The sequence below is a fragment of the Musca autumnalis genome, unplaced genomic scaffold (assembly GCF_047663935.1).
Source record: "Musca autumnalis isolate F117 unplaced genomic scaffold, ASM4766393v1 scaffold_2, whole genome shotgun sequence".
Classification (NCBI taxonomy): Eukaryota; Metazoa; Arthropoda; class Insecta; order Diptera; family Muscidae; genus Musca; species Musca autumnalis.
Window position 1 is genome coordinate 77,580,302 of NW_027411755.1, and position 72,089 is coordinate 77,652,390.

Below are 72,089 nucleotides of genomic sequence, written 5' to 3' on the forward strand. Positions count from 1 at the left end.
ATAAAACTGATCTTTGAAGCAAGTGAGCTAAATTATCAGATCTTTCCAAAAAATTCTTTAATGATTGCTTTTTTAGCAGGCCAATATTTTTTCGATATTAATTGCTAATAGATATGTTCATGCACTATTATTTTAAAGTACGATATACTTTCAGAAACGCAGACCGAACAAATATTTCCCGATTTCCGTAAAATTAAAAAAGTCCGGGAAAATGTTCATAAACAATTGTTTTACATGAGTGGATGACCAGTGAGTGACATGCAGAACAGTCATGGACAACTCGAACAAATAACCCCAGGGGGTATAGGTATTTATATTTGTTTGCGCTGTTCCGGCAAGGGTACAAAGGCTATTGGGCCGATTCCGTACAGCGAGTCATGTAGCGTCGTCTATCGTCTCTGCGACAAAATTTTAAAAATGCACTACGTACAGCGATAGAAAATAATCGTCGATAACAAGTTATTTTTATTTTTTTTTATTTTATTTTTATTAACTTTAACTTTGACAGTTATATCGGTGCATGTCTAGCGGTTGTTGTTTGTTCGTGTATTATTTCAGTTATCAGGTTCTGGTTCCTCTGTATCCAGACTCAAGAATTCTGCAACCTGGACTGGTTGTGTCCACAAATAATCAGGAGACAGGTGAGTGGGGTTAGCTGGCAGCTAAACAATTGTGGTCCCAATCCACAGCCGTTATTCTGCTGCGATGGATGGGGGTGGTCTCCAAGTAGGACATTCACACTGGATCTCTGTACTGCCTGCGCAACTATGTCTGTGTGAATGCTATCCAAGCCTGCCTGATAGGCTCGTTGATCTAGATGTTCTCTTTCATACCTTTGGACTTCTCTCTCTAGATCATGCAGATCTTTCCTGACGTGCCTGGGTGGGGGAAGCCTGTCCATTAACTCGTGACAGGGATGTTCACTGCGATAACACCCACGCAGGTACTGCATCGACATCTTGTTGTGCTGACGCACGGGTAAAACCTTCGCCTCTTCACATAGATGTCATGAGGAGGAACCCTGTAGCAGTCCTCAGGGCGGCATTCTGGCAGGTTTGCATCATCTTCCACTGCGTAGGGCTAACATTTGCATAGCTCGCTGGCCCCGCATAGCTTACCACAGACCGGTCAACAAGGTTTCTTTGTCAGCACCCCAAGTGCTGCCGGCCAGCGACTTGATGACCTTGTTCCTACTTCTGATCTTATCGCAAAAAGCTGTGGCTTGCCTGGACGACTTAAATATGCTAAAAGACAATTTCAGGGAGGCAGAGGTTAAACAGTTCCTTGGGGAACTCCCTGTTTCACTCTACGGGTTTTGAACCTCTTGTTTCTGAATTCCACAAACCACTGGCGTCCGCTGGCTGGAGAGTAGTCTTATCTATATCCTCGAACAGCTTGGCATGGCTGACCGTATCGAAGGCTTTCGATAGGTCAAGAGCCACCATAACTGTTCTGTCGCACGGCCTGTTCTGGTTCAGTCCTCTACTGATATGTGTGGATATGGCGTCTAATGCTGTTGTAGTACTATGCATTTTCCGAAATCCATGTTGATGTTGGGCAAGTGGAAAACAGCTTCTCATCGTGGGGAGGAGTAGTGTCTCTAGGATCGTCACTACTGGCGACAGAAGTGAAATCGACCTGTACGATTCCCCTCTGATCTAGCCACTTTTTCCGCTTATTTTCGCCTACATACTAACCTGTTGACTTCAAGAGTAAGCTCTCTAACTCTCGGGTCTTCAGGGTTCGTACGACGAAGCTCATCACGCTCATTTGCTAGTCCCGTCACCAGTTGCCAGTGTACGTCATTTATCAGACCTGGTGCCACAATAGTGATATCTGGCGAACTGTGGCAATCTCCTCTAATACCTAGGACAGAATGCCAAAGCTCATGATGAGCATTGAAGTCCCCTAGCACCAGACGGTTCTTGCCCTCTAAAAGCGAACTAATATCAGGCATATAACGCCGGGCGGTTAAACAACAACTTGTGGTGTTAGATGCTGCGTTCGTTGTTGTTGGGGAGACTGCGGGGGCGTCTCGTATTCCGACGACGACGAAGAGTCAGACGACGAAGTCGAGGACACACTGGACGATGTTCTGGCGCATCCCTACATACATCTCACCGATACTGACAGGTCGTGGATGCGGATCTAGAAAACGGAACAGATCCATACTGGCCCGGGGTTCATCTCTATCCCGGCACGGACCAAAAGAGTTCGGAGCAGGCATTCCGGGATAAATTGCCGCTCCCATGGTGAAAAAATACACAAACACATAGCTGTTGAGGTGACGGCCCCTGGTAGAAGATTCCTCCGAGTCAATCCGGTGCATAGAACCGGCCGCCGTGGGATTGATTTCTAGCGGTAGTGACGACAACTTTAACCAAAATATTTATTCAACAACTCTATGTATAATTCATCAACGTAGCAAGTAAGCTGGGGATTGAGACAGCAAATCATACTCTGGCTGTATGTAACCTTTGTCCTGCCCATACTTACCTATGTTTTTGTGGCAAGTACTTGGGAACAAAGCGTTACTCTCCAAACTATCAAGTGTACAAAGAACTGCGTCATTGTTGATGACCGTATCGATTAAAGCACTCCTCAGGCTGCTTTAAACGTCATCTTGGATTTCGAACCTCTAAGTCAGGTTCTTGGCGTGGTTTACACTTCAGACACTCGAACGTCCTAAAACTAATTGATAGTCGACTTAAGTTATGTGACAATGGTTGCGTAAGCGATTATATGCCTACTTCCTTCAAGTTTGACTCTTTAGCCGTTATCTTCCCAAGCAGGTACGCATGGGCTGAGTGCATATCTCCTCTGGATGGTCGGGCAATATACACAGACGGGTGCAAAATGGAAGAAGGTATTGGCGCCGGCGTACAGTGGTCAGGATAGTTTTTTCCTGGTCAAAATTCTGAAACTTTTGAACGGATAGATATATTCATATTTTTTTTTTTTTTTATTTTTTTGATAAACAGATAATACAGCTTTCAGATAAATTATAAGCGGTCAAATTCGGCCTAGTAGTTGCAGAGAAACTCAAGGTCAAAGTAAACTTTTGAGTTTTTTTTTTTATATTTGTCATCAAAATATCATTGTTTTTGTGTTTTTTATATCTTCCTATATATTAAAGATGGCCAAACGTCAATAAATAAACTATAAAAACACCAAAAAAACAAACAAAAAATATTTCGAAAATTTGTTTTCACAAATTTTTTAAAAAAAAATTACAACAAATTTTAATTTTTACAAAAATTAAAAAATACTCCTTGGGTTTTTTTGTAGAAAAACTGTAATTCATATTGGAAATGGTATGAGAAAACACACACATTTTTACCCATATAATTTCAATAAATTTAAAAAAGTGTTAAACGGACAGTACAAAAGTATATATGGACTGAAAGAGTAGACTCTCGGGCATTTTTCTGTGAAAACAAATTGTTCCACAAAAGTTCTAGTCCACTAAATAGGCAATTTCATAAAATTATGTACCTGAGGAAAAATAAAAAAGCTCATGTAGTGTAAACGCTACGGTAATTTATTAAAAGGAATTTTAAAGGCCACAATCCTAACTACCTTACAAAAGACCAATGATCACAATATCTGTTATAGTTTCCGAGAAATAGCTACTTCTTTCTCCAAATTTGCAAAAATTATATATTTCCCAAAAATGTTCGTCTTTAGGGGCGGCACCCCACGCCTAAACCTTCCAATATTTTGACCATTTTTTTTGGTTTCATTAGTTTTAATATGTTTACTATCGAATCCCATATAGAAATTAAATATCTTTGAAAAAACAAACCACAAATTAAATTGGCGACAACACTGTTCCACAAATGGATGTTTGTATTTTTATTTTCTGTCTCATCATACTTGATGTAAAATTATATTTAGACACATATTGATGCACTGAAACTTTCTGTTGATGTATGTATTTAGGGAGATGTTTATTTTTATTTTCGCGAAGTTTGCTGCGTATTGTTTGTTTAACATTTAGTATAAAAATATACAAAGTTTTGTATATATCGTAAAAGAAACGAAATAGACACTGCTTGATGATTGAATGATGCAGTGATTTTTTTCGAGATAATTTAAGATTTTGTTATGAAAATTGAATTTGTATGTCTTTTGAGGCATTTGCAAAGAAATATCTTCTTTTCTAGTTATCTTAAAATCGAGCATGTTTTTTTTTAAATAATCGGAAGCTTTGGGAGATAATATAGGTTTATACTTACATTTCAATCGCTTGATTTCTATTAAGATTAAACTAAATTTCCGGTTTTTCATAGGGAAATATGAACATTAAAAACTACAATTATAACTTTTTGTGGGGGAGGTATTAGATAAAGTGAACCGATTTAGTAGTAGTGAGGCTAGAGGAGGATACCGGAAGGGCCTTAGTGCCAGCCTCGGTCTACATGCCGTACGAGACACCCGACCCGCCAAACAGTTTGATGCGCACACTGGTGGAGGAGACGATGGACAGTTGTAAATTGTTGATAGGCTGTGATGCAAATGCTCATCAGTTCCACTGGGGAAGCAGTGACACCAATGTGCGAGGTGAGTCCGTATTCGACTTTATTTTAGTTAATAATTTGCGAGTATGTAATAGGGGAAATACTGCCACTTTCCAGAATAGGGTAAGGGAGGAAGTTATTGATCTCACCCCTACAAATATGGAGGATACTTCCATAGCAGACTGGAGAGTATCGGAGGAGTGTTCCTTTTCGGACCATATAACAAAGCTAGTAAATCAAAACTCTGTACCGATTGGGAACTTTAACGAGAACAAGAGTGAGAGGCCAAAAGAATCTCATGAATAAACGTTAGCGAGGCTTAGAGGAGGTTAGTGCAGCAGCGAGGTTCCGTAAGCTGATCTCATGGGGAGCATTAAGCGGAACGATGGTACCTGGACTAACGCTGCTTCGGAAACTCTTGACCTGTTAGCAGAGGTCCATTTTCCAGGGTGTGAGGATGCCAATCCAGGCCCGCACAGGGTGGTTTTGAGCAGGACCTACACCTTGGAGGAAGCGGTCCTTATTGACGAGCTAATAAGTGATCACAGAGTTTCATGGGCGATTAGTACTTTTCAGCCCTACAAGTCTCCTGGACCTGATGGTAAAATTCCAGCGATACTCCAGAACGCATCGACTAGTTTGGTTACCATACTGCAAAGGATCTTTAGGGCCTGTACTACTGTCGCACATACCGGCACTATGGAAGGAGGTAACTGTGACCTACATTCCCAAAGCTGGGAAACCAAGTCACTCGTTACCTAAGGACTATAGGCCGATAAGTCTTTCTTCCTTTCTTATAAAAACTTTGGAAAGGTTACTAGATTTGGAAATTAGATCATATATGAATCATGACCTCATAAGTAGTTCACAACATGCTTATACCAAAGGGAATTCGACAGAAACAGCGCTGAATGACGTTGTGAGTTGTATAGAAAAGAACATAGATGGTTCCACCCTAGCTGCCTTCTTGGATATTGAAGGTGCTTTTAATAATGTGAAACTCGAATCCATTCATTCTGCTCTAGAGTTACTTGGTGTCCCCTCTATCCGAACTGATTGGGAAGATTTCTGTTAGGAAATCTGTCCCCTCTGTGGAGTACCTCGTGGTTAAGGGATACTTAAGGAATTTGATAGACTAGGAACTCGGGTAGTTGCATACGCAAACGATGTAGTAATCCTAATCAGTGGGAAACATTTATCTACACTGTCTGAACTTATGCAAGGTGCACTGGTAAAACTCTCACGCTGGGCTCACAAAATTGGTTTTTGTGCGAATCCGGCAAAGACGGAGTTAGTACCAAATCCAGAAAGAGGAAAATTAATGAATTTACACCGCCCACACTGGATGGGGCGAAATACCTGGGAGTGGTCCTCGACCATCGGCTAAGATGGAAAAGGAACACGGAGGAGCGCACTAAGAGAGGTCTAATTGCACTTTATTAAGGCCACATGTAACACACTGGCTGTATAAGACAGTGGTCTGCCCCATTCTGACTTATGGATGTCTCGTCTGGTGGCAAGTCGTGAACATTAGCACCAACTTGTCCAGGTTATATTCAGTGCAACGGGCTGCATCAGTTCTCATCACTGGAGCAGCAAAAAGTACCCCTCAGACAGCCCTGAATGCTGTTTTGAATTTTCAAACCTTGGATGTTCTGACACAGTACAAAGCATCCCGAAGTGCCTTGAGGCTTAATGAGATTAACCTGTGGCGTTGTTTGGGGATGTCCAATCCCTGCAGCGGATAGGCCGTCAGAATGGACTAAGTGACAGAGGGGGTGTTACTGATTATATTTTACCATTCCTGGACTTTTACAAAGTGAATGTGTTTATCCCTGACAGGAGTGCCTGGAAGCAGGGCAGACCACTTCCCGATCGTCTAGCCATTTTTACCGATGGTTCAAAAATGGAGGATGGTACGAGTTTTACGTAGAGAAACCCGTAAGAATTTGGCAAGACGTACCTGGTTGCAAGGTACCGAAGTCAATATGGCCGGCAATCTCAGGGTGTAGAACTGCGTCCCTTCTCTTACTTTGCAAGTCAGAAATCAGAATCGCTACAGGGGTCATAACTGGCCACTGCAGAATAAGATCTATGACATGTAAGAGGGATGATGATAACATCGAGTATTGTAGGTTATGTGAGGATGAGGAGGAGATGGAGACAACAATCGAGCACCATTTATGTAGATGTCCTTTACTGATGATAAAAACACATAGACTATTTAGTGTTTATGTGATTGAATCTCTCTCTTACTTATCCTCTATTGACACTACAATTCTGGTATCTTACTGCAGGAGCCTAAAGTGGCTCGGGGCAGGACATCATAGGCTTAGATTAGTCTTGAAAAATCTTTCTTAATCAATCTTTCTTCTTTAAACATTAGTTTTTTTCCTCTACAGTTACTTACTCTTCTTGTTCTATCTTTTCTTATCACTTTCTCACCTTTCCAACTTAATCCCCCATCTCCTCCCACTTAGCACACATCATCATCTGCAGTCACACACCACTATATAGTCTCATCCATAACATGCATCACATCATACGTTTCTTCCTCACCAGCATAATCTGCATGCACACATCACCATATAGACAACAGCCACACATCATCATCATATACATCACACAACACCATATATTTTTATTACACACTATCACCATCTGCATGCACACATCACCATATAGCCGCATCTACAATCACCTCATCCATAACCGACATCACATCTTAGTTCTTCCATACCACCGCCGAATCCATAACCGGAACAACCCATCAAAAGCACACATAGCAATATTCTTCATCTACAGACAAATCATCATCATCTCTAAAATACATATAATTTCAATAGTCAGGATGATCACAATGGACCTCAAGGTCGCCGAGTGGAGTGGCTGCCAGCACGGGAGTTATAACTGTTCCACAAACATCCCATAAGGGACAAGGGAGACTTCTCTCATATCAATGAGTGCACCCCGATTCATATTAGCTCAATGATATGGGACCTACAGTTTATTGCCGAGTCCGAACGGCGTGTCTAAGACACCACTTTTGTAGAGAAGTTTTTTTATATAGCACGGGAGTTGCGCATCCTAAACCTAACCGATTTAGTCCAGCTTCGAACTTGATATAATTTACCCCTAAAAATAAATTAGACCAACAACTCAATCAAAAGAACATAAACATTTATTCAGTACATGTGTATAAAGGAAACAATAAAAAAAACAAATTTTTCTTAGAGGATTAAAGGAACAACAATATACAAACATGCATTTCAATGTTTGTGGTCAGAACCTCCGCCCTTGGTATTTAACAAATATTTGAGAAAAATTTTCAGATCATTTGGATCATTATACAACTGAAATTGTATAGGTGAATATCCAAATGATATTAAATGATGATTAATGAATGCACGCTCAGCGGCAATACTATGCAAAATACTCGTTTGTGGATTTAGACCCTCTGAAGTAGTTGGTACTTCAGCAGTTGATGAATTATCCTGATTAGAGCCCTGGTTAAATGTATTATACTGATATCGAACTCCACCTAAACTTCGAGTTTTTGGTCTATTCACATTTTTGGAAGACATAACATTTTGACCATATTTACCCCGCCATTGCAAACGCTTTAGCCTAACCCGAGGTTGAAGTGACCGAACATTATAATTGCAAGGATTTTTTAAATCAAATATTGTGTTGAAATCACATTTGAATTTCATTGGCCGAGGTACTTCTGTGGCAATGCTACTTTCATTGGAATTTGAATCTCCACCCACATAATTGTTTTCCAATTTAAATGGTTTCGGAAATTCCTCAAAATGCTGGTCGGAAGGTTTCTTGGAATTCGTTCCTGATTTTTGCGTTGGTGCTTTTGACTTGCATGTTTTAGAATTTGTTGATTTCTTTGTTTTGCAAGGTCCAGCAATAGATTTCTTGGCTACTTTACTTCCCCCCTTTGGAGCTTCGTCGTCAGTCTTGTTTATTGGTTTGACATTACGTTTACGCTGTTTTTCAGTTTTAGCTTCAAGTTTTCTTCTTTTTGGTGGTTTTTTGAAATAAACTGAATCGTTGACCGTACTTGTTTTCTAAAAAAAAAAATTAATACTTTGAAAGTCGTTTTTAGTTATGGTTCAAAATATTAACTACCTTCTTTTTCTTGATTTTTTTGTTAAAACTTGAATCTGAAATACTTGTATCTTCAGATGTTGCATTTTCCATATTTTCTAATAGATTATCTTGAAAGTTGGTTGTGGAAACACTTAATGCCGTAGATTCAGAGTTGTCACTGTCATACATATTTTGGCTATCATCCAAATCTACGGAAGCATCATCCTTAATGTCAGCTATCGGTAATTTCTCCAACTCAATGCGAACATCTTTTACATCTTCATTCTGAAATATATAAACTCCTTTAAATAGAAAATATAATAAAGCGCTTTATATTTTACCATTGCAGAATGATTTTGGATGCTAGCCAAATGATCAGAAATAAATTTTGAATCCTGAAACATATTGAAAAAATGTCTATGCATAACTAAGTATATATATAAGATTAAACAATTCTTACTAGTTCTTCCTCTGTTTTAAGTTTTGTAGGTTCGAATGTAATCCCTTGCTTCGATACAGGAAGATTTTGTATCTCGTCTGAATGATTCGTTTCATAAGCAATATTAGGGGTAGTTTACACTATATGTAAATGTCATATGACATGAAATTTTCCATCATTATATAGTCGCTAATATGTGCAATATTGGGGATTTTCCTTACGCAATTTACTTTGTGCGTCCACACCAGCAAAATTGTAATAAAATTACGTCTCCACATTGCCTGCGTGGGTAGATATGGAATGTATTTATTTCTTGTCATATGGCATTGATTGATAGTGTAAACTACCTCTTAGAATCCTGGAATAATAATATTGGTTATATATACATATAAACTTTACTACTCCTTATTAAATTACATACCAAATCTTCCTCAGTTTTAATTTTATCAAGTCCCGTTAATAAACTTCGCTCCATAACCGAAAAAATATTTTCGGATTTTATTTCACAACAAAGTTTCAGATTCTATAACGAAAAAAGATCAACATGATGTAAAACTAAATTTGTTGTCAAATGCCAAAATGTCGAATGGAAACCAGGAATCTTAATTTTGTTCGACATCCTGAGATAGGTCAATTATGTGATAAATTACCTTTGGTTCATCATCGGTGGTTTCTTGTTTCACATAATTTGCTATGGAACCAACTGAAATACTTTGCTGGGCAATTTCTATTGATTCTGATATTTCCTTCTCTTCTTTTATTTTAATATCCATTAGTGGTAATATACCTTTGATATTTTGATTTTCCTCCATCTCACCATTTTCACAATATTTGTCTTGCGAAATAGATACCACCGACGTTATTTTTAATTTAAAAGGATTATTGTTATTTAAATCGGCACTCAAATATGATGATGACTCCATACTGCTCGCAGCATCATCTTCCGCTTTAACATCGAACATTTCTGATCCCGTACGGTTGTTATCAGATGCCTTTAAAATAATTAGAATTAAAATAAAGTAGTATCAGTCGTTTTACCGGCTGCTTTATACCATCAACCTATATCAGGGAAAAGAAATAATGGAGGGTTAAACCGTGAGTTAGAGACCATTCGCTTGAACTTGCGCCTAGAAACGGCATCGTTAACTTATACTTGTTGGCAAATCCAAACAGTTACAGAATTCAGAACTAAAAGTAAAACCTGGAATGTTTATACTAGGAATTCCTTATCTTGGGGCACGTGGACTTGCTCAAAGCAGGTATGTAGCCAGAAATTATTGATTTTTTTTTTATTTTTTTTTTTTGTCTATTTCAAACGGGTAACAACGCCTATAAGCAAAACAAAAGGAAAGTTATCCTAAACTAGCAAAACAAATTTTGAAATATTGTGTGAGAGAAAATCGTAGAAGTACAGTTGCGTGCAAAATAATAGCAGTGCGGAACTGCTATGTACGAAAATTGCAATAAACTGCTATAAATCCTTAAAGGAATTTAATTATCTGCATCAGGCGAATGCTTATAATATTCCAGACCTCACGGGCTAAAATATTTTACATAAATATGCAACTATTAAGAAACAACATTGAAGTTTTCTGCTCGGGAAGGTTTTTTCGTGTGCAAAATAATAGCAGTGCAAGTAAGCCAAGTAAAATGAACATGTTAAAAGCTATTTATTTATAACTTTTAACAGTTGAAAAGTATTTTGGAATGAAAATAAGACGAAATACTGACAATACGTGCACAAATGTGGATCATCACTGCCTTTAGTGCATCACTGCAGTCCACATGGTCATAAACATAAAAAAATAAAATTTTTCAAGAAAAAACTTACCAAATAGTGGAAGATATCGGTGGTATTTTCTCAAAAATTATTTGTAATGGTCGAAAATCATCGTACGTATCCTCGAAACAACTAATATCCGTAGTACGGATACTATTTTTGGAATTTGATGTAAAAATAATCTAACAAAGCGATGGAAATAAGACCAAATCTTTTAGAAACGTGCTTAAAACTCACTTTTATGTATTAGCTTGGTCTACATTTTTGTTATCCAGAGCTAGAGTTGTCAGTATTTCGTCTTATTTTCATTCCAAAATACTTTTCAACTGTAAAAAGTTATAAATAATTAGCTTCTAACATGTTCAATTTACTTGGCTTACTTGCACTGCTATTATTTTGCACACGAAAAAACCTTCCCGAGCAGAAAACTTCAATGTTGTTTCTTAATAGTTGCATATTTATGTAAAATATTTTAGCCCATGAGGTCTGGAACCTTATAAGCATTCGCCTGATGCAGATAATTAAATTCCTTTAAGGATTTATAGCAGTTTATTGCAATTTTCGTACATAGCAGTTCCGCACTGCTATTATTTTGCACGGTACTGTACATTGATATAGTCCATATTCGAACCTGATTTACTATGTCTGATAGATGTGCATAGTATGAATCAATTTAATAAGTGCATTCGATTTGATAACTCCCCTTTTGTAGGGGAGGTGTCCAAAGGAGTGGCCCATCTTCGAACTTGATTTAAGTCTGGACAAAATATTATGTGTGGCCAATTTTGGACCAAATCGGTCAGAAACACAGACAGACGTACGGAAAGGGATAAATCTACTGCAACTTATCGTATCAAAGTGCATATAACCTCGTTAGCCTTAGCCTGAGATTATAACAAGGTAAGGCCACAAGTATTAAATTTATATACAGGGCAACCATGAATAAAAATTCCATGCGGAATTTGTTCCATATGCCCAATTTTACAATTTTTAATTTCCAAAATTTATGCAAAATGGGAATATTTTTGTCTATTCGGCGAGAATATTCCATAATTAAGTGATTCTAGTAGTTTTGAACCTTTTCAAATATTTATTTTTAAAAGAATTCACTTTTTAAAATTATTTTCCGTGTGAAAAATTCCGAGGAAATTATTCGTGATTACCCTGAAAAATTTGGTAGCATTTCACGAAAAAGAATCGCAGTCATTGAAAATCATAAAATTTCGTACGAAATTAAGTACAATAATGATCACAGAGTTTCATGGGCGATTAGTACTTTTCAGCCCTACAAGTCTCCTGGACCTGATGGTATAATTCCAGCGATGCTTCAGAATGCACCGACTAGTTTGGTTACCATACTGCGAAGGATCTTTAGGGCCTGCATTCTACTTTCGCACATACCGGCACTATGGAAAGAGACTGTGACCTACATACCCAAAGCAGGGAAGCCAAGTCATTCGTTACCTAAGGACTATAGGCCGATAAGCCTTTCATCCTTTCTTCTAAAAACTTTGGAAAGGTTACTAGACTTGGAAATTAGATCATACATGAATGATGGCATCATAAGCAGTTCACAACATGCTTATACCAAAGGGAAATCGACAGAAACAGCGTTGCATAACGTTGTGAGTTGTATAGAAAAGAATTTGGATGGTTCGAGTTCCACCCTAGCTGCCTTCCTAGATATCGAAGGTGCCTTTAATAATGTGAAACTCGAATCCATTCATTCTGCTCTAGAGTCACTTGGTGTCCCCTCTATCCTTACTAATTGGATTGATAGCATGCTGGAAAGTGGGCTTATAAATTCAAGTATTGGGAAGAGTTCCGTTAGGAAATATGTCACAAGAGAGAGGAGATTTATCTCCCCTCTGTGGAGTACCTCGTGGTTAACGGGATACTTAAGTAATTTGATAGACTAGGAACTCGGGTAGTTGCATACGCAAACGAGTAGTATCCTAATCAGTGGGAAACATTTCTCTACACAGTCTGAACTTATGCAAGGTGCACTGGTAAAACTCTCACGCTGGGCTCACAACATTGGTTTTTGTGTGAACCCGGCACAGACGGAGTTAGTACCAACTCCAAAAAGAGGAAAATTAATGAATTTACACCGCCCACACTGGATGTGGTCCTCGACCATCGGCTAAGATGGAAAAGGAACACGGAGGAGCGCACTAAGAGGGGTCTAATTGCACTTTATTAAGGCCACATGTAACACACTGGCTGTATAGGACAGTGGTCTGCCCCATTTTCTGGTGGCAAGTCCTGAACATTAGCACCAACTTGTACAGGTTATATTTAGTGCAACGGACTGCATCAGAGCAGCAAAAAGTACCCCTCAGACAGCCCTGAATACTGTTTTGAATTTCCAAACCTTGGATGTTCTGACACAGTACAAAGCATCCCGGAGTGCCTTGAGGTTTAATGAGATTATCCTGTGGCGTTGTTCGGGGATGTCCAAGCCCTGCAGCGGATAGGCCGTCAGAATGGACTAAGTGACAGAGGCGGTGATACTGATTATATTTTACCATTCCTGGACTTTAACAATGTGAGTGTGTTTATCCCTGACAGGAGTGCCTGGAAGCAGGACAGACCACTTCCCGATCGTCTAGCCATTTTTACCGATGGTTCAAAAATGGAGGATGGTACGAGTTTTACGCAGAGAAACCCGTAAGAATTTGGCAAGACGTACCTGGTTGCAAGGCACCGAAGTCAATCTGGCCGGTAATCTCAGGGTGTAGAACTGCGTCCCTTCTCTTACTTTGCAAGTCAGAAATCAGAATCGCTACAGGGGTCATAACTGGCCACTGCAGAATAAGATCTATGACATGTAAGTGGGATGATGATAACATCGAGTATTGTAGGTTATGTGAGGATGAGGAGGAAATGGAGACAACAATCGAGCACTATTTATATAGATGTCCTTGACTGATGATAAAAAGACATAGACTATTTGCTGTATATGTGATTGAATCTCTCTCTTATTTATCCTATATTGACCCTACAGTTCTGGTATCTTACTGCAGGAGCATAAAGTGGCTCGGGGGCAGGACATCATAGGCTTAGAATAGTCTTGAAAAATCTTTCTTAATCAATCTTTCTTCTTAAAACAATCTTTTTTTCCTCTATAGTTACTTACTCTTCTTGTTCTCTCTTTTCTTATCACTTTCCACTTCCCTCCTTTCTCACCTTTCCAACTTAATCCACCATCTCCTCCCACTTAGCACACATCATCATCTGCAGTCACACATCATCATCATATACAGTCACACAACAACATATATTTTTATTACACACTATCACCATCTTCATGCACACATCACCATATAGCCGCATCTACAATCACCTCATCCATAACCGACATCACATCTTACAGTTCTTCCATACCACCGCCGAATCCATAACCGGAACACCCCATCAAAAGCACACATAGCATTATTCTTCATCTACAGACAAATTATCATCATCATCTCTACAATACATATAATTTCAATAGTCAGGATGATCACAATGGACCTTAAGGTCGCCGAGTGGAGTGGCTGCCAGCACGGTAGCTGCGCATCCTAAACCTAACCGATTTATTCCAGCTTCGAACTTGATATAAAAAAAATAAATAAAAATAAATTAGACCAACAACTCAATCATAAGAACTTAAACATTTATTCAGTACATGTTTATAAAGGAAACAATAAAAAAACTAATTTTTCTTAGAGGATTAAAGGAACAACAACATACAAACATGCATTTCAATGTTTGTGGTCAGAACCCCCGCCCTTGGTATTTAACAAGTATTTGAGAAAAATTTTCAAATCATTTGGATCATTATACAACTGAAATTGTATAGGTGAATATCCAAATGATATTAAATGATGATTAATGAATGCACGCTCAGCGGCAATACTATGCAAAATACTCGTTTGTGGATTTAGACCCTCTGAAGTAGTTGGTACTTCAGCAGTTGATGAATTATCCTGATTAGAGCTCTGGTTAAATGTATTATACTGAGATCGAACTCCATCTAAACTTCGAGTTTTTGGTCTATTCACATTTTTGGAAGACATAACATTTTGACCATATTTACCCCGCCATTGCAAACGCTTTAGTCTAACCCGAGGTTGAAGTGACCGAACATTATAATTGCAAGGATTTTTTAAATCAAATATTGTGTTGAAATCACATTTGAATTTCATTGGCCGAGGTACTTCTGTGGCAATGCTACTTTCATTGGATTTTGAATTTCCATCCACATAATTGTTTTCCAATTTAAATGGTTTCGGAAATTCCTCAAAATGCTGGTCGGAAGGTTTCTTGGAATTCGCTCCTGATTTTTGTGTTGGTGTTTTTGACTTGCATGTTTTAGAATTAGTTGATTTCTTTGTTTTGCAAGGTCCAGCAATAGATTTCTTGGCTACTTTACTTCCCCCCTTTGGAGCTTCGTCGTCAATCTTTTTTGTAGGATTAACATTACGTTTACGCTGTTTTTCAGTTTTAGCTTCAAGTTTTCTCCTTTTTGGCGGTTTTTTGAAATAAACTGAATCGTTGACCGTACTTGTTTTCTAAAAAAATAAATACTTTGAAAGTCGTTTATAGTTATGGTCCAAAATATTACCTACCTTCTTTTTCTTGATTTTTTTGTTAATACTTGAATCTGAAATACTTGTATCTTCAGATGTTGCATTTTCCATATTTTCTAATAGATTATCTTGAAAGTTGGTCGTGGAAACACTTAATGCCGTAGATTCAGAGTTGTCACTGTCATACATATTTTGGCTATCATCCAAATCTACGGAAGCATCATCCTTAATATCAGCTATCGGTAATTTCTCCAACTCAATGCGAACATCTTTTACATCTTCATTCTGAAATATATAAACTCCTTTAAATAGAAAATATAATAAAGCGCTTTATATTTTACCATTGCAGAATGATTTTGGATGCTAGCCAAATGATCAGAAATAAATTTTGAATCCTGAAACATATTGAAAAAATGTCTATGCATAACTAAGTAGTTCCATATAAGATTAAACAATTCTTACTAGTTCTTCCTCTGTTTTAAGTTTTGTACGTTCGAATGAAATCCCTTGCTCCGTTACAGGAAGATTTTGTATCTCGTCTGAATGATTCGTTTCATAAGCAATATCAGAATCCTGAAATAATAATATTGGTTACGTATATATATAAACTTTACTACTCCTTATTAAATTACATACCAAATCTTTATCGGTTTTAACTTTATCAAGTCCCGTTAATAAACTTCGCTCCATAACCGAAAAAATATTTTCGGATTTTATTTCACCACAAAGTTTCAGATTCTATAACGAAAAAAGATCAACATGATGTAAAAATAAATTTGTTGTCAAATGCCAAAATGTCGAACGGAAACCAGAAATATGAATTCTTAATTTTGTTCGACATCCCGAGATAGGCCAATTATGTGATAAATTACCTTTGGTTCATCATCGGTGGTTTCTTGTTTCACATAATTTGATATGGAACCAACTGAAATACTTTGCTGGACAAATTCTATTGATTCTGATATTTCCTTCTCTTCTTTTATTTTAATATCCATTAGTGGTAATAATATTCCTTTGATATTTTGATTTTCCTCCATCTCGCCATTTTCACAATATTTGTCTTGCGAAATAGATACCACCGACGTTATTTTTAATTTAAAAGGATTATTGTTATTTAAATCGGCACTCAAACATGTTGATGACTCCATACTGCTCGCAGCATCATCTTCCGCTTTAACATCGAACATTTCTGATCCCGTACGGTTGCTATCAGATGCCTTTAAAATAATTAGAATTAAAATCAAGTAGTATCAGTCGGTTTACCGACTGCTTTATACCATCAACCTATATCAGGGAAAAGAAATAATGGCGGATTAAACCGTGAGTTAGAGACAATTCGCTTGAACTTGCGTCTAGAAACGGCATCGTTAACTTATACCTGTTGGCAAATCCAAACAGTTACAGAATTCAGACCTAAAAGTAAAACTTGGAATGTTTATACTAAGAATTCCTTATCTTGGGAACGTGGACTTCCTCAAAGCAGGTATGTAGCCAGAAATGATTGATTTTTTTATTTATTTTTTATTCAAACGGGTAACAACGCCTATAAGCAAAACAAAAGGAAAGTTATCCTAAACTAGCAAAACAAATTTTGAAATATTGTGTGAGAGATAATCGTAGAAGTACATTGATATAGTCCATATTCGAACCTGATTTACTATGTCTGATAGATGTGCAAAGTATGAATTAATTTAATAAGTGCATTCGGTTTGATAACTCCCCTTTTGTAGGGGAGGTGTCCGAAGGAGTAGCCAATCTTCGAACTTGATTTAAGTCTGGACAAAATATTATGGGTAGCCAAGTTTGGACCAAATCGGTCAGAAACACAGACAGACGTACGGAAAGGGATAAATCTACTCCAACTTATCGTAGTGCATATACCCTCGTTAGCTTCAGGCTGAGATTATAACAAGGTAAGGCCACAAGTATTAAATTTATATACAGGGCAACCATGAATAAAAAGTCCATGCGGAATTTGTTCCATTTCCCCAATTTTACAATTTTTAATTTCCAAAATTATATGCAAAAAGGGAATATTTTTGTCTATTCGGCGAGAATATTCCATAATTAAGTGATTCTAGCAGTTTTCAACCTTTTCAAATATTTATTTTTAAAAGAATTCACTTTTTAAAATTATTTTCCGTGTGAAAAATTCCGAGGGAATTATTCGTGATTACCCTGAACAATTTGGTAGCATTTCACGAAAAAGAATCGCAGTCATTGAAAATCATAAAATTTCGTACGAAATTTAGTACAATAATAATTATAAATAGCTAAAACTCTCTGTTCCAAGCTCACATTACAGCACAGGGTCGAGGATGGGAAACACTGCGGTGGTTAGATTGGCCACATTTCTGAAAACGTTATCGCGATGGAATAAAAGTTTAAACAAACATACCAAAAGTCAATACAATTGTAAATTGTTCATGAATAATCTCACCCCACCTGCGCAAAAAAGCCTTATATTGACAGACTTGAACTATTTCATGTCTCTATGTCGGAAGTTCCTTTAAAAGCATGGTGCGCACAAACAAGAAGTCAAAACCCATCTCTTTACCACCTCAACGGCTGGGATGAGGCTCTCACTGAACATGATTCCGATCACAACATGTTTAGGCGTTACCGCCGACAGCACCCCTGTCACGATCTAATCGACAGGCCTCAGGAAAGATATTCATGATCTGAAGTTAGAGGTCCAAAGGTATAAACGAGAACCTCTAAATCAACGAGCCAGCCTGATAGACGAATCTGTATGATAGACTTAAATAGCATTCATACAGATGCAGTTGCGAAGGCAGTACAAAGGTCCTGTGAGAAGGCCGTAGTCGGAGACAACAACGATAAAATTTACATTTTTGTTTAATTTTGAATATGTATATCTAATTCAAATTTTTTATTGGGGAAATGTGAAGCCTTAAAAAATGTTGGAAAATTTTGTCGGAATATGCAACCTCTGTGTCACGGCGGCACATTCAAAGGAGTAAAGCTTTGTAATATTATTGTAAGTGAATTACTTAATAATTCGAATACATAAAATAAGTTAAAAAATTACCTTTATAAATGAATTATCCTTTTGTGGGTCTGTTTTGTGTGGGAGTGTAGTCTTATCAGCTTTTAATCTAGTGATAGTGCTATCTTTATCATCTTTATCTTGCAATTCAGTTTTAATTTCTCCAATTGACAAAGTCATATTTGCTGTGTCTCCTTCTATATTTTCGTTGTCTTTAAGTTTGTATTCATCATAGTCTTGCAATTCAGTTTTAATTTTTCCAACGAACAAAGACAAATTTTCTGTGTCTCCTTCTATATTTTCATTGTCTTTAAGTTTACATGATTCCTTGATTTTTACATCTTTTGGCGATTGCGACAAAATCTCGTTTTTAACACTCATAACAACTTCTAAAGATTCCTCTTCAGTCGATACGGATTCATTCACCACACTTTCGCGATTATTGCTCATTACTTTGTTACGTTCAACGCCATCAAATTCTTCTTGCAATATATCATTTAATTCATCTATGATATTCAGAATTTGTTTATTTATTTCAGCATCGTTAATATATTTACCTTTTGATTCATCTACACAAGATGTGAGTATACCTGTTTCTAGTTTAATATTACTGTCATCCTTAGAAGGTGTCAAATGTGAAATCTGTGAAGTGGAAATTTCTTCCTTAGTTTTTTCTTCCTCCATAATATCAGATGTATCCATAAATAAATCGTTGTCCTCTTTTTCGAAGATCGTCAAATTTTCTTCTTTTTGGATAAGTGATGAGGTAAGATAATTTCCTTCCTCACTACTATGATTAGCGTCAGCTTCACCATTTATTTCATTATTTAAGTAATTGTCATTCTTCTTTTCATTTTTCAATGTTTCAGTAATTGGCAAAATGAATGGCCTTTCCAAGAGTTTAGACTTGTCGGTTATTTGACCAAATTCGGGCTCAACGTCAACATTTTCGTTTCCACCCTGAAAAAGTAATGACGAATAAGTATATTGGTGCAATTATATATTAAAATAAGACAATTATATATTAAGATAACAGAATCATAAAACGCCAGTACAAAGGAGATCATTTTTCAAAAAATAAATTAAAAAATAAAAGTAATATTTACTTTATAAGATTCTAGGATAGGAACTAAATCTGAGGTAGTAGAATATTCCACTTCGTTTGGCATAGCATCCAGTAACTTATTGCCGTCTTGTGAAACATTACTTTCATTTATTACATTTGGCATGGTTTGGATAGACGATGTTTTATCCTCTGCCTTACTCGATACCAGTTGGACGAACGTCCCTTTTGTTTGTGCAGTGTTTTTTTCAGATTTTTCGTGAACGCCATTTTGGTCATTTGAAAGCTGAAAATATTAAAGAAAATAGATGACAAAAATTAATTCAATAATTACAGCACATTTACACGTTGAAACTTTCATATGAAACATTTTGAGATTATGAGTAGGAAACATCCGTTCAAAGTTTCAAAGTGTAGCTTAAGATCAATTTGCATACGATAAAATTAGTGAACATGTACTCATTTTTGCTCGCCACTGTATATTTTAAGTCTAAAAACCTACCAACAAACCTGCAGTAGACCAACCACCGTATATTACTTCAGAATAGACCAGTCACCACTTTCAAAACCCATCTTATAAATCAGCATCCATCATCATCACATCCAACCCACCAAAACCACTCTACATCAACAAATCTGATGCTTACCAATCACCGTTTCATCTTTATTATAAACCGTCGCCTGGTGTCTATCATCATCGCAACCTCAACAACAATAAATGAATATCTCTACAATATACCAACCACCGCACATCACTGCAGTATAAACCAGTCACCACACACAACAACTTGATTATAATCTTACATCCACCATCACAACCTCAGCAACAACCTATAAACTCACATCCATCATCACAGCATCACCTACACACTCAACTTCACAACAAATCCGCAATAGTCCAGCATCTATCATTATCACATATAGCCCAACCACAACACACAGTTTCTTTAAGGATGATCACAATGGACCTCAAGGTCTCCGAGTGAAGTAGCTGCCAACAACGGTAGCTGCGCGTCCTAAAACCAAACCAAAGTCTAATAACCTAACCCTGCGTTTACAAATGCCAGTACTGGCAAGACAATAGCAAAAATACAACCCTTTTTCACAAATACTTTTAAAAATTTTTAAATATGTATAGAGAAAAGTATGAATGTATTGGTGAAAATGGTTTGTAACTTTGCTATTGTCTTGCCAATACTGTCTGTGTGTAAACGCCTAGTAACAACATAAAGTATATCGTCACCATAAATGCCGGAAGACGTATTTCCATAAAAATCATAATTCGTTTTTTGATTGAATCTAATACATTAGGCTAAAATACATGCTCTTACAAAATTTCAAGCTTCTACGTTCGAAAACAACGACCGATCTTATTCAAAAAATACTATTAGGAAAATGGATTAACATTGCAGATTTTATTGTAATGACGGATCCCAAAATCAATCGTTGGTTTCATTACTTACTCCCATTCGTGTATGATTGATAATATCCCAAATATTCGCCCTCATAAGATTAATATTCTATAAAACAGCTTTTCATTTTGTAACGTTTTTTGCTTCTCCTGTAAAATTATTTTGTTAGTTACGCCTTTGGCATTTATGGTGACGATATAATTTAAGGATTTCAACTTACAGTACGAGTACACTAGAGTTTTTTGCCGGGTTAACCCACTTCATGACGATTTATTTGACGTTTGCGCTATGGAATTGACAATTGAAACCCAAACCTAGTGGGTTAATCCGGTTAAGTGTAACCGGGGTATTATACTTACCTCGAGGGTTTTTAATTGAAGTATATTTTTGGGTGTAACATCTTCCACTAAGTAGACTTTTCCATGTGTGGATAAATCAAGAATGTTATCATCTGAATTTATGGTTTTGCCATTTTCCAATTCTCCACCGTTTTCAGTAGGTTTCTTCATTTCTATATTCATAGGTGAACCAAGCCTAATTTTAAACGATGTAGCCGAAACATCTTTTGCCAGTTGTGGATTCTTTCCATTTGCAATACTTGCTTTTGGAAAAATCTATAATAGAATTTAAATAATTTATCAAATATCACAAAAGAATATTTTTTCGAAGTGCAGTCATAATGCCAAAGTGTTATTAGACCAAAAATGCTTTTCGGTTATGGGGGTTATGGCAAGTCGCTGACAATGTTAAGTGCACAAATATGAAAATACTCTTACATGCTGTTCTTGTTTATCACCTTCTTTGGGGATTTCATACAAATCTTTTGATTTAACATATGCAACCAAAGAAACTTCTCCAGATTTAGACAGATCTAGGATACTTTCTTCATCTTTTAATTTTTCATCACTGCAGTCTTTCGGAAATACCTGTAAAAAGATATGAGAGTACTATAGCAGTTAGTTGCAGAAAAAATATTTTAATATAAAATTTAAAAGGTAGTCAATTCAACTTTTTAAATCAATCCATTTTAAACATTACTATGTTCTGATAACACTGTGCACCAAAATAAATTTTTTGCAAAATGACGGATGAAATCGATTTGATTATAAAAGTAGACCTAAAAAATACCACAACCGGACCAAGCTATATTTTCACTTGACCATAGCCGTGGGCCTTCTCACACAGTTTAACATACAATTTATGGGAGCACAAGCCATGGGTTCCCCTGTTTCTGTAATTATACCCTATACCACAATGTGGAAAAGGGTATAATAAGTTTGTTTTCCCAAAAATTCATGTAACGCCGCGAAATATTCGTCGTAGACCCCTCATGTGGTATACCAAACTTCATATCTCGACGAGATAAAGCGATTTAGCTATGTGTGTCCGTCCGTCCGTCCGTCTGTCCGTCCATTAAAAATTGTAATCAAGCTACAGGCCGCAATTATGGACCGATTGTCACGAAATTTAGTATGAAGGTCGGGGTTGTACCAGAATAGAACTGATTAGTTTTTGGCGATGATCGTGAAATATTAAAGGGATGAAATGGACCAAAAACAAAATTTTTGGTCGATTTTGTAGCCGCTCTGTAGGTCGCAATAATAGTTCGATCGCCGCGAAATTTTACACAAAAGTTAAGTTTATGATGGAGAAGGCGTGTGCAAAGCAACATGAATATCGGATAATATTTAGCGGGTTAAATGGACCAAAACTTTTGTGTGAAAATTGGTAAAATTTGTAATGTACAGGTTATATTTATCCATGGAGGAAAGATATTGCAAATCTATAGTGGTATAGGGTATCACATGGTCGGCCCTGTCCGACTATAGCCTGCTCTTACTTGTTTTAGCTTAAGTATGGACGTAATTTAGTTTATTAAGTTCGTTATTTTACGAAGTCCGATATAGACCAATCTGGATTCCTAATATAGCAAAATTAATTGGAAGTAGTCCAAGAAGACTACACCATTTTCACATGTAATTCGAATAATTTCAGTTGTAATTCGAAACACTTCACTTGTAATTTGAGAATTCCAATTGAATTTCGAATTATTTCATTTGTAATTTGAGAATTTTATTTGATATTCGAATTATTTCATTTGTAATTTGAATTATTTCATTTGTAATTCGAATTATTTTATTTGTAATTCGAATTTTTCCATTTGTAATTTGAACTGTTTTCATTTGAAATTCCAAATGAAAAACTTCGATATACAAATAGAAAAATTTAAATTACAAATAGAAAAATTCGAATTACAAATGAAATAATTCGAATAACAAACTAAAAAATTCAAATTACAAATGAAATAACACGAATATCAAATAGAATTCTCAAATTACAAATTAAATAATTCAAAATTCAAATTACAAATGGAAAAATTCGAATTACAAATGAAATAATTCGAATTACAAACTAAAAAATTCAAATTACAAATGAAATAATTCAAAATTCAATTGAAATTCTCAAATTACAAGTGAAATGTTTCGAATTTTAAATGAAATAATCAAATTACAACTGAAATACTTCGAATTACATGTGAAAATGGTGTAGTTCTTTCACGGCATAATTTGATGCGGTTCTAACGGAGTCGTGAAAAAGGCACTCCATTCCCCACATTTTACGCGCATTCGGATGCGATCCAACGAATGACGCCCATTCCTCATATTTTAACTGCATCCGGATGCAGTCCAATCAGAGTCGTGAAGTCGTGCACTCCAATTAATTGGTATATTGCTTATGTCTTGACATTTTTGAGAATCTAAGATTTTTAAACGTATTTCATTTCATTTTTATTTACTTAATAATGCAAAAGCTGAAGGCAGCCAAATAATTGATTACAGTAAGTTCTACTTTAATTCAATGGGTCATACAACATGATTTCAAGCAATTAATATTAAATGTAAACTTAACAATTTAAGACCAAGAATTTGGTTCCCCAATGTATAAAAAATCCAAACTGAGGAAAAAAATGTATATATCGTCACCATAAATGCCGGAAGACGTAACCCACAAAACAAAAACTTTACAGGAGAAGCAAAAAACGTTATAAAATTAAAAACTGTTTTATGCAATATTAATCTTACGAAGGCCAGTATATGGGATATTATCGATCATATACGAAGGCTAATAAGTAGTGGAATCACAACCGCTGAAGAGCTTAGTTTTGAGATCCTCCATTACAACAAAATCTGCAATATTATCCCATTTTCCGAAATGCCATTTCTTGAATAGGATCGTTGTTTTTGAACGTAGAAGCTTGAAAATTTGTCAGAGCATGTATTTTAGCTTTATGTATCAGATTATGTCAAATAACGAATTTCGATTTTCATGTCGGTTACGTCTTCGGGCATTTATGGTGACGATATGTATATGTTAACAGTAATAAGCATACAAAATATATAAATCAACTAAGAGAACTACTATACTTGTTGCCACCATTGTGGATAACTTATCAGACCTGATTTAAAACAAAATCTGTATATTTTTGTTTAAATACATGTACCGTGTACGAAAATGTGCGCAATAATGGAGGAAGCTGGTTCCAAATACGTGCAACTCTAATAATATACGATCGCTCAAATATCGAAGAGGTAAATCGAGGTATAATTAGCTGTGTATGTCGCGTTGAATGCGAAAAGTGAAACTTTGTAAGCAATAAATCGGGGCAATTAGTACAAATCATCTTGTAAAACGTTATCATTAAACGTTGACTAACGTAACTGTCAAACGGTACTCCCAAAAACATTATAGAGTAGCTCGTGACATGGTCACGACGCATCAATTTATAAACAAAGCGCAAAACCATGTTGTAAAGCTTCTCAATCCTCTTCAAATTCCCTTGGTTAGTGCCAGAAATAACCTCAATGCAGTAGCTAAGCCGAGACATCAACAAAGCAAAAGCAAGTCGCTTACGAACAGACAGTGGCAAATACATATTATTGCAGTATAACCTACGCAATGTGGACATAACAACAGAATGAAGATATGTGATGTGACTACTAAACGTCAGCCTATCATCAATTATGCATCCCAAACATTTCATCTTTTCTACAAATACTATATTTAAGCCATTCAAATAAATACGAATGGAAGAACTAATATTTCTCCTGGGCTTAAATAATATTGCCTTAGATTTCTGAACATTAACGAAAAGTTGTTAGAGTTAAGCCAACGATTTATAATTTCTAAGGAACAATTAACATCAGTTTCTAAATCTGTAATCAAACAATTTCTAAAGAATAAATGCATGTCGTCTGCATACAAAAATGGGAAACAATCTCGACTACTTATACAGTTAACGATATCATTGATATATAGTATAAAGAGAAGCGGGCCCAAGACGGATCCCTGCGGAACACCACTATTGATAATGCGTTGGCTTGAGAAAGAACCACTAAGGCTAACAAACTGCGAACGGTTTGAAAGATATGAATAAATCAATCTGCATGACGAGCTATCAAAGGAAAAGTTATTCTTTAGCTTTTCAATCAATAATACATGGTCAACTTTATCAAAAGCTTTAGACAAATCAAGAGCTACAAGCACACCAAAATTTCCAACGTCGATATTCTCTCTAATAGTATCCGTAAGATGAAGAAGATGCGTTACGGTACTGTGACCACGACGAAACCCAAATTGAAATTTATTTAACAACTTTTTATCTTCTATATAATCTATGATCTGATTTTTCATAAGATGCTCGGCTACTTTAGACAAAGCGGGAAGTATACTTATGGGTCGCAAATTTTCCATACATAATGAATCTTTACATTTAGGTATTAGAACCACACGGGCAATTTTCCAACATGAAGGGAAGCAAGAAGTTGTAAGAATTGAGTTGAAAAACTTTAGGAAATAAACAGACAAATAAGGAAAAATGATCTTCAGGAATTTGATCGGAATACCGTTCGAAGCTACCGCTTCCGACTTCACAGCACCAAAAGCACGAACAACATCCTCTTCAAATACGCAATTAAATGAGAATGTATGGCCTTGAGTAACACAACCAGTAAGATCAACAGGTCTCGGACCCAAGGTGGAAGGGGGTTGAACAAAAAAATCGTTTAGAGTTTCAACATCAACTGGAATCTCCTCTGGGTTGGAGTCCTCATCCATATTGCCACCTGCACGAACTCTTTTCCACATCTGGGAGCTATCTAAACCATCAAACAAATTTGTATAAAACTTCCTTCTTTCTCTCCGTAAAACTGACTTGGCCTTGTTACGGTAGGTACAAAAAATTTTCCAATTACCAGTCGTCGGGTCCCTCAAATATTCATTGTAAGCCATATCACGCAACGACCGAGACAATACAATTTCCCCGCATTTTAGCCAGGAATCTGTATTACTACTAAGTTGACGACGAATGGTGGGAACATAGGAGTATAAATTAGATATATCATTATTAAGCGCCTGAATCTGCGAGTTCACATCCAACGAAGAAAAAGTAAGATCAAGGGAAATATTTGATAGATACAAGAAAAAACCATCACAATCAATATATATCCCTAGGACGCATGAAAAAGTCCAATGAGGCAAAAATTAATGAGTGATGAGAAATTGAGGGACACTGAACTTGATGAGAAAATTTTAATAATGCAGGAGGACTCAAAAGCATAAAATCAATGACGACGATGAATGAGCAATATCAAAGTGAGTGGGAAGAGAGTTATGAACGACAGAAAGACCCAGCCTCGTCGATATATCTCTCATTTTTACTGACTTTGATACGTCAAATAAATTGAAATTAAAATCACCAACTACAATGACATTACAATACCTAGCGAAAAGGTCGGAGTGAGATTCTTCAAACGTATCAACATCGCCATGAGGCAAATAAACAACACCAAAAAGAGTTTTAACTAAACCATCTTCCAATTCAATGAAAAGAGATTCGCTAACTCCAAAGTCCAATGAACGATGAACAATCTTAAATTTTAAACATTTTGAGACAAAAATACAAACCCCACCTCCTCTAGATATTGGGCGATCATTACGTATAAGAGTGTATCCAGGTATCGATACTGCTTTGGAAGAGACATGTGTTTTCAACCAGGATTCTGATATGGCGAATAAAGTAAGGCCACTTCCAAAAATAAGGCTGCGCAAGTCATTAATTTTTAAATTACTGTTGGAAGGGCGAAAACTTTGACAGTTCAAATGACCAAAAGATATTTGGTTTTTAAACGGTCTAAGTTCATTACTTATATAAGAGCCAAGTTTTTTTTTTAATAATTTAAATCGGCGGAAAATAATGGTGATTTGTTTTCTTTCTTCCTGTTTTTAGAAAGATCTATTGAAGTTACTTATGAAATCGCAAATACTTACATTTCCATGTTGCATTTTTTCTTGTGTTTTATTATCAATCAATGTCTCTACAGTTCCTGATATATCGGAAATGGTTTCTTGGTAGTCTGATTCCTGATTTTGGCAAACATTTTCATCTGAATTGAACTAGAAATATGTAAAATAATATTTAATTGCCACAATTGACGTACTTACTTATAAGGGGCAAAGTTTGGCAAAATAGAGAGAAAAATTTAATTTGAATTCCCTTTCGCTTAAGTACAAGATTATTAGGTTCTTAATGACCTCATAAAAATATATGCAGATCGTTTTATTCGTTTTCGAGCTACAGTAGGCACCGAAAACTGCTTTAGTAAAAACAGTGTTTCATAGGCGGGCATTTGTCATCAAAAAATCCTAAATTAGCTAAACGTGTAACCTTTCAGATAAAATAAAAATTTTTCAAAAATTTTTGTTATTTTATTCGAGTAGCTACGGCATAAGGAATAAAATCTTGGTTGTACCAATGATTTTTGATAATTCTATATTAATTCTTATCTATTTTATATTCTGATAATATATGAACATATGAGTAGTTATGATGTAAATGAGACAACTTATTTTTTATGTATAGTTTGTAAGAACAATAATGTTTAATATTTTAATTATAGAGTAGCTATGAAGTAAGGTGGATTCTTTGTAATTATATTTGAATTGGCCATTGAATTAATCATATGGCTTCGATTGCAAAGCGATGAAATAAATAAAAATATTTCCTGTAAAAAATCACGAAAAATGTTTTGAACGATTTTCGAATAAAAAATTTTTAACAAAAATTTTCCCCACATTCTTTTCAGTTGCCAAAGTCACTATATACCTAAAAAGGATTTCAATGAACCTTATCTTGCCTATTTACGTTACTTCTCGATGAAAACTTTAAAGTCGCCGATACAAGTGTCTCATATTTTTAGCCCTGTTTTCATAATCTGATTAGTTTTCCTTTCAGTTTTTTGTGTCGACGTGTTATTAATGAAGGTCTCCTGAGTTTTAATCTACAATAATTTAGTATATTTTTGATGTCTGATCGTTTTTGAGAATATACGATTTTTTAAACGCATTTTCACATTTTTATACCCTCAGCCTTTAGGCTAAAGAGGGTATTTACACTTTGATACGACCAAAAATGTGCCTCATGGAAATAATGGTTTTAGAACCCAAGTATGTTTGTACGATATCCGTTTAAGACAATTTTGAGTAGATCTAGCAATGTCCGTCCATCTGTCTGTCTGGCAGGCTGGTGCGCACGATAACTCTCGAACGGATTAATCGATTCGGTTCAAATTTTGGGTATCGAAATATTTTGTCCAGATTCGATTTATGTTCGAAGATATGCCATATAGGTCCACTCCTTCAGGTACCTCCCCCACAAATGTTCAAAAATTGTCGCAAAACTTGTGCGCACGATAACTCTTGTAGGGAATAACCGATTTGGTCCATACTTTGCACATCGTGTAATTTCTACCAAACTTAGATGAGGTTCCAATATGGACCTCCTTCGGGTACCTCCCACACAAAATTTCGGAAAAGTTCGGTTTAGGACCTGGTCTCGAATCGCTTTGATTTTTGTTTACGCAAGTTGTATTCGCTGTCCTCTATACGACGCTGTAAGTTTCATTAGGGGCAAGACCATACTTCCTGAGAAAATAGCCTGAATGTTACAAAAAACCCTATGACACCGTGTGTAGTGGTTGGAGCGCAAGATAACTCTCGAACGGATCTGCCGATTCGGTCCAAAATTTGGCTTTCGTAATATTTTGTCCAAACTTAGTTCAAGTTCAAAGATGGATTATATCGGTCCAATCCTTCCGGTACCTCCCCCACAAAAGTTCGAAAATGTTCGGAAAAATTTTGCGTACGATAACTCTTGAAGGGAGTAAATGATTTGGTCCATACTTTGCACATTATGAAATTTCTACCAGACTTAGATGGGGTTCCAATATGGACTCAATCGGTAAACTCCTTCGAGTACCTCCCACACAAAATGACGGAAAAGTTCAGTTTAGAACCAGCTCTCGAATCGCCTTGGTTTTTGTTGTAACATCTTGTATTCACTGTCCCCTATACGATGGTGAAAGTTGTTTCAGGGGCAAGTCCACACTTCTTGAGAAAACAGCCCGAAGGGTGTAAAAACCCCCTATGGCACCCCCATGGTCTATGTCGGTCCATTCCTTTGAGTAACTTTTCCGCAAAATTTTTTAACTTTAATCCTAATCAACATTTTTGTCGGTTCATTCGCCCAAAATTTTGAAACCCCCTAAATACAAAGTTTTTTTGTGAAACAAGTGTTTCAATTTGCACAGGCTGAGGGTATATCTCTGTCGGCAAATCCGACTGATACTTTTTTACTTGCTTTTTTTTTTTGAAAAATAATTTTAATCTGCGGAAAATAATGTTGTAGGGCATTGCCGACCGTTTTTTCTTACTTATTTTTAGAAAGATCTATTGAAGTTATTTATGAAATCGAAAATACTCACACTTCCATGTTGTATTTTTTCTTGTGTTTCATTCTCAATCGATGTGCCTCCAAGTCCGGATAAATCTGAAATGGTTTCATTTAAGTCTGTTTCCTTACTCTGGCAAACATTGTCATCAGAATGGACCTAGAAAAATGTAATATTAAATTTAATTGTCACGATTGACGTACATATACTATCAATAGGATTCAATTTAGAGATAATTTGCAAAATAGAGAGAAAAAGATATCAAGAAATGTTAAAACTGGGTTTTTGCTACGGAATTAATTAATTTTTTACAACTAAATTGGTGCAAGCAACAGTTGGTGTATATTTTAAATACAGCTGAAGACAGAAATGCAGTAAGAGAACACGCATTCGTGCGAGAAAGTGAATCGAGAAAATAGTTTTTGTTAAATGTGTACTAAAAGAAAAGCTAAAGATATCCGTAATATTCAGCATAAAGACAATGAAAAAGTTATGAAGTGTAAAGGTAAAGGTAAAGAAGTTGTGAATATTTTCGGGCAAGTATTACTTCTCTACAAGTGGTGTTCGACAAGCCTTTTGGGCTAGACGATAAGTCCCATATTATTGAACTAAACACAGAATTAGACTACACTCTTTGATATGATACGAGCATCTTCTTCCAGGTTAACTCCAAAATACTGTTTTAACAAAACGGGGCTTGATTTAGACAGCATGTGTTTTTCCAGTTTCTGTTTTTAATACTACAATTTATATAGTATATCTCTCAATTTAGGGACAAACTTTTTCTATTGCATGCATTATTTACCTAAAAGAAAAATCATAAAAACCAAGTTTACCTCTGGTGTGGACATTTTCTTGACATTGGTGTTATTACGCTGCTCGGTTGATTTGACATTGTCATATAAATGTTGCAAAACTTGGTCGACTGACATTTCAGGAATTGTTTGGATATGCTTATTTTCCTGAGATATATCAATTGAAACGGCGTTATGTTCCTTAGTAGAGTTGGAACTAAAAGATATCTTGGAATGATTCATAATATCTCTATTTTGTGTAGTAATTGTTTTAGGTTGGTCTAACTGTACCAAGTCGATAACATTAGTTTGATGAGTTGTAGATTGCAAGTGTGCACCTAGTACATTTCTTTCTTCCTTTTGTTTCTAGGAATTTCGGAACTTATTTCAACCTTATCTTCACTGTTGTTTAAAGATGTATCATTTTTAGAAATTGTTTCAACCTCATCATCACCGCCCACACAAATACGGCCAATTAAAGATGGAACTTCTTTATTTTCATTTATATTCGTAAGATCGATCAATTTAATACCATCATCAATATGTATGTGATCATATTGATCAAGTGGCTTCCTGGGTGAATCCATTATTAAAAGTTCATCAGATACGAATATCTTATCTTCAACTTCGGTTTCAATCTCTCTCAAATTACAATTTGAGTCGGCTAGTGGACTCATACATGTAGATCCACCACTTGCTTTCATTTTGTCTGCTGAGATTTTTCCAGATTTGGATTTTAATTGTTGTACCTAATAATTATGTTAATTGTTTGAAAATGGTATTTTGTTGCTTCTTAAAATAATCAATGTGTTTGGTTTTGTATCGTTTGCCTTATTCATTTTGATGCTTTTGTTATCGTTTGGCTATAGGCTTTTTATAAATAAAAATCGATGTTGTGATTTTTAATGATTTCTTTTATTTCCAATATTTCGATTGGAATCTCCAATCATCATCAGGGAACTACAAATGTATACATATATCAGCAAAGAGTTTTACAAAAAATACCAATTGCAAACTTACTTAAAGAGAGTTAACGTTGTGTAATTGTCAGCGAACTTACTTTAACTAATGTTTGTTAGATTTGTATTTGTTAACTATGTGTCTGTAAATATGAGCACAGTTGTCAGTATCAGTTTTGTAGTTAAGTCTTATATTGGTAGGAGTGTTAATTATGTGTAGCATCTCAAGAGTGAATCGTTTTTGGTAGTTGTTCTCTTGCGTGAGAACTTTGACATCATTAAAATCAGGGGTATGCCCCGTCAATGTACAATGAGCAGCCAATGCCGTCTTTTGCTCTATAGGTTTATTCTGTGCTTTATGGTCAGATTTATGTGCGGATATCCTTGTCTTTAATTTCGTTTTAGTAGTGCCAACATATACCTTCTGGCATATGTTGGACTTGTCACCCTTGCAATTTATACGGTATACTAGGTTAGACTTTTCCTCGTCATTTACTTTATTTTTCAATTTGCTAAACACATTGTTCAGTGTGTTGGTAGATTTAAATGCCAGCTCGTATTTGGTATGGTCATATATATTTGCATCTTTTAGCCTTTCTGAAAAACCCCGTATGTACGTCATAGGTTTATATATTTTCTCGCCGGTTTCTCGTGGTTTCTCTGTGTTTTCATTGGTTGCGCGTCTTATAAGACAGTCAATAATAAATAATGGAAAATCGTTTTTATGTAGAGTTTCCCTAATTTTATGTAGATTTTGTCTATGAAATTCTGTATCGCTAATGTCTAATACTCTTTTTATGAAATTGGTTGCTGTGTTGACTATAGTTCTTCTTGGGTGTTTCGAAGTGTAGTTAATCAGTCTCCCTGACGCCGTAGGTTTCTGGTACCAGTCAAGTTTAAGTTGGGTTTCATTTCTAATAACTATTGTATCCAGATATGGTAGTTTGTTGTCTCGTTCCATCTCCATGGTAAATTGTATATGTGGGTTGAAAGAGTTAAGAATGTCCATATTTTCCATGATTTCATCTTTCTTCATTATCGTAAAAATATCATCGACGTACTTCGTCAATATCTTAGGTTTTGTGCGCATTTTCTTGATTGATGAGTCCAGTAACAGTTCCATTATAATATCGGCTACAACGGGGGAGGCGGGAGAACCCATTGGCATGCCTTTATTTTGTTTGTAAAACTTATCGTCATAAATGAAATATCTTGTATCCTTAATACACAGTGTCAAAATATTCATAAATAGTTCCTTAGGAATCGTCGTATGTGTTTTTATTGTATCCCACTTATCTTCTATGGTGTTTAATGCTAGATTTACAGGGATGCTGGGAAAAAGCGATACCACGTCAAATGAAATAAGGATTTCGTCAGGAAGTATTTGTATGCTATCGATTCTGGTCTTGAAGTCTTTCGCGTCCTTTACGTTGTAGATCGAGTTCGCTGTCAAATGCTTTAATATATCTACCACATACCTACAGAGAGCATTAGCAGGGGAGTTGATTGTGGAACAAATTGGCCTTAGAGGGTTACCATCCTTGTGTATTTTAGGTAAGCCATAGAGTCTAGGTGCCGTAGACGTTTTATTCAAAAGTTTGTATTTTTCTGCATCGTTGATAATGTTTAGTTTATAAAGTTTTTCCACAATCAAATTGTTCTTATTTTGAAGAATGTTTGTTGGGTCCCTTTTTAGCCGTCTATAAATGCATATATCTCCTACGATTGTTGCCATTTTTAATTGGTAGTCTTTTTTGTTCATAGCCACAGTTTTACCCCCCTTGTCGGCATTAACAATAATTATGTCAGTATTTTGTTTTAAGAAGGTTCTGCATCGACCCACTGTGTTAAGTATTTGTTTGTCTCTCGCGGGCAGTGTTGTTGTTGTTTTCTTCTTCATGTGTTCGTCTATGAGTGTTACTAAACATTATCAACGATGCAGAAAAATACAAACTTTTGAATAAAACGTCTACGGCACCTAGACTCTATGGCTTACCTAAAATACACATGGATGGTAACCCTATAAGGCCAATTTGTTCCACAATCAACTCCCCTGCTAATGCTCTCTGTAGGTATGTGGTAGATATATTAAAGCATTTGACAGCGAACTCGATCTACAACGTAAAGGACGCGAAAGACTTCAAGACCAGAATCGATAGCATACAAATACTTCCTGACGAAATCCTTATTTCATTTGACGTGGTATCGCTTTTTCCCAGCATCCCTGTAAATCTAGCATTAAACACCATAGAAGATAAGTGGGATACAATAAAAACACATACGACGATTCCTAAGGAACTATTTATGAATATTTTGACACTGTGTATTAAGGATACAAGATATTTCATTTATGACGATAAGTTTTACAAACAAAATAAAGGCATGCCAATGGGTTCTCCCGCCTCCCCCGTTGTAGCCGATATTATAATGGAACTGTTACTGGACTCATCAATCAAGAAAATGCGCACAAAACCTAAGATATTGACGAAGTACGTCGATGATATTTTTACGATAATGAAGAAAGATGAAATCATGGAAAATATGGACATTCTTAACTCTTTCAACCCACATATACAATTTACCATGGAGATGGAACGAGACAACAAACTACCATATCTGGATACAATAGTTATTAGAAATGAAACCCAACTTAAACTTGACTGGTACCAGAAACCTACGGCGTCAGGGAGACTGATTAACTACACTTCGAAACACCCAAGAAGAACTATAGTCAACACAGCAACCAATTTCATAAAAAGAGTATTAGACATTAGCGATACAGAATTTCATAGACAAAATCTACATAAAATTAGGGAAACTCTACATAAAAACGATTTTCCATTATTTATTATTGACTGTCTTATAAGACGCGCAACCAATGAAAACACAGAGAAACCACGAGAAACCGGCGAGAAAATATATAAACCTATGACGTACATACGGGGTTTTTCAGAAAGGCTAAAAGATGCAAATATATATGACCATACCAAATACGAGCTGGCATTTAAATCTACCAACACACTGAACAATGTGTTTAGCAAATTGAAAAATAAAGTAAATGACGAGGAAAAGTCTAACCTAGTATACCGTATAAATTGCAAGGGTGACAAGTCCAACATATGCCAGAAGGTATATGTTGGCACTACTAAAACGAAATTAAAGACAAGGATATCCGCACATAAATCTGACCATAAAGCACAGAATAAACCTATAGAGCAAAAGACGGCATTGGCTGCTCATTGTACATTGACGGGGCATACCCCTGATTTTAATGATGTCAAAGTTCTCACGCAAGAGAACAACTACCACAAACGATTCACTCTTGAGATGCTACACATAATTAACACTCCTACCAATATAAGACTTAACTACAAAACTGATACTGACAACTGTGCTCATATTTACAGACACATAGTTAACAAATACAAATCTAACAAACATTAGTTAAAGTAAGTTCGCTGACAATTACACAACGTTAACTCTCTTTAAGTAAGTTTGCAATTGGTATTTTTTGTAAAACTCTTTGCTGATATATGTATACATTTGTAGTTCCCTGATGATGATTGGAGATTCCAATCGAAATATTGGAAATAAAAGAAATCATTAAAAATCACAACATCGATTTTTATTTATAAAAAGCCTATAGCCAAACGATAACAAAAGCATCAATAATCAATGTTTTAAATTCATTTTGGCAGTTTTATTATTGCTTATTATTTTTAATGTAATTCACATGTGTATTACAACAAAACTTCCAATGTGATTCTGGGAAATACACGCAAAACAGGGTGAACAGCAAATCATCAAAATAATTGCCTTCTCTCTGCAGTCCGGATACGCATAACAGTTATAGATTTTGCATATACAGGAATAAATTCTCTTTAATCCTACAATTCATATAAAATATCTCCCCCCCCCAATTTTTTCTCTATTTCATGCATTATTATCTAAATGAATAATCATACAAACCAATCATACCTCCTCTGATGTGGTAATTTTCTTGTAATTATGCTCTGTTGAAGTAATATTGTAATTATGCTCTGTCGAATTGATATTGTCATATAAATGATGTAAAATTTGATCAACTGACATTTCAGGAATTGTTTGTATATCCTTGTTTTCCTGAGAAATATCTGTTGAATCGGCATCATGTTCATTATTGGAGTTGGAACTTGAAGATGTCTTGGTATTATTCATAATATCTTTATTTTGTGCAGTAGTTGATTTAATTGTTTTGCTCATCATCGTGTTACTGTTACCATTGTTGGTTTCATCTTTTTCTATATTTTCCAGGTCGATTATAGTTAAATCATCATCTATTTGTATATTGCTGTTAACATCATTGTGGTCCTCTGTTTCTACTAAAAGCTCAGAATGGCTTTTTCCATTTTGTTTTGTTGGAATTTCGGAAATGATTTCAACCTCATCATCAGAGTCATTCAAAGTCGAATCAGAACTTATTTCAATCTCATCATCACTATCCAAACAAATACCGTCATTAGTAGCTGAATGCTCTTTATTTTCTTCAGTACTCGTAAGGTCGATTAATTTAATACCATCATCAATATGTATGTCAAGTGGTTCCTTGCGTGGATTTATCGGTAAGAGTTCATCAGATACGTATATCTTAACTTCATCGTCGGTTTCAATCTCTCTCAAATTATGAATTGATTCGGCGAGTATTTGCGTAGATGTAGATCCCCTTGATTTTATTTTGGATGCTGATGTTTTTCGAGATTTGGATTTCCATTTTTGTACCTAATAATTTAAATTAGTTTAATAATAGTATTCAAAATGAACTATGTTTTGAACTATGTATGAGATGTATGCTATCTTTTATTTGCGAAGTTATTCACACACATCTCATCAAAACAACAGACCATTTAATTATGTAGTTATATATGATGCTTCTCTGCAATCCAGATTCGCATAACAATGGGTAGAAGTTATAGATCTTGCATATATGTCCACAAAAGTTTTTAAGTATATTTGGGGAATTCTCATTTGAATAAATTAATTCATCAATCATTATTCTGGAGCTCGCGTTAATATAAAATTTAAAAAGATAGTATAGAAAGCCTTCAAGGTCAATTGTACATTAAACCAGTAAGGAAAGGATCAAAGTCGGGCGGGGCCGACTATATGATACCCTACACCACTGTGAATATGTAAAATATAAATCGGAGCTATATCCAGATCTAAACCGATTTTGATATAATTTGGCACATTTATTTCCAGACCGAATTTATTTCTAGACTGAATTCAGTCACACATTCCAAATTTCATCGAAATCGGAAATATATAGCGTGTTTGGTACAGAAAATACGTGAAATCGGCCGAAAATATATATGGGAGCTATATCCAAATCTGAACCGATTTCTATATAATTTGGCACACTTTTTTCTATACCAAATTCAGTCAAACATTCCAAATTTCATTAAAATCGGAAGTATATAGCGTGATTGGTACATCGCATACGTGAAATCGGGCGAACATATATATGGGAGCTATATCCAAATCTGAACCGATTTCGATATAATTTGGCACATTTATTTTTAGACAAAATTCAGTCACACATTCCAAATTTCATCGAAATCGGACATATATAGCGTGTGTGTTACAGAAAATACGTGAAATCGGCCGAAAATATATATGGGAGCTATATCCAAATCTGAACCGATTTCGATATAATTTGGCACATTTATTTGTAGACAAAATTCAGTCACACATTCCAAATTTCATCGAAATCGGAAATATATATCGTGTTTGGAGCTGCAAATACGCGAAATCGGCCGAAAATATATATGGGTGCTATATCCAAATCTGAACCGATTTCGATATAATTTGGCACATTTATTTCTAGACTGAATTCAGTCACACATTCCAAATTTCATCGAAATCGGACATATATAGCGTGTGTGTTACAGAAAATACGTGAAATCGGCCGAAAATATATATGGGGGCTATACCAAAACTTGGACCGATATAGCCCATCTTCGAACTTGATCTTCCGACGGCTAAAAAAATGGTATTCCCCAATTTTCAGCGAAATCGGTCAACAAATGCGACCTGTATGTTGCGAACGGACGGACGGACGGACGGACGGACATGCATAAATCGACTCAGAAAGTGATTCTATGTATATCCCTAGAAGGAACTATGGGTCTATCTCGCTTCCTTTTGTATGTTACATACAAATGCACTAACACATAATACCCCTTACCACATAGTGGTGTAGGGTATAAAAATGAAAGCAACGCAACTGAGATTATGCTAAGTTACTCCGAAGCCGGTTGCAAGAAAATTATTTCACAGTACATCTCTGCAACGAGCGACATATATTTTGCTGTGATCTCTTATAAGATATAATGTCAACGAAATTCCTACTTCAAGAACAGGAGGAACACTTATCAATGACCCCTAATGAGCTGACGACCGAGGGGACCTACTCTGGTTCGAATAAGGATACATCATCGCCCAAGGTGGATAAATTACGGTCAGTGTTTTGATTTGCTTCCAGCACAGCACTGAAAACACCAAAAATATGCTGTTGCTATGCTGCGCTAGTTTTTTATTTCAGTAGCATATGATATTGATGTGCTGTGCTACAAACATTGAAATAGCACAGCACATAATATATGCTACGGCTTTGAAATCTTCACAGCGCATAGCATAACATAGTCATCAAAATCAAAAACGAATGCTATTGCTATGCTCTGCTGTTTTCAAAAACAAAAACTCCTAACACATCAACACCTAATTAATAAGAATATGGATAATAAATGTCCCAAATGTGGAGCTGTTGTAGACGTCAAACATATATTTCAATCTTGCAGCATCCTATCTCAACAACAACGCACTCTTCTGCAAAGCAGAGGATTTGATCTAATCAAAACTATTAATAATCAAAATATAAATTCAATATTTATGTACATAAAACAAAACAATATTATCTAAAAAAAATCATAATGTAAAAAAATAAATTTTGAACAAGCATGAGCTGATGGCCTTTGTAGCTAATGCTCTTGTACTCCTTTTTGTAATTATCCTTATATTAACTATAAGTATAATTCTAAATAAATAAATAAAAACAAAAACTGTTGCTATGAACATAAAAGTAGCATAGCACATGGCCTATGCTGTGCTAGTGAAATCTGCGCAGCACATAGCATAGCCATCCAAACCAAAAACGAATGCTATTGCTATGCTGTGAGATCAATAGTGGAGACCAATATCATTGCATCTTCTTCGAAACCTTGTACGTCTGCGAAAAGATAATGCGAAGCTTAGTTTATCCCAGATAATCTCCGGTTAGCAATCATCGACAAGGCTGATCATCTCTAAATTCATGTAATTGGCTACTGTAGGCTATGTGAAGATGCAGAAGAGATAGAGACTGCCAAACATCTACTATGTAGGTGCCACTTGTTGAAAACAAGACTACTAGGTAGATATGAGATAAATATTCTGACATAGATCCCATTATCATTTTTAATTTTGCCAAACACCTATAATGGCTCGGCAAATGTACATAACATCTAAATTGTCCTTCTATTTCTAGCACAACCATCGATCAACAACACGGCAATACTCTGGAAATCCTTCTTCATATTTAATCCAACAAGCAAAAAACACAAAGTTCTCTCATTATCATAACCTCATCATCAATTCATCAAGCAATAACTCTTGGAACTTCTTTCCTTTAGCTACACTATCGGATTTTTTTTTTTAATTTTTTTCTATGTAGCAGGCCTTCGACTGGGGTTTTGAGACTTTCTCCTATGGACAGGAGCAAATCTAGGGCACGAGAACAAAATATCTTTTAAATTGAAAAAAATCTCTAAGTAACCGGCCTTTAAGAAGGGAATTTTCGGAAATTAACATGGCCATATCTCGGGAACTATACATTTCCCAGGAGAATATAATATATCGTTGAAATCAGTACAAAAAGTTCTGTGGGAAAGGTGGCTAAGGAAGATTTTTTCGCGGAGCCGGAGTTGAAATCTGTCCATAGGCGAAGACATGCCAGCGATTGCGTAATCGGTACTGAGCTTTGAGAGCTGTACAATGTCATAGCACAAGTGGTGGTGATGAGCTGAGACTATTGAAATTACAGTTTTACTCTTAAAATTTTGACTATTATTTACTTACCGATTTTAGAGCCGTTTGTCTGATAAAGGGAGAGCATTTTTTATTGATCTTTTGAGGCGTTTTGCCACTGCTATTTGCCTGTTTATTTCCGCATTTCGAAGTCGTATCAGTATGTAGTGCACTTCCACAATCATTATTGATTTCCATTGTTTTCTGACTAGTACACATATCATCACCACCAACTTTCACATCATGATTCATAGTTTCTAAGATTGAAGGTGGTTGCTTGTCCACTTCTTTACACCCATTATCCTGTGAGGTATGCAATATTTTGTCTGAATTGATATTTCCCAGACTAGTTGGTTCCCTTACTTCAATAGCGTCCACTTCTATACAAGGAATCTCACTTTGCACACATAGGCTATTGGGGTTTTTCAATTGTTGTTCCTCCAAAATAATGCCTTCATCCAAAAGTTCGCGTTTGATTTCGATGTCCACGATTCCTCCTTGCGATGATGACGCTTCAAATATGCGTATGGTATCTGGCGAATTATTAGATTCCATGCTTTTGTTTGTTCCATCCATTATAATGGATTACGCTTCTTTTATTTGGTTAATAGTTCTTATCCTAAATGCTCTTTAATTAAAAGAATGTCACGGATTAATAGTAACGTTACAAAATTTATTAATAAAATAAAATGAAAAATACCAACCAAATCGACGCGTTGAGAACTCACAATAACGGTTTTGGTTTTGTCTCTTGCTCTTCTCTTTCAATAATTGTGATATGGCAGCTATGGCATCCTCGCAGTGGAACGAAAACAATGATAAACACTCGCAATCAAAACAAAAATGAAGCAAAGATGTCAATATTACAAGATAGGAAAAGTCAATTGTTAAAAATTAACTGTAGAGGGAGTTAACCTCTGTTGCTACGATGTCATAGCAACATTCTGTTAAACGAAAACTGTTAGTCATTGGAATATTGACAAGAAAAATATTAAAACTCAAGTTTGACGGCATTCGCTTTTGATTTTTTCATTGAATGAACAATAAAAAAAGAAAAGAAATAAATTTCAGCCACAAAACACGACGATAATGTTTTCTGCCGCGAGAAATGGGAATCAAAAACGATTGGCATTGCTGTTATCAATTCCAGTGACTTGTGTAGCCATCTGTAACCAAAATGTGGAACTATTAGCATATGTTTTTGGAAAATGCATTTGTTCGGGTCTTTATTGATTTACGTCTTTGCATAATTTTGCGTTTTAATATTACCGATTTTTGTCGGTAACTCAAAATATGAGGTAGAGAATACCACTACAGTTTTCCTTTAGTCGCTTGCGCAGAGAATTTATTTCTCCTTTTTGATGATGACGTGAAGGGTCTATTGTGTTTAATATTGAAGAGGCACAGGGCATGGGTGGCGATGGCGGGAGGAATACTCGATATTGGGCATATCAAATGTCAATATGGTGTCAGTATCTGTAAAATTGTTCATATGTAAAAAATCGAATGGATAAAAGAAGTGATAGCTCATATGACATTGATAGATAGTGTAAACACCCCTTTAGACCGCCATCAGACTAGAGTTGTACAATCTAGTTCATTTGAAAGATCTAGTTCAATAGTTCAGCTCTTTTAACTGAACTAGTTCAGTAATCTAGTTCATAATTTACTATCCAGTTCAATCATTCGGATCTGAGTCGTTCACCGGCTCTTAATCGTTCGTTTGATGAAAACGCATACATACATACACCAAATAGAAACAAACAATAGAATAATATAATCTAACTATTCCAGAACAAAAATATTACATTTGTATAGCTTTATTCCATTCATAAAGAAGGATTAAGTTGGTATAAATTTAAGAAAAAGCGTCCTTCATTTAAATGGCTGGCAAAAAATCTTATGTGTGTGTGTAAAAATTGTCATTGCAATTGTGTGTATTTTTTCTATCCAAAACAAGGCACATTCAATAGGTATGTAATGGATTCGACATATTGGAATATGTTATGTCTCTATATTTTTGTAGAAATCTTCATTTTCGAACATCTATTCCATGCACCTTGATCCAAAACGTAAACAAACTCATCACATAACGAAGGTATCACTTAACACAGACGACGGCGTCACTTCATGCATTTGTGAACGACATGTTGAACTAGATAGTGAATCGTTCGTTCGTTGATCGTACGGTCACCGACTCTGATTATAGTTCAGTGAACTATTGAACTATAATGAACTATATCGAGTGATCTAGTTCATACGCTCTTTTCAATGAATCGTTCAATTGAACTAGTTCGTTCATGATCTATACAAGTCTACATCAGACCATCTGCTTTTTCACATGTATGACATCAGCTGTTCTTTATATTAGTATACCCAACGTGACACCATATGTATGTATGTACATGTGAAAAAGCAAATGGTCTGATGGCCGCCTTAGTACAAGAATAAAAAGAACAACTCCAGAAAGTACATTACTATTACGACGTTGTGCGTCGCGTCACGCGTTAATACCAACAACCACATGAAAAAAGTGTAAGTGATGCCAACGCGCCGTGCAGTGAAGGCCTCTGCACATACGGCGCGTTGAGCGTCGCGTGAAAACTTCAACAACAAACTTGGCATCACTTACACTTTTTTCATGCGGTTGTTGTTTTAAACGCGTGACGCGACCCACAACGGACCGTATGTGCCGGAGCCATCATGACTGTCACTGAAAATGATGCAACCTGAAATAAAAAATGTAAACGTTGATAACTTGGGATTGAGTTGACATTTTTTAACAATTCAAAAAACAATTTTGTACGCTGAAAAGTTGTCTCAAGATGGCATACCAAAATATTTCGTTTAGAATACCTATATACTAAAACTATCGCAAAAAATAAAAAATGGGCATTTTTAAGTTGATGATGCACCACAATAATCGATAGATAATTTCCAAATTTTTCGTTTTTTATGCCATTTTAGTAATTAGAATGGTGGAATAATAGGTTCCCTATCATTTTCAGTAGTTTTGTCACTGATTCTGATAGAAAAAAATTATGTTCTTGATGTACATAAGTGCATATTTTCTATTTTCTGAGAGTCATTTAGGACTCGGTGACCAATTTCAAGAAAATTAAGGGCGATTTAGCAGTAATTTTTCGGAAGATTCCTCTATTTTCCCTCCTAGTCCTTGGTTTTGGCTGGCTTATGTGTTTCACGAAATCTATTATTCATATGTTTTCGTGGCTTTGCACATGATTTCAACTATATTCGACTATATATTTAAAAATAAACAAATTTCGTTTTATTTCTACCGTTTTTATAATGAAATATAAGCCCTGTTCCTTTACGTGCAAGAATCTTCAAGTTTTACAACTTTTTACTCGAAAAGCGTTCCTTTACTTCAGACACCATACAATTCATATGGAAGTAGATTACAACTTTTGCTACTTTTGCCAGTTTTACCATTTTCAAAAGTAAAGGAACAGACCAATAACCAGTTTTTTTCTTTTCTAGGATAGCGTGTTTCCTAATGGGTACTTTACACGATATGTTTTTTACATATGAGTTGTCACTTCGCATATACATTTTATATGGGAGAAGTGACAACTCATATGCAAAAAACATATCGTGTAAAGTACCCATTAGTGCTACATTTTACATGATTTCAACTACATATATTCGACTATATATTTAAAAATAAGCAAATTTCCTTTTATTTCTACTGTTTTTATAATGAAATATAACCAGTTTTTTTCTTTTCTAGGATAGCGTGTTTCCTTATGGGTACTTTACACGATATGTTTTTTACATATGAGTTGTCACTTTGCATATACATTTTGTATGGCAGAAGTGACAACTCATATGTAAAAAACATACCGTGTAAAGTACCTTTTAGTGCTACATTTTAATAATTTGCTATAAAATATAGGTAATAGCAAGGCGAATTTAACAAGGTGATCCAATAGTTGACGTTAGGTTGTAGTCTTCATTTGCTGTCACTACTACACTATACTGCCAAACTGCACTGCCAAATGAACCCTTTGTGTACGTGTGTGATTGACTAGTGTGTGGCATCCCTTCAATCCAATTTCAAAAAAATATATATTTTCCTCCAAAAATTCGATTTTGAGTTGAAATTTTCCAATTGTTTAATTTTATCACAAATAGAAGTTGTTGTTTTCAAAAATTATTTGTTTATCACATGGAAAATAAACAAAATTCATCCGATTGAAAGGGGTTCATTTTCAAAATCATTTTGATTTCTACCCTGCATAAAATATTCACACATACATTGACAAATGTTTCAAAATTTACTAATACTATTACAAATGCTGTCGTGCATGCCCATAGTGTATGGGCCGCATAACATATTTATTTTTGATTAAAAATATGTTTTGACAGCAAATGAAGACATCAGTAGTGCGATTCCAAAGATGTCAATATTACAAGATAGGAAAAGTCAATTGTTAAAAATTAACTGTAGAGGGAGTTAACCTCTGTTGCTACGATGTCATAGCAACATTAGTTGTGTCTTTTTACTTTTTCAGTAATAATTATTCAGTAACTTGTTTTCAGAGAGTAAGAAAGATTTTACTCTTTGATACGAAAATAGAGAAAAAAGTAAAAAGACAGCATTTAGTAAACTTTAGCAAGATAACAGTTGATAACCAAAACAAAAACATTGGCGCCAATGCATGAACGTTTTCACACGATAAGGTTTGCCTGCTCAAAAATGCGTTGTCCGTTTTGGATCTCGTTCGTAAATTGTGTCAGTGTTGAAACAAAATGTGGAAGTAAGTGAACGAAAACGTACTTAAAGTACTTTTTTGATAAATTCGTTTAAGAAATATCAATATGCCATACATACAACACTAGCATGTAAGATATTATCTACCTGTTTCATCATATTTTTTACAAATAAAGGTGTTCTTCAAAACATCACTTCTATGTACCTGTTAATAATAAAGGTATTTCCCTATTTCATAAAAATCTTTCTTGACAAATTTACGCTGGTAACGCAGGTATCATCTTACCTTCAGGTGGTAAGAATTATTACATTATTTTTTACATGGCATGCGCGCATGAGGCAACAATTTTAACAACGCATACATTTTACCCAATTTTATGGGGTTCACAAGAATTACTTTTTTAATTTTCAAATACAATACACACATAAACCTTTTTGGTACATTTATGTAAAACCGTACTTCTTTTTGTTCAAAAAGTACGCTTGTATACAATGACTTCAAAAACGCAACACTAGATGTGAAAATTACGAATGAGAGTCAAAACGGAAACCACGTTTTTGAGCAGGCAAACCTTATCGTGTGAAAACGTTCCATGAAAGAAAAAATAACTCCAAAGCAATGAAAAAGTTCTTCAATTTTAAGCAAATTAAATAAAAAATAATTAATATATTAATAAAATAATCAATAAATATAGCTGAATTGTAATATTTATAGTATTTTTCCACAAAAATAAGATAAGCATTGAGCAGCTGACCATTAGCAGATGATCGAACTAGCTAAATGTTGCTGGGAAAAATTCAGCAACTTTTAGCAATTTCTCAGCAAACAACTGTCAAAATTGTTCTCTCACTTCGCTCTCTTTTACTGAACTTTTGTGTAAAAAGACAGCATTTAGTAACATTTCGTAATAATTATTACAAATTATCACGTAAAAAGACACACCTAATCTGTTAAACGAAAACTGTTAGTCATTGGAATATTGACAAGAAAAATATTAAAACTCAAGTTTGACGGCATTCGCTTTTGATTTTTTCATTGAATGAACAATAAAAAAAGAAAAGAAATAAATTTCAGCCACAAAACACGACGATAATGTTTTCTGCCGCGAGAAATGGGAATCAAAAACGATTGGCATTGCTGTTATCAATTCCAGTGACTTGTGTAGCCATCTGTAACCAAAATGTGGAACTATTAGCATATGTTTTTGGAAAATGCATTTGTTCGGGTCTTTATTGATTTACGTCTTTGGCGATTCTGTAACTTTTTTTAATAACGAACCGACATCGGTAGTTAACGAAAATATTCGGTTGAGTTAACGAATGTGCTATTCTGTAACTTTATGTTAACGATTGTAGAAATCGTTAACTCATACCGACGAAAATCGATAGGAAGGAAATGTCAAATATTATATTTTAATATTTATTAAAATATATTTTGAAGCTGAAAACATTATTTCGTCGCGAGTACAAAACATAAAGCGTTTAAGAAGGAAACAATTCAGATTTTTGAAGGAATTTGGCTCAAATGTGTGTCTTTCGGATGAATACGGATGCCAGTAAAGAAGGATTTCTTAAGATGTTTTTATTGTGTGTGTGATTTAAAAGTAATAAAAGTGATAAAACCATCATTAATCTTTTTTAAAAGCGCAGTTGTATTTTTTTAATTAAAGTTGGGATCATATTTTGGGTTGTGGCGCTCTGTATGGAAATTCAGCTTTGATATTTGACATGACTTAAGCCCCTTCAGTGATCGTGGATCCACGTTACCGTCATTTGAGTTTATATTTTCACATATTCAATTCACGCCCACATTAAATGAAATTTCTCATAGCGGAGAGTATGAAAAGTTCGAAAATCCAAGCTTATACGCCATTTTTAGCATTCTGATTGTTAGTGATGCTGAGTTAAAATCTATAAGATTATCACAGAACAAAGTAGGTTATAGTAATGCTATTCACGTGTTGGCCTCAATGCTGAATTAAAGCCAACGAAAGCCTCTTAGAAAGATAGTGTTAAGGACATTGGTATAGGTCTTACATAGCAGTACCACACTTGAGTTCTTTTGAAGCACTAGCTAACGTTTTTCCTCTTTAGTAAGTAAAACAAAGGTTAGTGTAGTCTTCATATGTAGGATAGCATGGGGCAGCTTCGCCACTGTTGAGCTTTCGCCAGCGCCGATTTAATTGATGCTACATGAAGGTGGTCTAAAGGAAATTTATGAGTTAATCGAAGATCAAAGAGAACTTTGATGATCTTTATGCAGTTTCAATAAAATCGGCGCTAGCGAAAGCACAACAGTGGCGAAGCTGACCCATGTTATCATACATAGTTAACCCTTATGTAAACGCTTTAAGAAGATTTTTCTCAATAAGGCAGAATTTACCTTGTGTACACTTCTCATTAACATAACATATGCTCACATAAAAACGCCGTTTTTAAAAGAAATCAACAAAATATTGCAATAATGTACTGTCGTTAAGACTTAACAACAACTTTTTTTTGGTTGTTAACTTAACAATAATTTTCGGTAATTAACGACAAAATTTACCGACAAAAATCGTTAAAATTGGTTACAGAATAGCACTTACCGAAAATTATCGTTAACTACCGACATTCGTCGTTAAGGAGTTACAGAATCGCACTACAGTTGGTATTATTGTATCACCTTCTTTCTTACACCATGGGTAATAGTTTTGAACACAGGAACAAAGATTCTGTTCATAATTACTATGTATGTAAATGTATTCATTGAATTGCAGTAAAAGGTCGATAATGACCTGTTTTTTGGCAAAATATTTAAAAAAAGTTACAAAAACCGAATATTTTTGACGCATAGAAAGCAGTGTTAACAAACTTTTCGTTGTTATTCTCGCTTTTGGGGTTGCCGTGGATCCATACTATATGCATTTTTAATAGCCACAGGACCAAGATTTTATTATATATTTGGTTTTTTGTTTATTGGGTATGGGCTTCTAAAATACTGAGGTTTTATTTTTGGTAAAAGAAAAAACCGAATATTTTGACACTCACTGTATATTGCATAAATTCTAACTAAAATATTCCCTTATTTTATTAACTTTAATTCCAGCTACAATTGTTCCTCATTTCTTCTGCTGATCTACTCAACTGCCCTATGAAATAAAACCATTATTTATGAAAAATTAAATACAACTTTATAAAGGTCAGTTTTCTTTATTTGTTAGATATATGGTAAATGATTAGAGATTAGTTTTTGTTCAAAAGTAAACATTAAGTTTTTATTTAATTTGATCCAATGTCAGGCTTAGACTGATTTCGTGCACGGTTGCCAACATTTTGCATCATTTTTTGTTGTTTCAGACGTTCTTCGAACTGAAACTTTAAGATTTCTGGCTGAGTGTAAAGCGAGAAATTGATTTCAGGCATACCATACAAGTTAAGTAAATAATTAACTCGTACTCGTTCCACAGCTATTTCTGTCATACATTCCTTTGCGTCCACTCGACTAACATATTCTTCAAAAGCTGCATGGACCGCATCTGCGGGGGAAGGTGGTTTGGGGGCTAATATTTTTGGCGTTGTTTTTGGAGTTAAACGTGGGGTCGGCTGTCTTGCCGTATTACTTTTGAATGTAGTATTGTCATCAAGTGTAATGCATTGTGGTTGTGCATTGTCGTCATCTTCTACGGCAATAGTTTCGAATCTTACTTCTGGGTCGTCGATTGTTTGAAGAACACTTTTTCGAGGTCGCCTCCTTGATTGCGCTGGAGAATTATTGCTTGCCGAATTTGAAGGTGTTATAGACGGAGTGGTATCATCATCAGAATCTATAATTTCTATTATTTTACTCATTTTATATTATTAATTTGATTTGATTAAGGTACTTTGATTTTTGTAAATATTTATTTACAAGCAATCTATCAGTTCCATGTATTGTTACGAATAAAAAGATAAAAGAGAATAACCGATAAAAATGAGTAGCCAAAACAAAAGCAGAATAGACAAAGACGTAAATCAATAAAGACCCGAACAAATGCATTTTCCAAAAACATATGCTAATAGTTCCACATTTTGGTTACAGATGGCTACACAAGTCACTGGAATTGATAACAGCAATGCCAATCGTTTTTGATTCCCATTTCTCGCGGCAGAAAACATTATCGTCGTGTTTTGTGGCTGAAATTTATTTCTTTTCTTTTTTTATTGTTCATTCAATGAAAAAATCAAAAGCGAATGCCGTCAAACTTGAGTTTTAATATTTTTCTTGTCAATATTCCAATGACTAACAGTTTTCGTTTAACAGAATGTTGCTATGACATCGTAGCAACAGAGGTTAACTCCCTCTACAGTTAATTTTTAACAATTGACTTTTCCTATCTTGTAATATTGACATCTTTGAATTATGAATGAAAAGTTTACTAAAAATTGACGACACTGTTATAGCCCTTTTAGACTAGTCATTTTAAATCGACTCGATTTCTAAATCCAACTTTCAAATCCTAGTTGTTTAGACTAGTCGAAAATGATATAAGATGCCAGTCAGCTGATCTTTGTTTACGCATACATACACGAATTTGCAAAAAGAATTGCTTGAAAATTAAAAATGGAATGGAATACTACAAAAAAATAATCTGACAAATTGCTATTAAATGTGTTGTTTACAATTTATATTAAATTAAAGCTACATCCATTTTATGTTTATTTAATATTTTTTCTATTTTTCAGCTTCTGTTTGTTTTTGTGTGTTTGTGTTTACAGTTATTTGAAAAATGTAAATAATAGGGTTATGACTTTTTTTCAACATCACATCCCTGTGTCATATTTTAATGAGCTTTTGCATAAGATTAGATAAAATCTTAATTACAATGTGATTCGATAGAAAAAAGCTCATGCACAAAAAGCTTGTAAAATTTTTATAGGCGAGCTTTTTGCAAAAGTTTTGGAGTCACTTTAAGCACATAAATAACTCCGAATGACATAAGCTTTTGTTTCTCACCAATGTTATCGTCATATTATTACATATATACCATTTTATATCATATATAGCTTTATTTCATATATCACATAAATTGAAAGTACTTTGTGCGGGACCTTTTTCAATACTTAAATGGAATAAAAATTATTTTTGTCATTAATAGGCAAAATGTCACTTATTCGTGCAACAGGAAAACAATTTTGGAACAAATTTTTAATAGGCAAAAGTTCATTCACTCTCGCTACAGGAAATCATTTTTGAGAAAAAAGGTCAAAAAGTCATAACCCTAGTAAATAAACGACACATGAACATAGTTGCCAATATTGGTACAGACTGCAATATTTGCATTTTTAGTAGCAAAAAGCAGTGTTGTATATCAAAATATTTCGATTTAACATTTGATTTAAAACAAATCCAAGTTTTGAGTTGATTTAATTTTGTATGGTAAATCAGAGTGGATTTGGGTGGATTAAGCACTTAAATCGAGATAATGCCCTTAATCATCGTATAAGGGTATAGTCTAAACGGGCTATTACTATCGGTAGAACTTTACGACTACTTTTTATTCGTTGCTAAATTACAGAAAAATATATGTAGTTAATTACTGAATTTATAAGCATTTTAATTCTTCCGATTTTTGCCGGTAATAGGTCTGTACTAGAGCTGGCAAACTATCGATACCAGCCACATTCGATTATTTCGATATTTCCGTTTCAAAATATCGATACTATCGTAGATTTTCTACTCCAATTTATTTAGAATCCAAATTGACCGACAAATGTCCTTTCTTTACATTTCTCATGTCAGTGAAATACGAGGCGAATTAGAAAAATTTGCGGCTTAAGCAAAACGCAGTGTCGCCAGTCGTCATTTGATATTTTTTGGAAAGTGTGACAATAAGCGTAAGCGTACTCAGGACAGTTTGACATACGACCATGCGTTGTGTCGTTTATAGCCCGTTTCCACGGTACGTCGTTCGTTCTCTATTCCTTGTTCGACCCATAACTACGAATAAATTACTTATTTCCCCACACAAAATTCTATGAACGAACGACGATTTTTCTACGTTGTTCGATTAGAAATACTCTCTGAACGACGAATAAGTATGTCCCATCCCTAACAAATGAGAGAATTTATCGAAAAAATTTATTATGACATGTCTAAATTCAAAATTGAAAAATTTGTTGATAAAACAAAAATGTTTAGAAAAAAGGAAAAAGATGAATGAAAATTAATGAACTAAACATTTTATATAGATGCAGAAGGAAGATGGTTGTGTTTCCTTCTTAATTCCACACAAATTTCTTGTCCATTAGTTCAAAATCGCGTAAAAAATCAGAAACAAAAAGGAAACAAATATCTAAGTCTGTATACACAAACATTGTTTTGACATGTCCCTCTCTCTTTAATTTTGAAAATAGAAACATACATATAAAAATATATTGAAAATACAAAACTATTCAGAATTTATGGAAAAAATGAATGAAATGTGTGTACTTAAATATAGAAGATACATTTGAAGGAAAATCTATTGCTTTTCCTATTCATTTAATGTATATTTTATGTTTTTTCGGGTAAAATTTTTGTGAAAACAAGGAAACAAAAATGAAGGAAATGTTGTTTATGCTTCTGTTAATTACGAATGGTGTCGTGGAAACGGGTTAATTCGTGTACGTCGTTCGACAGGCGAACAACGTAATTGAAACGCTCGTGTGAACATGACATTACAGTGATTTAAAGAAATCACTTAGCAAAAAAATGGAATTTACTTGCGAACATTTTCGTCGGATAATTTTTCACAACTTTCGACGTGGATAATCACGGCAAGAGTGCATCGATCAAATTAAATCTTTGTACATATGTCAATAAAGGACCATTCTAAAGCACTATGAAGAACTGGTTTAATAAATTCAATCGTGGCCGCCATTCGCAAAAAACGAAGTTCTTGAGGATCGTCCAAAAACGGCTGTTGTTCCAGAAAAAATTAAGCCGTGCGTGAACGGCTAATGCAAGATCGCCATGTAATGTACCGTGAGATATAGGCATCCTCCATTCCAACAACTAACATATTGCATGCACACTTGGCGCAAAAAATGTTTTTCTCGTCGGATCCCTCGTTGATAGGTGCAAGAAATTTCGAAAAAACTGCGATCGCGGTGATGTAAAAGACGTTTATAAGAAAATGCAGAAAATAATTTCGACACGCTCCGAGAGGAGCTATTGAACTTCACTTGTTCCGAATTTTCTGTGGGAGCTACCCGAAGGAGTAAGGAGTGATAACCCATACTCGAAGCCGATCTATATCTGAAAGGAATAATACGATGTGCAAAAGTTTGGAAAAAATCGGTTGATCAAAAATACTTGAAATCTAAAACCTTTATTTCGATGAGGTAAATTTTTGGCTGAAGGTATAAAAATTTCTGGCTATTGCTTCTTTGGCTTTTTATTAGTGATGTCAAAATGGCCGATAATATATATATAAAAAACTATTCGTCGATATTGGTGTAAAAAATTAAGTATCGATAATATCCATATTTCCATCGATGGTTTGCCAGCTCTAGTCTGTACGATAAGTTCCCAAGTACTCAGCAAGTTCTCAGTAATGGGTACTTTACACGATATGTATTTTACATATGGGTTGTCACTTTTTATATACAAAATGTATACGCAAAGTGACAACACATATGTAAAATAACATATCGTGTGAAGTACCCATAACATCTCTCCACTTATTTTACTCTCTCGAAGCTAAAAATTTGCAGAAATTTATCGAACAACAATTTGCAAAAACTTGCAAGAAGTCAGCTGATTTGATAAACAATAAGTTTGGCTAATAAGATTTAATTAACAATCGAAGATTGTTTACGAAAATTGTTTGATTATCCATTGCTACAAAAATAATTCTCTTTCCATATCATAAATTAACGGCTGGCCGTCCACATAGTGTTCCTCCTACTACATGGATGCGCCGATTTTTGCTTTGATTTGATACCTTAGAAATAAAACAATCATCACAAACTACAAAATAACTTAGTCCCAATTTACATTAGGCGAGTTTACTTGCGGCAATTGTCAGTTTGATGGAGAGAGAGGTGAGGCATATGGTAACCCTTTGCCTCTCAGCCCCCTCTCTCACCTACAAACTGACAATTGCCGCAAGTAAACTCGCCTAATGTAAATTGGGACTTACTGATATGACTAAATACGACCGCATTCCCAGGGCGTGTGTGGTGAAAAAATAGAACACATGTAGTAGGTGTGTACGATAACTTTCCCAGCAATAATTACTCAGTCAGTTCCAGCAACCTCTCTCAGTGAATTTTTCTCTCTCAAGCAAGAACATTTGCACAAAGTTATCGAACAGCATTTTGCAAAAACTTGCAAGAAAGTCAGCTGTTTCCGAAAATGTATGAAATTTGTTTTTGTTTCTTTTGATATTTTAAACCAAACGGAACAAAAACATACATTTTAAAATTGAAGTTTACTTATTTAATGCCTTAATCCTATCCACAACGCTTTAGAATCTAAAAAATCTGCAATTGTCAAATTTTCTTGGTCAAAAATGTTAACATTTCGAGTTGTTTACTTTGAACAGGTGATTAAAAGTCAGCTGATCAGACTTGCAAATGTTTGCGGGACAAATTTGCCCAGCAATAATTTGCAAGTTCTCAGCGACAAAACTCTCCAAAAATCTCTCCACACTCGCTCTCTTTTGCTGGATAATTTTGTTATCGAACAGCATACAGTAAAAATTTGTACGAATTTGTACAAATTATTGGGTTATCGTACACACCTATTCTTATGAGAACTACCGAAATACGTCGAGCGCATTTTTGTAAGTTGAAAAAGTTTAACTTTGATAGAACGTTATTGTTTGTACGTGTGTGTGTTTTGTATTTAAAAAAAGCCCAACAAAACATAAAATACAATTTATTGCAAAGGAAAAATGTTTGTTTTACGAATGAAAACATTTAATAAAGTTTCAGTCGCGGTTTTTGTGTTTTAAATGGGATTTTGGATTGAACGTATTTGGGTAATACGGACGCTCAGAGAGCGTTGTTGTGGTAGGTAGGTGAATATTTTGTGTACGTCACGACTTAAATTATGTATGTATAGCTGTTATTTTACAAAATAAGTCGTTTTCCATTATTTGGTTATCTCTTCTCTTTTTTATCTTGTAATTATTTTAATAACCAAATGTTTGTTTATGTTTTTGCCAAGAATTACAAAGTCCGCCACAAAACATTCGAATTAAAACAGCTGATCCATGGTATAAGTAAAGAGGTAGATTTAAATGAAAAAAATCTATAGAACCCTTGTTTTTCATGAATTCCTAAAACTTCAAATTAAAAGCAACAAGTGGGTTTGTTTACAATCCATTTTTTGAGCATTTTATAAAAAACGCGAAAAATGAAAGAAGAGTTAAGTTTTCTCCACATAATCGAGTTGTGAATATGATAAACTTATTGTTTCAATGCAAATCTCACCAATTTCTTCCATACAAATGGTCTAAAAACAATTTTAAAAATCATTGAATTCGATTGTTTTTAAAAATTTTTGGCATATTATTCAAACACCACACACACATACACAGTTTGGTTATATTGTTTTGAAGTTTCAGGCATACTCGAATGAAAAAAATTAAATTGACATAAAGCTTTGGCTAACCTTTCTTATTAAACCATGAGCTGATCAAACTTGCAAATTCTTACAAGGAAAATTTTGCTTACAGAAACTTGTAAGTTCTCAGTAACAAAATTCTCCAAAACTCTCTCCAAATTCGCTCTCTTTTACTTTACAAGTTTGTTATCGAACAGTATTTTGTAAAAGTTTTTACAAATTTCTACAAATTTTTGGGTTATCGTACAGACCTAAAGGGGAGTACACACTATCAGTCAAAACTGACAGTCAACGTACTTTTAGGACAATTTTCCGGCAAATAACAACTTTTATTTAGCTAAAAACGTTTGAAATACAATATTTACGGTATTATTTAGAGATTACAAAAGAAATTTTTCAGTTAGGCTTTGATATTCACGAAATAGACCTCGATGACTGTCAGTTTTGCTTGTCAATGTGTACTATACTTAATGAGTTGGACAATCGCAGTGCTGGGACTGGATTCTTGTTCTATGAAAATTTGAAATGAAAAATTTTTCCTTTATAATTTTTTTCATTTGACAGTTTTCTCCTTTATAAAAGTTTTCTTTTCACATTTTCATAGAAACAGAATTTGAGCCCCTGGTGATATTAATAATAAAAGGAAGGAAAAAATTGAAGAAATGAAAGAGATTGTATCAAGGAGCTTCGTACAAAGAGATGCTGAAGTCAAAACGATTTTGGTCAATAAAAAATAACATCGATTTAAGTGTGCCAAGTTACACAATATGAGACAATTGTAATTGCATACTTTACCGCATTATCTATTTTGGGCTTTAAGATGCGCAAAAGAATTTATAGAATTATACGAACAGGAACCTCAACACCTAAAATACAAAGATGTCAATATTACAAGATAGGAAAAGTCAATTGTTAAAAATTAACTGTAGAGGGAGTTAACCTCTGTTGCTACGATGTCATAGCAACATTCTGTTAAACGAAAAACTGTTAGTCATTGGAATATTGACAAGAAAAATATTAAAACTCAAGTTTGACGGCATTCGCTTTTGATTTTTTCATTGAATGAACAATAAAAAAAGAAAAGAAATAAATTTCAGCCACAAAACACGACGATAATGTTTTCTGCCGCGAGAAATGGGAATCAAAAACGATTGGCATTGCTGTTATCAATTCCAGTGACTTGTGTAGCCATCTGTAACCAAAATGTGGAACTATTAGCATATGTTTTTGGAAAATGCATTTGTTCGGGTCTTTATTGATTTACGTCTTTGTAAAATATTTCTTTTTACTTCCTTCAAATTAAGCTGTTGCTTCAGATAAGATCCCTCAAAACTGGCATTCAGTGAGTCACAGTCAAGAGTATCCACTTCAGTTTCTTTGATTAAAACTGCGATTGCTAAGAGTAAATTAATGAAAATGAGTTTGTTTTTTTATATTGACATTTCATGTTCACCAATGCTTTGGCATGTCGTTTCCACTAATGCCTTGGCATGTCATTTTCACCAAACCTTTGCAATGACATTAGGTCTGTACGATAACCCAAAAATTTGTACAAATTCGTACAAATTATTACTGAATGCTGTTCGATAACAAAATTATCCAGCAAAAGAGAGCGAGTTTGGAGAGTTTTGCTGGGAAAATTTGTTCCGCAAACATTTGTAAGTCTGATCAGCTGACTTTTAATCACCTGTTCAAAGTAAACAACTCGAAATGTTAACATTTTTGACCAAGAAAATTTCACAATTGCAGATTTTTTAGATTCTAAAGCGTTGTGAATAGGATTAAGGCATTAAATAAGTAAACTGCAATTTTTAAATGTATTGTTACGAATGTAACTGATAGGTTTAAGTTAGTTTAGTTTAATTTCCGTTAATTTAAAAATTTGAATTGTAACGTAAAGTTTTTATTACGCAGTCACTTTATTTAAGCAGCAACAACTACCATGTAGAACTCTCTTCATTATTCTGGATGTTACTTTACCATTCATTAATGTGATTTTATTTTGTTTTGCCATAGTCATGTAATTATTGTTTAGTTTGTCACTTCTTTTCTTACATTTATTTGTTGTTGTAATTACGTCATTGATCATTCCCCATGTATGTATGTGAGTATGGTTGTTCGCTTAGTGCGAATGTGCGTCTGTGTGTTCGTTGTACAGATTCGAGGTGTTGCCATATGCTCTAGATATTTCTCGAACAGGGAGACTTTGGGGTATAAATTGCCGGGGAAATGGCAATGACGGAGTAGTTGTGTTTTAAGCGTTGAACTGAACAGATCGGTTAAAGAATTGCTGCGTGCTAACTAGAGACTAGCTATGTGCTAAGTAATTAAAGTCAGTTCCGAATAAGTGTAATAAAGTAAATAAAGCATTGTAGAAACGTAATCTAAAACGAACCCTGTTTTATTTGATACAAATCGTATCGGGGAATAAAACAACGTCTACACGGAGATTAGTTAAATCTAATTCCGTAACAATTGGTGTCAGGAAGTGAGATTACGATCATCCTACAATGAAGTTTAAGGATCTACGAGTGGAAGATTTGAAGAAGGAGCTAAGTTGGAGTTGTGTTCTACTGGCAACAAGGCCGAACTACAAAAACGCTTGTTGGAAGAGTTCAAGCGCCGTGGAATGAACATCGACGAATATGAGTTTGATATTAGAGATGAAACTTCAGACGCGGTTCCGAGTTATACGGAGGTTGCAAAAGTTATTGCAGTAACGTTGGCGAAGGAATTTAATAAGAGAATGGAAGAGGAATCTATTGCAATAAATGAAAGCTTCAAATGTCTGACGGAGGAATTCGACGAAAAATTGGAAGAATTAGAGGCAAAAATCAGCGAAAGACTCGATAATATTACGCAAGTTATTGGAAAGCGATTCGAGGTTATGGAAAACCATTTAAAGAAATTGGATAGGCAATTTCTGGCCCACGACGAGAAGATTGTGAATCTGGAAAAGAAAATGTCTGAACTGGAAATCAAAGGAGGACCAGTGCGAGTTATTGATAACACTCTGAAAATCAAGCCTCCTGAATTCGACGGATCTACATCGTTTGATGTCTTCAAATTACAATTTGAGACGGTTGCTTCGAGAAATTCGTGGAACGATAACGACAAGGCGGTTCGACTACTTATGGCATTGAAGGGCGGTGCTGCTGACGTATTACAGAATATTCCCGCCGCTTCTAGAAACAGTTATGGAGATATAATGGCTGCTCTTGAACTTAAGTGCGGTGGCGGACATAAGCAAGAGACAATGGTGAAACCTCAGGCTTGCAATGTGCAGAGGCTGGAAGTTGAGGACAACAATCCTCAGACCGTTGTCGAACTAATGAAGGATGCACTAATGCGTGTGAAACGAGGGGCTGGTAAAACGAGAAAGACTTGCTACAACTGTCGTAAAGCTGGACACATTGCACGAGAATGCATATTGCAACGACCAAGGCTCAGATCCACCTCACCGTCTTCAAAAAGCGACGACCAACAGGTGGCCAAGAATCTGGAAAGAGAGACATCAGGTGAATCAAATAAAATGAATTCCGTCGATCATGAGGCGCCGCTGACAGATGATGAAAACGATGGTCCCACAATTTCTATAGCCATAGTCCAGCAGGAGAATCACAACCTAACGGTTAAAGGCTTCGTCAATGATGTATTGCGTACCTTGACATTGGACACCGGTGCAACAAAGTCCATTATTAGACCGGATTTGGTAAAAGGGAAGGTATTGCCGTTAAATGGAGTCAAATTGCGGACGGCCACAGGCGAGACTACAACGGTGCATGGAAAGGCCTACCAAAGGCTGAGCATGGGTAGAAAATCTGTAAATTTCGATTTTATAGTGGCCGATATTATGGACGAAGTTATACTTGGTGTAGACTTCATGATTGCCTTCGATATCAACCTGGACATAAAGCACCGTGTGATGACATGGTCCAATGTGGAAATACCGATAAGTGTGGGCTACAACGAGAAAAGCAAACATCGCCCAAAGGCAGAATCCGGCGAGATCGCTGTCGATGTCCGTACGCTGAGGGTGGAAGCCGCTGACAATTGGCCCGTAGGAAAGTGGAAAAATCTCGCGACGAGGAGGAAAAAGAGAAGATGTACGTCGAGGAAAGGTCTATCGAAAAGCGGCCGTACAACAAGGAAGGGCAAGTCCGAGAAAGACCAGGTGGCACTTAGGAAGGTGACCACGAAGAAAGAAGGTATAGCATCGCGATTCCTGGAGAGAAAGCAACGTCGTCCAGAAGAGCAAGAGTCCAAAGCTGACGCAGTAGAGGGTACATCTAAATCAGTTGCCACCACTACAGAACGAGAACTGCATCTAGTCAAGAGGAACAGGCTTAAGCGGGAGGCAGTGTTACCAATGCCCATACCACCGAGAGGGAACTGTGCCTATTCGGGACGAACAGGCTTAAGCGGGAGGCAATGTTACGAATGTAACTGATAGGTTTAAGTTAGTTTAGTTTAATTTCCGTTAATTTAAAAATTTGAATTGTAACGTAAAGTTTTTATTACGCAGTCACTTTATTTAAGCAGCAACAACTACCATGTAGAACTCTCTTCATTATTCTGGATGTTACTTTACCTTTCATTAATGTGATTTTATTTTGTTTTGCCATAGTCATGTAATTATTGTTTAGTTTGTCACTTCTTTTCTTACATTTATTTGTTGTTGTAATTACGTCATTGATCATTCCCCATGTATGTATGTGAGTATGGTTGTTCGCTTAGTGCGAATGTGCGTCTGTGTGTTCGTTGTACAGATTCGAGGTGTTGCCATATGCTCTAGATATTTCTCGAACAGGGAGACTTTGGGGTATAAATTGCCGGGGAAATGGCAATGACGGAGTAGTTGTGTTTTAAGCTACTAGAGACTAGCTATGTGCTAAGTAATTAAAGTCAGTTCCGAATAAGTGTAATAAAGTAAATAAAGCATTGTAGAAACGTAATCTAAAACGAACCCTGTTTTATTTGATACAAATCGTATCGGGGAATAAAACAACGTCTACACGGAGATTAGTTAAATCTAATTCCGTAACAATTGGTGTCAGGAAGTGAGATTACGATCATCCTACAATGAAGTTTAAGGATCTACGAGTGGAAGATTTGAAGAAGGAGCTAAGTTGGAGTTGTGTTCTACTGGCAACAAGGCCGAACTACAAAAACGCTTGTTGGAAGAGTTCAAGCGCCGTGGAATGAACATCGACGAATATGAGTTTGATATTAGAGATGAAACTTCAGACGCGGTTCCGAGTTATACGGAGGTTGCAAAAGTTATTGCAGTAACGTTGGCGAAGGAATTTAATAAGAGAATGGAAGAGGAATCTATTGCAATAAATGAAAGCTTCAAATGTCTGACGGAGGAATTCGACGAAAAATTGGAAGAATTAGAGGCAAAAATCAGCGAAAGACTCGATAATATTACGCAAGTTATTGGAAAGCGATTCGAGGTTATGGAAAACCATTTAAAGAAATTGGATAGGCAATTTCTGGCCCACGACGAGAAGATTGTGAATCTGGAAAAGAAAATGTCTGAACTGGAAATCAAAGGAGGACCAGTGCGAGTTATTGATAACACTCTGAAAATCAAGCCTCCTGAATTCGACGGATCTACATCGTTTGATGTCTTCAAATTACAATTTGAGACGGTTGCTTCGAGAAATTCGTGGAACGATAACGACAAGGCGGTTCGACTACTTATGGCATTGAAGGGCGGTGCTGCTGACGTATTACAGAATATTCCCGCCGCTTCTAGAAACAGTTATGGAGATATAATGGCTGCTCTTGAACTTAAGTGCGGTGGCGGACATAAGCAAGAGACAATGGTGAAACCTCAGGCTTGCAATGTGCAGAGGCTGGAAGTTGAGGACAACAATCCTCAGACCGTTGTCGAACTAATGAAGGATGCACTAATGCGTGTGAAACGAGGGGCTGGTAAAACGAGAAAGACTTGCTACAACTGTCGTAAAGCTGGACACATTGCACGAGAATGCATATTGCAACGACCAAGGCTCAGATCCACCTCACCGTCTTCAAAAAGCGACGACCAACAGGTGGCCAAGAATCTGGAAAGAGAGACATCAGGTGAATCAAATAAAATGAATTCCGTCGATCATGAGGCGCCGCTGACAGATGATGAAAACGATGGTCCCACAATTTCTATAGCCATAGTCCAGCAGGAGAATCACAACCTAACGGTTAAAGGCTTCGTCAATGATGTATTGCGTACCTTGACATTGGACACCGGTGCAACAAAGTCCATTATTAGACCGGATTTGGTAAAAGGGAAGGTATTGCCGTTAAATGGAGTCAAATTGCGGACGGCCACAGGCGAGACTACAACGGTGCATGGAAAGGCCTACCAAAGGCTGAGCATGGGTAGAAAATCTGTAAATTTCGATTTTATAGTGGCCGATATTATGGACGAAGTTATACTTGGTGTAGACTTCATGATTGCCTTCGATATCAACCTGGACATAAAGCACCGTGTGATGACATGGTCCAATGTGGAAATACCGATAAGTGTGGGCTACAACGAGAAAAGCAAACATCGCCCAAAGGCAGAATCCGGCGAGATCGCTGTCGATGTCCGTACGCTGAGGGTGGAAGCCGCTGACAATTGGCCCGTAGGAAAGTGGAAAAATCTCGCGACGAGGAGGAAAAAGAGAAGATGTACGTCGAGGAAAGGTCTATCGAAAAGCGGCCGTACAACAAGGAAGGGCAAGTCCGAGAAAGACCAGGTGGCACTTAGGAAGGTGACCACGAAGAAAGAAGGTATAGCATCGCGATTCCTGGAGAGAAAGCAACGTCGTCCAGAAGAGCAAGAGTCCAAAGCTGACGCAGTAGAGGGTACATCTAAATCAGTTGCCACCACTACAGAACGAGAACTGCATCTAGTCAAGAGGAACAGGCTTAAGCGGGAGGCAGTGTTACCAATGCCCATACCACCGAGAGGGAACTGTGCATATTCGGGACGAACAGGCTTAAGCGGGAGGCAATGTTACGAATGTAACTGATAGGTTTAAGTTAGTTTAGTTTAATTTCCGTTAATTTAAAAATTTGAATTGTAACGTAAAGTTTTTATTACGCAGTCACTTTATTTAAGCAGCAACAACTACCATGTAGAACTCTCTTCATTATTCTGGATGTTACTTTACCTTTCATTAATGTGATTTTATTTTGTTTTGCCATAGTCATGTAATTATTGTTTAGTTTGTCACTTCTTTTCTTACATTTATTTGTTGTTGTAATTACGTCATTGATCATTCCCCATGTATGTATGTGAGTATGGTTGTTCGCTTAGTGCGAATGTGCGTCTGTGTGTTCGTTGTACAGATTCGAGGTGTTGCCATATGCTCTAGATATTTCTCGAACAGGGAGACTTTGGGGTATAAATTGCCGGGGAAATGGCAATGACGGAGTAGTTGTGTTTTAAGCGTTGAACTGAACAGATCGGTTAAAGAATTGCTGCGTGCTAACTAGAGACTAGCTATGTGCTAAGTAATTAAAGTCAGTTCCGAATAAGTGTAATAAAGTAAATAAAGCATTGTAGAAACGTAATCTAAAACGAACCCTGTTTTATTTGATACAAATCGTATCGGGGAATAAAACAACGTCTACACGGAGATTAGTTAAATCTAATTCCGTAACAGTATGTTGTTGTTCCGTTTGATTTAAAATATCAAAAGAAACAAAAACAAATTTCATGCATTTTCGGAAACAGCTGACTTTCTTGCAAGTTTTTGCAAAATGCTGTTCGATAACTTTCTGCAATTTTTCTTGCTTGAGAGAGTAAAATTCACTGCGAGAGTTAGCTGGAACTGACTGAGTAATTATTGCTGGGAAAGTTATCGTACACACCTATTATCATTACGACGAGAGTTTTAACAACGTTGGTTGTGATTTCGAGTCTCCGACAACATCAAGACTATTGCAAATATTTAATCTTAAATATTTAGAAAAATGTGTATAAATAAAAACACAAAATTCGTCTCTATTGGATCGATGGAATGGGTTCAAATTCTGATGAAAAGATCGGATCTTTCACGACTTCCTTTGCATTGGTTTAAATGCTAATGAAAAGATCGGTTCTTTCACGACTTCGTTTGAACCAATGCAAAAGATGCCATGAAATCACGTCATCGCATGGAGCCCCTTCCTTAAAATTTTGATGGGATCTTAACTTAAAAATTAATAAAACAAGTAAAAAAGTATCAGTCGGCTTTGCCGACAGAGATATACCCTCAGCATGTGTGGAGTGAAACACTTTTGGGCATATGAACCGACAAAAAATGGAGTGGATTAAAGATCTAACATTTGCGGAAATATCGTTAGATAGGACTTTTGTATCATACTTGCCTAAAAGAACATAATATCGCTGTAAACAGGGCCAATATTAAACCTTCGGTAAAAATTTCCACAGAATCCTCGAACAGACTCTTAACCCCTCTCAGACTCTTTGCCCCTGAAAAAGCTTATACTATCGTATTTGGGACAGCGAATGAAAGTTGCTTCAACAAAAACTAATTGATTCGGGAGAAGGTCTCAAAAAGAATTTATCTGAAATATTGTGTGGGAGTTACCCGAAGGAGTGGACAAATATACTCCATATTCGAACATGATCTATATCTGGTAGATATATTTTGATGTACAAAGTATGGACCAAATCGGTCACTCCCTTCAAGAGTTATGGTGCGCACAATTTTTCCAAAAATTTTTGAACTTTTGCGGTGAAGGTACCAGAAGAAATGGACCGATATGGCTTTTCTTCGAACTTAAACTAAGTTTAAACAAAATATTACGAAGGCCAAATTTTGGAGTAAATCGGCAGATCCGTTCGAGAATTATATTGCGCTCCAACCACTACACACGCTGTCATAGGGGTTTTTGCACCTTTCAGACTATTTTCTCCGGAAGTATGATAAAGCTTATACCGTCGTATAGAGGGGAGTGAATACAAGTTGTTACAACAAAAAGCGATCCGAGAGCAGCTCCTAAACTGAACTTTTCCAAAATTTTATGTGGGAAGTACCCGAAGGAGTGGACCGATTGAGTCCATATTGGAACCTTATTTAAGTCGGGTAGAAAAGATAGAACTATGTACTTGAATTTTCATAAAAATGTTTCCTTACCCTTAAACCCCGAGATTTATAGGGTGTATGTAGACTTTTTTGGTTGACTGTATGTTTTTGTTCCGTTTGGTTTAAAATATCAAAAGAAACAAAGACAAATTTCATAGTCCCAATTTACATTAGGCGAGTTTACTTGCGGCAATTGTCAGTTTATGGGTGAGAGAGGGTGTTGAGAGGCAAAGGGTTACCATATACCTCACCTCTCTCTCCATCAAACTGACAATTGCCGCAAGTAAACTCGCCTAATGTAAATTGGGACATACATTTTCGGAAACAGCTGACTTTCTTGCAAGTTTTTGCAAAATGCTGTTCGATAACTTTCTGCAATTTTTCTTGTTTGAGAGAGTAAAATTCACTGCGAGAGGTTGCTGCAACTGACTGAGTAATTATTGCTGGGGAAGTTATCGTTCACACCTATTATCATTACGACGAGAGTTTTAACAACGTTGGTTGTGATTTCGAGTCTCCGACAACATCAAGACTATTGCAAATATTTAATCTTAAATATTTAGAAAAATGTGTATAAATAAAAACACAAAATTCGTCTCTATTGGAAATTTTATGTGGGAAGTACGCGAAGAAGTGGACCGAATTCTGATGAAAAGATCGGATCTTTCACGACTTCCTTTGCATTGGTTTAAATGCTAATGAAAAGATCGGTTCTTTCACGACTTCGTTTGAACCAATGCAAAAGATGCCATGAAATCACGTCATCGCATGGAGCCCCTTCCTTAAAATTTTGATGGGATCTTAACTTAAAAATTAATAAAACAAGTAAAAAAGTATCAGTCGGCTTTGCCGACAGAGATATACCCTCAGCATGTGTGGAGTGAAACACTTTTGGGCGTATGAACCGACAAAAAATGGAGTGGATCAAGATCAAACATTTGCGGAAATATCGTTAGATAGGACTTTTGTATCATACTTGCCTAAAAGAACATAATATCGCTGTAAACAGGGCCAATATTAAACCTTCGGTAAAAATTTCCACAGAATCCTCGAACAGACTCTTAACCCCTCTCAGACTCTTTGCCCCTGAAAAAGCTTATACTATCGTATTTGGGACAGCGAATGAAAGTTGCTTCAACAAAAACTAATTGATTCGGGAGAAGGTCTCAAAAAGAATTTATCTGAAATATTGTGTGGGAGCTACCCGAAGGAGTGGACAAATATACTCCATATTCGAACATGATCTATATCTGGTAGATATATTTTGATGTACAAAGTATGGACCAAATCGGTCACTCCCTTCAAGAGTTATGGTGCGCACAATTTTTCCAAAAATTTTTGAACTTTTGCGGTGGAGGTACCAGAAGAAATTGACCGATATGGCTTTTCTTCGAACTTAAACTAAGTTTAAACAAAATATTACGAAGGCCAAATTTTGGAGTAAGATCCGTTCGAGAATTATATTGCGCTCCAACCACTACACACGCTGTCATAGGGGTTTTTGCACCTTTCAGACTATTTTCTCCGGAAGTATGATAAAGCTTATACTGTTGTATAGAGGGGAGTGAATACAAGTTGTTACAACAAAAAGCGATCCGAGAGCAGCTCCTAAACTGAACTTTTCCAAAATTTTATGTGGGAAGTACCCGAAGGAGTGGACCGATTGAGTCCATATTGGAACCTTATTTAAGTCGGGTAGAAATTTCACGATGTGCAAAATATACCAAATCGGTTAATCCCTTCAAGAGTTATCGTGCGCACAAAATGTCCGAAAATTTTCGAACTTTTGTGGGGGAGGTACTCGAAGGGGTGGACCAATATCGCCCATCTTCGAACTTAAACTAAGTTTGGTCAAAATATTACGAAAGCCAAATTTTGGACCGAATCGGTTAATCCGTTCGAGAGTTATCGTGCGCTCCAGCCAGCAGGACAGACAGACAGACGGACATGGCTAGATCGACTCCAAATTGTCTGAAACACATTTCGTCCAAACATACTTAGGGTCTCCAATTTTACACCTGCGCACCAAAATCCACTGGATTTCACGAAATCCTGAAATACACCCCGGTGTTTACACTTATTTTTTGTTGATTTCAAACGTATCACAATGATAAAGGTAGATGCATATGCGCAGCTGATCGAACATGAATTTTCAAAACAATTTATTGTAAATTGATTTAATCGTCAAAAATATACGACAATATAGAACTTTACAACTTTATTTGGAAAATTATCGTAAAATTATCTATATATCGTATTAATTGTGTATAGTACTAACAAATGAAAAAATAAAAAATTATTTTATCGTTGAGACATCATAATAATAAATTTTGATAGATAAAAGTTTTGCTCAGAACCTGCAAAATATTAGTCTTGCAGTAGTTTTTCCATTTAGTGCTAAAAATGCGTTCCCGTACTCCGAAATCTAGCAAGACTTGCACTTCTCCTGTTTTCTGCCATAAAATTTTGGTCTAGTAGAAACTAGCAGCAAGCATGTTCATATGTTCATTGGTATCTAATATTATAGCTGATACGTTGATTTTGACATTTCTGTTGGAGTTTTTGCAATTTCCGCCTTTTTTCCGTTCCCGTATTTTTTAAGAAATTTGTATGGGGAAGCAATTTTTGACAATTCGCTCTTTTTTCTAACATTACCATTAAAAAGTACGGGAGCACAATGAAAAATAGCATTGTAACAAAGTAATTTAATATTTTTTCACATTGTTTACAAATTTTGATACTAAAATTTGTTGATGCAGCAATTGACCATCTACCTTATTTATTGTGATACGTGAAAAGTGTTGCAACTTTTGGTACTTTTTTATGTAAATACAGTGTTGTATATCATGTGTACTGTGATTTCGATGTTGATTTCGCTGAAATCACGAAATGACATGATTTCATTTTTGTATGCGAAATCATCAAAAATGTTGTTTGATTCCGCGCGAAATCACGAAACGCCTTCGAAATCACGAAACGAAGCCAAATGTAAACTAAGCATAAAACCACTATGTCCAATTTACATTAGCAACTTTTTCGTCATTTATTTGCTAAAACAGGCAACATAGTTACGTCATTTATTCTAAACAACGCACGAAAACACCATACTATTATACGCAACCCTGCTTTTTCGTCATAAACTACCAAAAAATGCAACTGTTTTATGATGTCTTTGTTTGTTTGTGTGTGTTGTAGAAAAACAAAAATACTCAAACGATGCAAAGACATAAATGCTCTGTTCCAGAACCTGCAAGAAGCTACTATTTTTTACTACGATACAATTTTTTCCTTTATGTTATCGAAAAAAATAGTAAAAATTAGTAGATTCTTGCAGTACAGGAACAGACCAATAAATACAACTAAGACTAGACAAAATGCATGCAACAAAAAAAAGTTTACGAAACATTGTATAGAAACATTATCCTTGACAGGTTGCAGTTAATTCAAAATCGCAACCAAGAAGGAACATTTCATGTAATGGTATCAGAAACGAAATTTATGAATTCAAGGATCTATTCAAGAATAATTCTATGCCAATTGGATCAGTAAATTCGGTTAAATACGTAAAAATGTATAAAAGAAAAAAATGTTATATCACCATATCGTAATATAATATTAGCCCTGTTCCTTTACGTGCAAAAATCTTCAAGTTTTACCACTTTTTACTCGAAAAGCGTTCCTTTACTTCTGACACCACACAATTCATATGAGAACAGTTCACAACTTTTGCTACTTTTGCCGGTTTTACCATTTTCAAAAGTAAAGGAACAGACCAATGCCAAGTTTACACTTACGCTCCAAAATCCACTGGATTTCACGAAATCCTGAAATACACCCCGGTGTTTACACTTATTTTTTTCTTGATTTCAAGCATATCACAATAATCAAGGTAGATGCATATGCGCAGCTGATCGAACATGAATTCTCAAAACAAGTTGTTGTAAAATGAATTAAAATATAGAACTTTACAACTTTATTTCGAAAATTATTGTAAAATTATCTATATATCGTATTAATTGTGTATAGTACTAACAAATGAAAAAATAAAAAATGATTTTATCGTTGAGACATCATAATAATAAATTTTGATAGATAAAAGTTGTGTTCAGAACCTGCAAAATACTACTACTTGCAGTAGTTTTCCCGTTTAGTACTAGAAATACGTTCCCGTACTCCGAATAACACCCTCTTCTCCTGTTTTCTTCCATACAATTTTGGCCTAGTAAAAACAAGCGTTATTTTCATTGGCATCTAAATATAATAGTTAATACGTTGATTTTGACACTTCTGCTAGAGTTTTTGCAATTTCCGTCATTTTCCGTTCCCGTATTTTTTAAGAAATTTGTATAGGGAAGCAATTTTTGACAGTTCGCTCTTTTTTAACATTACCATTAAAAAAGTAGGGGAACACAATGAAAAGTAGAATTGTAACAAAGTAATTTAATATTTTTTCACATTGTTTACAAATTCTGATACTAAAATCATCTACCTTGTTTATTGTGATACGTAGAAAGTGTTGCAACTTTTGGTACTTTTTTAGGCAAACACAGGGTTGTATGTCATGTGTACTGTGATTTCGATGTTGATTTCGCTGAAATCACGAAATGAGATGATTTCATTTTTGTATGCGAAATCATGATAAATTTTGCTTGATTCCGCACGAAATCACGAAACGCGATCGAAATCAAGAAACGACGCCGAATGTAAACCAAGCACAATTATGTTAAATTCAAAAGCCATTCACTGAAGAATGATAGCAAAAAAATGTCTTATAGGTCATTTAGACTAGCCATAAATCCTCGACTGGATTTAATAAATCCGGTACAAATCTCATTGCATTTAGATATACCTTTTGGAGGATTTAAATGGCAGTCAGCTGATTTTTGTTCATATCAAAATTATCAAGGTAGATGCATCAGCCCATCTGATCGAATTTGAAACGTCGAAAGATGTTGTTGTAAATTGAATTCGTCTCAAAAAACATGCGCCAAATTACTAATTTATTGTTTAATATTGAAAATGATAGCACATTATGCTAATAAATGATAACTAAAATAAATAAGGAATTATTTTATCGTTTAGACATCGTAAATATTAGTCTTGGTTGATTAAAATCAACTTTTTGCATTAAAACAAATTAAATTTCTCCGCATTGTTTACAAATTTTGACATTTTGAATTATTTTTATTGTAGCAATTCACCGATGCATCTACCTTGTTTCTTGTGCCAGCTTGCAACTTTTTGTATTTTCTAGCAACATGTTGCAAAAAACAGAGTTGTATACGAGGATTTAAAACAAATCCACTCAATACGAGGATTTATTTTTATATGGGAAATCTGGTAGATTTTGGCCGGATTTAGTAAATAAAACCTGATAATGCGCTAAATCCGGCTAATGACGTCATATCTAAATGACCTATTATCTTGTTGTATTTATGTCTTTGAACGATGACAAAAGTGAAAATAAATGGTTAAACAACTTGCAAAAATTATGTTCTTTTGTTTTTGGAATTAATTTAAGTTATTTAATACACATTTGTGTTGAAATTCCTATTTTTCTGAATAAATATATTGTGTGCGTGTGTTTGTGTTATTGTATATGTGTGTATGTGCGATTGTGTGCGTAAGCAAATGACACAAAAAAACAGATGTAAATGCACTTCATTTGATTCTAGGATTTCGTAAAACGAAATAATTTAATGTGCATATGTAAATTGGTCTTTATTTCGATGAGGCACATTTTCATCGTATCAAAGTGTATATACCCTCTCTAGCCTAAAGGTTGAGGGTATAATTAGCAATAATCTGGTAAAATCAGATACAAATAATTGTTAAAAACATACAGTCAGAGTCAAAAGAATGTTTACACCTCACAAAAAGTTGTTAATAGCATAATTACACCGGTATAAGGATATAATAAATATAAAATATAAATGCAGTTTTTTTAAGTATTTAGTACTGAATTAAAATCCAGAAAATATTAGGCCTTGCATAAGCTTAATTATGAAATAAATGAAGATTGATGAAATAACCCAAGATTTTAAGAGTCAAAAGAAAGTTTACACTCTTGCGAAAAGTGAGACATTTTTTTTAATTCTTAGCTTGACATGCCTTTATTTTTTATTTTTAACTTATTTTGATCCTATTCGAGTGTCTAAATAAAAAATCCACCAGTATGTTTGTGAAATCCGGTGATAATACCCCACTGGACCCGTTGTACAGCTTTCGGGTAATTTTGGCACAAAATAGGGCTTTATTTAACTTTCTTTTGGATTTTTTGGTAAGTACTCAATGGATTTGTGGTCTAGAGACTACAATGAGTGATCCTAGATGCATGGGAGTAAAACATAGCAATATGTTATCCATAAATATGGGCGAAGCCTTCATATCCCTGCCCAAATGTCAGATCCCCCTTTGATATAAGCCTCATTTTAGTTCACTAGGATCTGTAATCTCGTGTCAATATTAGTATATGATATTGTTCTTGTATCCTTGAACCCATACAAACTATTTCTTTGAAGCCCGCTTCTGTCAGGCACCCGATGAACATATAAAGGACACTCCATCAAGTTTGATTTTGTATACAACATTCTCACCGTTAAAAGCTTCGTTCATATTTTTCCATAGGTTTGGCATTTTTTCACTAAATATAGTTTGGGAAAATGTATTTTTATATTATCATAACCATTTTCACATATTTGGTCGCAAAATATGCCATTACTGTCGAAAAATGTGATCGAAGCTTTTAATGGTGAAAATGTTGTATACAAAATCAAACTTGATGGAGTATCCTATATATGTTCATCGGGTGCCTGACAGAAGAGGGCTTCAAAGAAATAGTATGTACGGGTTCAAGGATACAAGAACAATATCATATACTCATATTGACACGAGATTATAGATCCTAGTGAACTGAAATGGGGCTTATATCAAAGGGGGGATCTGACATTTGGGCAGGGATATAAAGGCTTCGCCCATATTTATGGATAACATATTGCTATGTTTTACTCCCATGCATCTATTATCACTTAATGTAGTCTCTAGACCTCAAATCCATTGAGTACTTACCGAAAAAATCCAAAAGAATGTTAAATAAAGTCCCATTTTGTGCCAAAATTTCCCGAAAGCTGTAATTCGGGCCCAATGGGGGTATTATCACCGGATTTCACCAAAATACTGGTGGATTTTTTATTTAGACACTCGAATAGATCAAAATAAGTTAAAAAGCCGAAATAAAAGCATGTCAACCTAAAGAATTAAAAAAATGTCTCAATTTTCGCAAGAGTGTAAACTTTCTTTTGACTCTTAAAATGTTGGGTTATTTTATCAATCTTCATTTATTTCATAATTAAGCTTATACAAGGCCTAGTATTTTCTGGATTTTAATTCACCACCAAACACTAAAAAAAATTGTATTTGTGCTTTATATTTATTGTATCATTATACCGGTGTAATTAAGCTATTAAAAACTTTTTGTGAGGTGTATACTTTCTTTTGACTCTGACTGTACATTTTTAACTCACAGTGAAAAGTATCCACACTAAAAGTTTTATTAAACACAAAGGATTTCTTAGGTGTTTAGCCCTTGCTATGACATCCTTTGTTATCCTTTACAGCTTTTTGGTATAGATTTAACTAAATTTTTGGTGCAAGAAATTTGAATTGTTCCCCAAAAACACAAATAATTTCAGAAAAAAGGGAAATCCTGAATGAAAAGTAGTAAACTAAACGTTTTGTATATGTAGATGCAGAAGGGATAAAATTACATACAGTTAGACAACAAATGTATTGCAAAGACCAACATTGTAAAATGTTCATTTTAATTGTTCGTTTATGGCAACAAATTATGTAAAAAATATACGGTTTTTTTTTGTGCAAATCTGTTGCTATTGGTACATAAAACAATATTCCGTCAAAATATGCAAAGTTTATTTGTGATTTATACAAATACGATCAAATTTACGGATTTTTGGAGAATTACCAAAGTTATTTTGCTTAATGAGTTGTCTATCCTCTGGATATTCATTGGAGCAGTTATGAGCTTAGTTAAACCAAAATTTAGGGCTCGGCATGTTACTGGTTTCCCAAATTTGTATTAAATCTTGATCCTTCGTTGGAGGATTTTTTCGAGTTTTTATCTTGAACTGTACCCAAAAAATGTATAAGGGTTGATATCAGGAGTTTGGCCCGAGGTATTTATCAGTTTATTTTTGTTATATTACATCAGCAACTTACACAAATAAGATTTACACTGCACCCCGGTTAACTACCTTTCATAAAATTAAAAAAAATTGAAAAAAATCATGTTGGTGGTTACAAAAATCTCATCTCAACCTTACAAAAAATGACAACAATTAGGAAACAATGAGTCAAAAAACAAAACCAAATCTAAGAGTATAATGTAAGCTGTATTATTTAATCAATAAGAAATTTATTCATCTGTTATCATAACACCATAATTTAACACTGCACATCTTCATCACAATTCACGTAGTCATCGAAATCGATTGTCTCAGAAATATACCACCGCGGGTAATAAACCGAGAAAAGTATTAATAAAAGTTCTGCAGTGCGATTCTACATACATAAGCTGCCTCGCCTGGTTGCCTTGCTTGCTTCTGATAAAAGAATAAAAAAGAAAAGGGCAACCCAGTTCGAAATTTGCTCGGCCTCCGTTATTCTTTTATTTTTATTATGTCAAAAATGAAGCAGGAAAGCAAATCAGCCAGGCAAAGCAGCTTATGTACCCAGGCCTTAAAGGCCTGCGTACATAAGCTGCTTTGCCTGATTGCCTTGCTTTGCTGCTTCAATAAAAAAATAAAAGAACAAAGAAGGTCGACATAATTTCCAACTGATGGCAACCCAGTTCGAAATTTCGTCTTTATTCTATTATTTTTATTACGTCAGAAATGAAGCAGGTAAGCAAGGCAATCAGGCAAAGTAGCTTATGTACGCAGGCCTTAACTCATTTTTTGAGTTACCGACAATTGTCGGTAAAATTGAAAGGCTTATAATTTCGTTAATTACCGATGTTTTCAGTAAGTTATGCTATGTTTAAATTTACGAAATCCGCTCGATTTCATCTGTCAAATCCATAGGTTAAACGTCAAATGAAATCCAATCGATTTCAGATGAGATTTCATTTGACGTTTGAGC

At 35.3% G+C, this 72,089-nt stretch overlaps 2 protein-coding genes across 4 annotated transcripts; both read right to left on the reverse strand.

Annotated features, from left to right (window-relative positions):
* Nucleotides 1-7,789: 7,789 nt before the first annotated feature.
* On the reverse strand, nt 7,790-9,120 carry LOC141394863 (uncharacterized). The gene is made up of 4 exons (XM_073969941.1): nt 9,082-9,120; nt 8,963-9,016; nt 8,661-8,906; nt 7,790-8,599 (listed from the first exon to the last, which is right to left on the reverse strand). The coding sequence occupies exons 2-4, from the start codon at nt 8,963-8,965 to the stop codon at nt 7,790-7,792; spliced, it is 1,059 nt and encodes a 352-aa protein (XP_073826042.1). The 5' UTR covers nt 8,966-9,016; nt 9,082-9,120.
* Nucleotides 9,121-14,477: 5,357 nt separating this feature from the next.
* Nucleotides 14,478-40,357, reverse strand: LOC141394134 (uncharacterized). Of its 3 annotated transcripts, XM_073968055.1 has the most exons (16): nt 40,243-40,269; nt 39,590-40,166; nt 35,417-36,196; nt 29,719-29,844; nt 27,227-27,352; nt 21,676-21,825; nt 21,259-21,513; nt 19,531-19,773; nt 18,982-19,384; nt 18,467-18,930; nt 16,287-16,631; nt 16,051-16,152; nt 15,877-15,987; nt 15,756-15,809; nt 15,454-15,699; nt 14,478-15,396 (listed from the first exon to the last, which is right to left on the reverse strand). In XM_073968055.1, the coding sequence occupies exons 2-16, from the start codon at nt 40,112-40,114 to the stop codon at nt 14,587-14,589; spliced, it is 4,740 nt and encodes a 1,579-aa protein (XP_073824156.1). In that variant the 5' UTR covers nt 40,115-40,166; nt 40,243-40,269; the 3' UTR covers nt 14,478-14,586. The 3 variants fall into 3 exon arrangements, with proteins under 3 accessions (XP_073824156.1, XP_073824158.1, XP_073824157.1); XM_073968057.1 differs by lacking the exons at nt 27,227-27,352; nt 35,417-36,196 and having other exon boundaries at nt 40,243-40,357; XM_073968056.1 differs by lacking the exons at nt 27,227-27,352; nt 40,243-40,269 and having other exon boundaries at nt 39,590-40,229.
* Between the last annotated feature and the right edge of the window lie 31,732 nt (nt 40,358-72,089).

Bases quoted from the DNA above. Each gene is read 5' to 3' on its own strand.
- LOC141394863 (XM_073969941.1), bottom strand. The intron at 8,600-8,660 runs GTAGTTAATATT...TTTTTTTTTTAG, and splicing joins AAAAAATCAAGAAAAAGAAG to AAAACAAGTACGGTCAACGA.
- LOC141394134 (XM_073968055.1), bottom strand. From the start codon at position 40,114: ATGGATGGAACAAACAAAAGCATGGAATCTAATAATTCGCCAGATACC. The intron at 21,826-27,226 runs GTAAGTATTTGC...ATCTTTTTACAG, and splicing joins AAAAAATGCAACATGGAAAT to GTATTTCCGAAAGACTGCAG. The intron at 18,931-18,981 runs GTAAATATATTA...TGAATATCATAG, and splicing joins TTGTGTAGATGAATCAAAAG to ATGAATTAAATGATATATTG.